This window comes from Rana temporaria, chromosome 2, assembly GCF_905171775.1.
Source record: "Rana temporaria chromosome 2, aRanTem1.1, whole genome shotgun sequence".
Taxonomy (NCBI): Eukaryota; Metazoa; Chordata; class Amphibia; order Anura; family Ranidae; genus Rana; species Rana temporaria.
Genome location: NC_053490.1, coordinates 493,906,959 through 493,979,047, shown reverse-complemented (window position 1 = coordinate 493,979,047; position 72,089 = coordinate 493,906,959). Strand labels below are relative to the sequence as shown.

At 47.3% G+C, this 72,089-nt stretch overlaps 1 protein-coding gene across 2 annotated transcripts; it reads left to right on the top strand.

Moving 5' to 3' along the window:
• Positions 1–52,484: 52,484 nt before the first annotated feature.
• LOC120927868 lies at positions 52,485–58,387 on the top strand. 2 transcript variants are annotated; one of them, XM_040338831.1, is made up of 5 exons: positions 52,485–53,453; positions 55,442–56,107; positions 57,154–57,312; positions 57,649–57,739; positions 58,295–58,387. In XM_040338831.1, exons 1-5 carry the CDS (start codon positions 53,327–53,329, stop codon positions 58,347–58,349), a joined length of 1,098 nt encoding a protein of 365 aa, XP_040194765.1. In that variant the 5' UTR covers positions 52,485–53,326; the 3' UTR covers positions 58,350–58,387. The 2 variants fall into 2 exon arrangements, with proteins under 2 accessions (XP_040194765.1, XP_040194764.1); XM_040338830.1 differs by having other exon boundaries at positions 52,487–53,453; positions 57,646–57,739.
• The last annotated feature ends 13,702 nt before the right edge of the window (positions 58,388–72,089 follow it).

The following is a 72,089-nucleotide window of genomic DNA, read 5'->3' as shown; positions in this document are numbered from 1 at the left end:
GCTCAGGAGGGGGGGGGGCGCTCGCTCGTCCCCACTCCCTTCCTGACCGGCCGGGTAGCGTGCTTTGGATACGGGTCTGGTATGGATTGTAGGGGGACCCCCTACGTTGATTTTTCGGCGTAGGGGGGGTCTCCTTACAACCCATACCAGACCTAAGGGCCTGGTATGCTCCTGGGGGGGGGACCCATGCCGTTTTTTTCTTTGAAAATTGGCATGGAGTTCTCCCTCTCAGGAATGCATGCTGAGCGACGCTGTCATTTTTTTTTATAATTATTTGTTTTCCCGGCGCGTCTTTTTTTTTTCACCCGTCGCAACTTTAGTGTCCCGTCAAAATTCTCAAAGCCGCCCGGCGTTAATTACGTTCGCGCGCTGCACGTCGGGAAAATGACGTCACACGCATGCGCAGTACGGCCGGCGCGGGAGCGCGCCTCATTTAAATTTTAAACGCCCCCAGGAGAGGAGGACCGCCTTACGACGGCGGCACTTAAGTTACACGGCCTGAAATTTCTAGGTAAGTGCTTTGACGATCGGGCACTTAGGTAGAGATTTTAAGTCAGTGTAACTTAACTGCTGAAATTTAAGTTAGGCTACGTTTTTGGGAATTTGGCCCAATAAAACTTGTGGTGAAAGGTAAAGTTGAAGAAAGAAGGAGAATAGCAAATTCAGGCGTAGCAATAGGGAAACAGTCCTGCTCCCACGTGTAACACTTCCTGCGCCACTCCTGCTTGAGTGGGAATAGTGTACCCGGACAGGCCTCTCTCACTGACCTGGCACCCAGAGTATCACTAGAACCTTTGAGGAGAAGTCTCTGCCACAGGCCCTCCTGGAATAGATTCAGTGAGAAACCTCTGCCACAGGCCCTCCTGATTGTGGTTACGGAGATGAACCTCCTTGGTAGAATTACGTCTGGATCTCCTTCAAGTTGCTTTCAGGTACCGACTGACAGGTGACCAGCCTCTCAGTGTCCGGATACCTCGATCCCCAGTGGATTGTCGAGACCCTATTGGATCGCTAGCCTCTCATTGGCTCTCCTCAGATGGACTCCCCACCGAACAGCTATACCGCTTGGGATCTTCAGGATTTGGAACCCAGTCGACCACTGGGCTCCTTGCCATGGCTTAAATGTTCCGGACCAACATGGTCCCAGAACGAGGAACTTTGCGTGGCACGCCCCGGCCAGGTAGGCCATAACGCCAGGGCGCCGTGGTGCAGACACCCTAAAGGTTGATGCCGCACTTGAAGAAGAAGACCCAGAACTAATGGCGTCTGCCCCATAAATACCCTTCCCCAGCATGCACAGCGAGGCTCAACCCTCCTGATTGACTGCTGGGAAAGAGCACCCAAACCTTGACTCCACTGCTGCCATCTACTGGGTGGGAAGAACACTCCAGTACAACAGAATGAGCCCACAGCACAGGCAAGCTGAGACAGAGACCCAATTTGAACATATCAACCAGATCAGAGTTTAACTAACACTCTGATCTCCCTCTAAATTTAAATAGCAACGGTACTTTGAAGTAACCAGGCGCTACATTACCTTTAGTAGTATTAACAATTTATTATTTTTAAATTTCAATCTAAATTTCAGTCCCACAAAATCTTTGCGCCACCTCTCCTTCCCCAGCCACCATCTTTAAATATGCTGCAAGAGCGCCAACATGCTGAAGGTAATTTCCAGGTCTCCGGGACACGGGAGAGACCTGCGGCACAGCTGTACATATACCAGGGATTCCTGCGCATGCGCATACAACGCTGGTATCGGAGACCCTAACACATGAGACGTTTGCGCACATGTTCAATAATCTCCCCCACCCACACAGATGTGCTGCAGGTCTCTGGCAAATCCCATAGTGCCTGTGGTGCACATGTGCCCATGACTAAAACTGTCTACTGGGATCAGTGATGTGGACGTCCCAGGGGACAGCAGTGGGGGAGGCTCCTACGCCATTCCCACCTAGGCAAAAATGCAGGAAATGCTGGACTTCAGCACTAAAAAGATCAGACACATTTCTAATGTAGCACACTCCCTTAGGAGCCACAAGTAACTGGCATCCCCCGCCCTGCACAACCACACCAAATTTTCAGAGCCATGAAACAGTCCAGTAATTTGAATACGTTTAAATGATGAGCGCAAAAATAAGTGAATGGTAGGTATACAAACAATGATAATATAAATATGATCCCCAATGAAGGAGAATAAGCCAATAAGTGAATAAATAAAATGCTAGATATATATCAAATCACTCAAATCACTGTGACAGTGATAAACAAACAATAAAGCAAAGTGTCCTGTGTATAAAAAATAAGAAAAAAATCAGTGAATGTCCCAATGTGATGAACAATACACTTGTGCATCCAAATCAAAGTGTTTAAATACGATCCCACTGGCAGCCGGGCTCACGGAGCGATTACCTTCCTGATGTAAATAAACAGCGTATGGATGCTCAGATGGAGACTTAAAGACTTTCCTTCTGCTCGGGACGAGCTGGTACACTCCTCTATCTTTTTGCCTGGAGAGTGTCTCCCTCACTGTGTATGGTCCGGGGCTACACCAAAATGGAGGCTCTGTACTCGGAGTATACACAAGCCATCGATGAGATGTAAAAGAAGGAAGGAAAAAGGGGCTCCAAATGGTGAAATATTTCTCGGCAAACAGTTATTTATTTGGTCCAAATAGTAAAATGCTCAACATGAGCTAAAAAATCAAACGTTGAAACAGCGAGTATCAAATGTGCGGACGGGGCCCCGTCACAGTGAGGGAGACACTCTCCAGGCAAAAAGATAGAGGAGTGTACCAGCTCGTCCCGAGCAGAAGGAAAGTCTTTAAGTCTCCATCTGAGCATCCATACGCTGTTTATTTACATCAGGAAGGTAAGCGCTCCGTGAGCCCGGCTGCCAGTGGGATCGTATTTAAACACTTTGATTTGGATGCACAAGTGTATTGTTCATCACATTGGGACATTCACTGATTTTTTTCTTATTTTTTATACACAGGACACTTTGCTTTATTGTTTGTTTATCACTGTCACAGTGATTTGAGTGATTTGATATATATCTAGCATTTTATTTATTCACTTATTGGCTTATTCTCCTTCATTGGGGATCATATTTATATTATCATTGTTTGTATACCTACCATTCACTTATTTTTGCGCTCATCATTTAAACGTATTCATTTTATATTTTTTGTCGTTAGCACATTATAGATTTGAGCTGCATTTATTCATTCACTTATGTTATTGTTTATACAATTTTACTCCTCACATTGAAAGTATTGGCCAGCGCTTTAGTTCCCCCTTTTATAGTCCAGTAATTTGTTTTTTTGTTATTTTATTGAGGGATTAGAATTTGGATAGGGATTGGGAATTATGGGATGCCCACTTGACTCAAAACAAGCTTCTCCTGTATACAGTCTATATACACTCCTCTGCTTCCTCCAGCACTCACTTGCTTGCAGAACTCCAACTCTGTCACCTTGTTGCAATTTGGTAGCAAAGGCCCATTACAGGCAGGTACTTGCGGCCCCTATACTTGAAGATAGGGTGACACAGCTTACATTTTCCCAGCACTTCCTCTTTGTGGTCACTGATCCCAGCATTACCCCTTCAGGCACTGCTAACCCGCCTGACTAGAGCTGCCCCTTTTACTATGCTTCCTGGCTAATTTACTCCACAGTCCTCTTAGACTAAACACTCACCAGCCCACCTGGCTGGCTTCTTAGGACGTGGTCCGGCTGTCCTCTCACTTGCTCCTGTGCCTCCAGGAAGGGCCTCCTCTGTGTGTTGTGGGGGATCCTTCCAGCCCCCAAGCCTGAAGTCACCCCCCCCCCCAGACTACACTCAAGGGCCATTGACAGCCTCCTTAGCACTTCGTCTCTATCTTCCACTCAACTGACCCTACTGGCATGACTCATGCCTATTTATGAGATGGCCTGCCCTCTGCCAGCCTATCTACTGGTGATTGGCTGGGGCCCTCATAAATATGCCAAGCAGCTCCCCCTGCCTCCACCCACTACATCTGGAAGCTTCGCCAAGGTTCCAGAAAACAGGGGGAGGCACCAGAGATGCTGTTTGCTGAGTCATCCAGCCTCCCTGAGTCACTCAATCCTGACCTAGATTGAACCTATGTCTACCTCTCAGCCAAACCAATTTACTTACCTATTGTAGCTAACTACAGTATATAATACCAGCTCATTGGCTAGAGGGTGCTACACTAAGAATTGGAAACACTTATCTGATTGTGGAAGTGGTAAAATCCAGGAGCACAAAAGCTGCTTTAGGCCGCGTACACACGGTCGTTCCAAACCGATGAGAATGGACCGAAGTTCAGTTTCATCGGTCCAAACCGACCGTGTGTATGGCCCATCGGTCTGTTGTCCTTCGGTCCAAAATTTTAAAACATGCTTTAAAATCGAACCGATGGACCGCTGACCGATCGGTCCAAACTGATGGTTAGTACAGAAAAGCATCGGTTCAAAACCCACGCATGCTCAGAATCAATTCGACGCATGCTTGGAAGCATTGAACTTCGTTTTTTTTCAGCACGTCGTGTGTTTTACGTCACCACGTTCTGACCCGATCGGTTTTTGGAACGATGTGTACGCACATCAGACCGTCAGGCCACTTCAGCGGTGAACCGATGGAAACGGCCCGTCGGACCATTCTCATCGGTTTGGATCGACCGTGTGTACACGGCCTTAGAGTGTGATGTTAAAATGAAATATTATTTACACATAGGGGCATATTTATTACATAATGTGGAGCTCAGGTCCATTACCATTGCAGCTGACCTTCTAATGGGCTTCTAGTGGTATAGATGTGGCGTTGTTTAATAGTCCATTTTGCTGCTTTAGTGCTTTCATAAGGTGACCATACTGCAGGATCCCGTTTCGGCTTCCACTTCATAAAAACGTAACGATCGCTCCGCAGAGTCTAATCTTTGGCCTGTGTTCCCTTCCCCCGACAAGCTGCATGTTCCTGACACAAGGCTACATTCTGTTTAATCGGAATTAAACTTTGCCTGGTAACTGATCAGTAAATCAGTGAAAAGGTAATAAAGTGATTGAATTAATTTACATAAATTGCCGACTTCCGAATGCAAGGTTTGTAAGCACCGGAGTTACCATAGGAACTTGGACAAGTTTTAGAATAAAATATATACAGAGCCCGGGCAATAAAATGAAATGCTTAATTTCCTAATCTCTTGCGCCACATTTGCTTGCTTATAAAGAACCCCCCAAAAATGTAAGAAAATAGATCACTGGGAACAGTAGAATTAAACTAATACTTGGCAGGGTAGCGGGAATAAATCTTGAAGTAGTGCTAAAAAAAGGAAACGTACATTCACGTTTAAATTCCAAATGTATTCTGTGTACATCGCCTAAAAGGGTCTCAAACTAGCGTCCCTCCAGATGCTGTGAAACTACAAGTCCCATGAGGCATTGCAAGGTTGACAGTTACAAGCATGACTCCCACAGGCAGAGGCATGATGGGACTTGTAGTTTCACAACAGCTGGAGGGCTGCCAATTTGAGACCCCTGGAATGCTCAGGACTATGGGCACACTCACACTACGCCTTGTGGTACTGTGTTACTGTACGTTAATACTAAACTTTTTTTTTTAATGATTATTTCAAGTACCTGAAGTTGACTCGGTAGAGACTTCTTCCAGTTACTGTACCGCAGAGTTTAGATTATGACGGGGATATGCAATTAGCGGACTTCCAGCTGTTGCAGAACTACAAGTCCCATGAGGCACAGCAAGACTCTGACAGCCACAAGAATGACACCCAAAGGCAGAGGCATGATGGGAGTTGTAGTTTTGCAACAGCTGGAGATCCGCTAATTGCATATCCCTGGATTATGAGATGGAGGGGGCAACACAACAAGCCAAGTAGCTAAACGAACAGACCTTGTGCCTTTATGGCACGCTAAAGTGGTAATAAACCCAAAAATGTAATATATTGCAGCTTACCAATCATTAGATGCGGTGTCTGCCTTAGTTTTCTTTTTTTTGCCTTTATTCCCCCGTTTTCATCGGCTGATCTGGCCAGTAACACACCTCCTGTAGTAGAGTGTCCCCACTTTGGGTGACAGCAGCGTTGTTAATCTGGGGGAGTGGAGTGTTAAATGTACAAGCAGATTTAAATATTTAAGGTGGTCATAAAGCCTAAACATTTTTTACCTAAAGACTACTTTCACACTGGGGGGGGGGGGGGTATGTTAGCAGTAGAGCGCAACCAGTGCGTTTAACCCCCTCTGGCGGCCGAATAAAGGGTTAAAGCGCCTGCAAAGCAGCGCTGCTGAAGTGCTTTGACAGCGGTGCCCATTGATTTCAATGGCAGGGGTGGTGGAGGAGCAATGTATACATCGCTCCTGCACTGCCTGAAAGATTCTGCTTGCAAGACTTTTTCTAACGTCCTGCAAGTGCACCGCCCCAGTGTGAAAGCCCTCACACTGGGACTGCAGGGGAGACATTTTTCAGGCGCTTTACAGGCGCTTTTTTTGGCCCAAAAGCACCTGAAAAAAACACCCCAGTGTGAAAGGGGTCTTATGCATTCCTTGCATCCTTACATAAAAATAACAAACGTGCTTGTACTTACCTGCTCTGTTCAATCACTTTGCACAGAGCAGCCCCGATCCTCCTCTTCTGGGGTGCCCCGCTGGCGCTCCTGGCCCCTCCTCTTCATCGGGGGCCCCCTCGGAAAGCCTCTTTCCATGGGTGCACTCCCAAATCCCGCTGCTGCACCCAGTGACACAGACAGCGGGACTCAACCCCGCCCACCGCTTCCGTGTCGATGGATTTGATTGACAGCAGCAGGAGCCAATGGCAATATTTATCACAAGGTTTTGCTGGTGGTATCACATGCAATAGTTTTCAGATGCAATTATTTAACTCTTAGTAAATTGATCCCTTAGTGCTCTTAAATGAGACAAGAACACACTATAGAGGGATATGTTTTGTTCATATTTCACATCTAAGGTTTACAACCACTGTAACATATCTAGTAGTGCATCTGGTTTTAACAAATTTTCTTCACCTTTTGGCAATTAATTTATCTATTAATCTTCTGGGTTCAACTACATGCAAACTGCTCTCTTTTTCCTATTTCATCTTACCAAAGAAAATTTTAAAGCCAAAGGGTGTCACCCCTGAAAATCCTATTGATGATAGTAAGTATAAATCATTTATAATGTCAGTTGTGGCAGACTATTTGAAGAATTGCCACAACAATCTATATCCTCCCATCCAAATAGTTATTAAACTGTCGTTAAACAAGTGGTGGAAAGTAAAAAAAAGCAGCCCTCACTGCAATACTCGTCTCCTCTCCAGTGCTGTCTCCTCAGTAGTACCTTTCCGCCACTAGAGGTCTCCAGTTTTCTAGGTTGAATGATACCCAACATCTTTCAACCCAGAAGTCTGAGTACGTAGTGTGAGTGCAGGGTGTCATGGATCCGTGCCTGCGTGGGTTTCCTCCTGGGTACTCCGGTTTCCTCCCCACACTCTAAAGACATGCTGGTAGGTTAATTGGAACTTGTCTAAATTGGCCCAAGCGTGTCGGAACCCTTTGGGGTAAGACTGCGCTATATCAAGATGCCTTTCAACTCAACTCTGCTCAACAGTGAAAGGATACAGAGACATGGCTGAGGTCATTATATCCACATGTGTGTCATGGGGCCGACCTAAAGACTCTAGAAAAAGGTCATTTATAAAAGGAAGGAGAGGGGTAGGATTGAGTGGTGGGGGGAGAAGGAAGGGTAGGAAATTGAGGTTTAACTCTTGCCCATTCTATCCAAAAAATATATTCTGTTGTGGATTTTAGCTCAACTCTTGGAAAATTTCAAAACTACCCTTTCAGTGACCCCACAACACTGTAAGGATGACATTTTACTTATCTTAACTGTTGCGGGACCACCAACATTTTCTCATGGTTCATCAGTGATCCACAGGCCACTGGTTGGCGACCACTGCTTCAGAGGGCTACCCCAAGATTAAATGGCCAAGGGCCTTTCTATAACCTGGAGCATTGGAGAGAAGAGGAGAGCACCATCTACCAGGGTTTCAGGGGGTGAGGTAAGTATATAAGCTATTTAATGTAACCCTAAACAACCCTTAATCAACCTTTTTAACATTAGAACCCTTGAAATAATTTTCAATAATTCTATATCCACAGTTCACAGTACATTAGTGTGATGGTCATTGGGAAGAGTCCCCCCCCCCCCCCCCCCACAGCTAAAAATATCATTGGTGTAAGTGGTTACTCATCCAAGAGGCAGAAGTTCCTCATTGCTCATGAACCCCTAGAAAACCTCTTGAGGAACCCTGTTTGAGAAGGGCTGCCCTAGACAAAAATTAGCTAACCCTTGTAGTGCATGGGGCGCCCCACTTCAAGGGTGGCTTGGAAATTTCCCTGGAGTTAGGCATTGTCTCTTATGCCTTGTACACACGCAGGGCCGATCCTAGGGTCAGAGGCGCCTGGGTGCAGAAATATTTCTGGCGCCCACACATGGGCGTGGTCGTCTTACTAACTCCTCCCCTTTACAAATGTTTCTATGGCTACGACTCAAACACAGAGATGCTCCCCTAAGAAGTCTTCATTAGTGTCCCCCATCAGAGTCCCCCCCAGCAGGTGTCCCCCATCAGAGCTACCCCACAGCAGGTGTCCCCATCAGAGCCCCCCACACCAGGTGTCCCCCATCAGAGCCCCCCCCAGCAGGTGTCCCACATCAGAGCCATCCCACAGCAGGTGTCCCCATTAGAGCCCCCCATATCAGGTGTCCCCATAGATCAGTACTTGTCCAATAGATCCTTGTAGCTTGGGCGCTCTGGGAGCAGAAGCACATTACAGGGGGCGGGGCATATGTGGCATCTTTGGTCACTTGGAGGGTGGCACTCGGAGAGCATTTCTAGGAGTGTACGGGATGATTGGCAGCAGCTCTGGACACAGACAAGGAGGAGGGAGGGGAGCACTTTGGAGCTTCAGCGCCCCCACCTCTGCGGCGCCTGGGTGCGGAGCACCCCGTGCACCCTGCCTAGGATCGGCCCTGTACACACGGTCGGACTTTTGACCATGCAAAAGTCTGCCGTGGGTCTGTCGGAAGTCCAATGGAAAGATAGAGAATAGGTTCTTTATCTAAGGTCCATCGGACTTCCAACAAAAAAAGTCAGATGGAGGCTACACACAGCCGGACTTTTCGAGAAAAAAAGCCAGTCTGACTTATTTTCTCCGGCCGTGTGTACGAGGCATTACTCTGTATAAGTTGGAAGATAAAACGTGACCTCTTTCCTCTGCTTCTGCAGTATGCACCATCTGTAAATGAAATCAAGTCTTGGAGGAATATCTGACCACTCAGCATGTTCTCTATCCTCCACAACGGAGGTTACTACTCCGGCTCGCTTCAGGCACAACTCATTCAGCATATTAAGTGATTAATTAAGACTTTGGAGCTAATTTGCATTTGTTTCTCTTCGAGGACAGATTTGAAAAAACGTCAGGAAATATGCAAGCAGAACCGTTCCACTTTCCTGGGTTAATTTATATGTATTCAGAACGATGGAGGGCGCCGACACTGGCACTGCTGTCATTTATTCCTGTGCGTTGCCTGAGCTTAAAAGAGTTCCCTTCCATGTATTGTCGTGTGATCGCTCTCATTTGGTTTTCAAGAGACCATCACTGTCATTCAAGGAGATCATTATCTTTTCTCTGTTTTCAGGTCTGTATATATTCCTTAGTACCAGGCGAATTAAAGTATAACTAAAGGCAAAACCTTTTTTTTCAGTTTTGGATAGAGTAGAGATCGATTAACCACTTAAGACCCGAACCAAAATGCAGGTTAAGGACCTTGCCCCTTTTTGCGATTTGGCACTGTGTCGCTTTAACTGACAATTGCGCAGTCGTGCGACGTGGCTCCCAAACAAAATTGGCGTCTTTTTTTCCCCACAAATAGAGCTTTCTTTTGGTGGTATTTGATCACCTCTGCGGTTTTTATTTTTTGCGCTATAAACAAAAAGAGAGCGACAATTTTGAAAAAAAATGCAATATTTTTAACTTTTTGCTATAATAAATATCCCCCAAAAATATATAAAAAAAAATATTTTTTACTCAGTTTAGGCCGATACGTATTCTTCTACCTATTTTTGGTAAAAAAAATCGCAATAAGCGTTTATCGGTTGGTTTGCGCAAAATTTATAGCGTTTACAAAATAGGGGATAGTTTTATTGCATTTTTATACAAAAAAAAATGTTTTACTACTAATGGAGGCAATCAGCGATTTTTTTCGTGACTGCGACATTATGGCGGACACTTCGGACAATTTTGACACATTTTTGGGACCATTGTCATTTTCACAGCAAAAAATGCATTTAAAATGCATTGTTTATTGTGAAAATGACAGTTGCAGTTTGGGAGTTAACCACAGGGGGCGCTGATGGGGTTATGTGTTCCCTGAAGTGTGTTTACAACTGTAGGGGGGTGTGGCTGAAGGTGTGACATCATCGATTGTGTTCCCCTATAAAAGGGATGACACGATCGATGCAGCCGCCACAGTGAAGAACGGGGAAGCCGTGTTTACACACGGCTCTCCCCGTTCTTCAGCTCCAGGGACTGATCGCGGGTCTCCAGCGGCGATCGGGTATGCTGGTCCCGATCACGGAGCTTTGGACCGGGTCGCGGGAGCTGGTTACTAGTACAGGACGTACCTGTACGAACATGTGCCCAGCCGTGCCATTCTGCCGACGTATATGTGCAGGAGGTGGTCCTTAAGTGGTTAAAACCCCTGTCAGTTTTTATTGCTGTCTGTATCCTTATTAGGGATAAAGACTGCAATAGAAGTCACTTAAAGTCTTGTGTGCATGATTGTGGGAGTTACATCATCCCAGAACAACTAATAAAGATGGCTGAAGATGCTGAACTGGGAAGAAGACCAGGCACAAATTTTAGCTGTGGTGATGGAGCAACAAGGAAAATGGTGGCTGTCTCAGGGCTGGAGGGGTCCCTTGCATATTATGAGTAAAACCAGAGTGGAGACAAGGAGTGGGCAGGAGGGGAAGCTGCCCTGGGCACAGTAGAGCAAGAGGACAGAGAATGGACACAGGGCAATAAACTAAGGTGACCAGATTTTTAAAATGAAATCCGGGGACATATTTTTTCTTTACTAGTAATGGCAATAATTAGCGACTCTCTGCCCGTCGCTGCCCGCCTCACAGCCTCTCAAGTCTCATGCCGCGTACACACGATCGGTTTGTCTGATGAAAACGGTCTGATGGCCCTTTTTCATCAGACTAACCGATTGTGTGTGGGCCCCATCCGTTATTTATCCATCGGTTAAAAAACTAGGAACTTGTTTTAAAATTATCTGATGGTTAACTAACCGATAGAAAAAAACGATCGTCTGTAGGCACGTCCATCGGTTAAAAATCCACGCATGCTCAGAATCAAGTCAACGCATGCTTGGAAGCATTGAGCTTCATTTTTCTCAGCACGTCGTTGTGTTTTACGTCACCACATTCTGAAACTATCATTTTTTTAACCAATGGTGTGTAGGCAAGACTGACGAAAGTCAGCTTCATCGGTTATCTGATGAAAAAATCCATCAGACCGTTATCATTGGATGAACCGATCGTGTGTACAAGGAATTACTCTTCGGGCCCCGGCTACTACTGGATGGGGAGTGGAGGAAGATCACTCCGCCAGGGAAGGCAAGGAGATAGGCAGGTGGCTGGCCAGGATTTGGGCCAAGGCAGGAGAACATGCAAGCGGAAATGAATGGGCATGCGCCCGAAACTGAAGAAATATTCCCTCCGCTCCGACCAGCACATGATGATCAGAAGTGGGCACAGATAATGGGAAAAATACAACCCCCCTATGCTAGTAGGCACGGCGGAGCGGGGGTGTGTAATTCAATTTTTTTTATTTTAATTCTGCACTGATTGTCTTTGAATTTGCCCCTGCCCCCTATTAAATCCAATCTGGGGACAAAACCAGGGACAGACTTGGTCCGGCGACAGTGTCCTCAATCAGGAGACTGTCCCCTGAAACTGGGGATGTCTGGTCACCCTACAATAAACCCATTCTAAAGCATGCATTACATCCAGCTTGTGTAGGTTAGGTGCTGTCTCTTGTAGGGAATGAAGAGATTGAAAAAGATCATAGCTTGCATACTTCAGAAAGGGGCCCTTGCACACCCTTTCATTCGCTCTTTGAAGTTTTCAATTCTGGCAAAAGCACCTTGAGTCCTGGAATGCAGAGTGGTCCTAACTAGCAGAGAGAACTCATTGGAGCCTTGACCTCTATGAGGAGGAAGACCAGACTAAACATTGATTGCTCTTGGAATAGTGATTAGCTTTGGGATCAGGGCTCAAGTCCTGCGGGAACACGTGGGAACGGAGTTCCTGCACTTTTTTTACAGCAGGAACTCAGTTCCCTTTGCAGGACTAGAGCAGCCGAGCCACCCAAGCCAATCCTTCACTAAGCGTCGATGCCGAGCTCGAGTCACTGTCAGGGGCAGGCGAACCTTAGTAATCCTTTATGTTACTGGCCGCTTCCTGTATATGGATTCATCGGGTAGTGTGCGGGTATTCCGTCACTTCCTCGATGTCGCAATGTCTCCTGGGAGCTTTTGTCATTGTTCCCAGGAGACATTGCGGAGGTCTGCCGCGAGTTATCCCGGGATTTAGAAAGAACTTACTAAGGTACAGTGGATCGAAAAAAAAAAAAAAATATGCGGTTTAGTAATTATGCATATGAGCGTATCATTTTTTTTTTGGTGGGGGAGTAGATCTTGGGTGGGAGTTCCCACACTTTTTTCCCCAGGACTTGACCCCTGGTTGGGATGTACAACTTAATCGTGACCAATAAAGAGCAGCGTTCGACATTCCAAGCATGAGTACCGCTCTATGAAACTTAAACACTGTTATACAGCAATCAAGAGCGAACTGCGAGCACCATCCATGACTAGTGTAGTCCAGATATATCCCAATAACCTTGACCGTTGAGACCCCCATATACTCCAACCCCTTACTTCTCCCACTACTTAACTCTAGAGTAAATGAGACCACACCTTTGCTTTGGAGTAAAATTTGGCCACAACAGCCTTTTTTATTTAAACATCATAAGATAAAACTCCACTTAAATGAAAACACACATATCCAACATATCCGTAACATACATTAACCCAACGCTGTTGGTCTTTTCTGGCAGCCCCCCAGTCTCCACCATTTATGAATCAATATAACCAATATGAACAATACACTGCGAGCAATCATTAAACTTAGGCCTCCAGTCCGTGTAGTACGCTCGGAGACAACCCCCGCCCGCAGTGCAACCATTACCGTATTCCAACTAACCTTTCGCTGGAATACACAGAAGGGGCCCATAATACTGATGAGCCCTCCACCCCCATTTTCACTTGTTTCCTACTGCCACCATAAAAGACCAACATAAATTACCGCCACAGCCCGCAAGGATGACACCTCAGCCTTAAAGCGGTGGTTCCGCGGATTATCTCTTTTTTTTTTGCCATTCTTCTAACGCTCTTACCTTTATTACTCCTCTACCAGTGTGTCCCACTCCTTTAGCCGGCATAGTCAGTGTTCTCGAGGAAACGATATTTTATAAAAAATAAGCGATGGACGTTTCCATTTTAACTTTGGGCACTTTGAAGCCCACAGTGTATTCTTCCGGGATACGGCGAATGTGTTCCCATTCCTAAAATGGAGAATTTGTTGCCGCCCACGTCACATGACCCTCTTGCCGAGTCACGTGAACGGCGAGATATCGTAAGCCGTAAGCACAGCGCGTCTCCTGGGATTCTCATGCCTCACTCCCAGGAGACATAGCGGTGGGGGAAAAGGAACATTCACGCCCACTCCCGCGGGGAATATTGAGTGATAGCACACAAACGGCAGCATTAGAAAGGTAAGGATCGAGATGAAAAAAAAAACAACAATGGATTATTTATTGTCTCTGGCTACCAGTTTGATTCAGCAGAAGTCAAAACTTAGGGTGAACCACCGCTTTAAGGGCCCTCCCCACAACCTCAACGCTCTCTGAAACTCCTCCTGCAGCCCCAATGACCAAAGAGCAATCCCCACGTCATTCAAATGTACCCCATCTCTCCTTAGGTACATGCCCACGTCGGACTCCAGTTCCTGATGGCGTACCACCAGACCCCCAAGGTGGGCCACAAACTTGCCCACCACCCGGTTAACCCGAATCCTGGCTCTATTGAGCCTGGTCACGGACCGTGCCCTGCGCCACTGTGTTCGGGCAACAATGTCCGACCACACCAGCACCGTCCCCGGAAAGGCCAATCGCAGCCGCTCCATGTCCGCTTTGATGTCCGTAATCAGAGCCCTGATTTTGCGGACACCAAAATCGTTGCCCCCCGCATGTATCACCAGAACATCGGGGGGCCTGTCCAGTCAAGCGTACCTCTCAACTTCAGGGAGCACCCTTCCCCACATCATCCCCGGTATCCCCAGCCACCTCAACACCGCCTCCCCCCTGGAAATACCCAGCTGCCTGCCGTCGGGCTTCCCATCAGCCCACCTCGCCCCCCAGCAAACATATGAATGGCCGAAAATCCAGACGAGGCGTGTAGTCCCTCCATCTGAAACGAAAACAAATAGGCCACAAAACTCACCAATGAACGAACAAACACCAGGTAAACCCAACGTAACAACCCCACGCCTGTTCCCACTCCCCCCCCGCCTCTAAACGACCACTAACTGCGGCCGCACATACAATCGGAACCTCCGAGATTCCCACCTCCCGATTTTCCTTACTGCCGCCTCGTTCATCCCGCACCTGGCAGCTTCAGTAGCCGCCCTGATACGGAAGGAGTGAGACGAAAACGCAGAACTGTCCAAACCTATTTTCTGCAAGCACCTGCGAAAAACCGCAACAAATTGGTACTTGGACAAGAAAGACCCATCCGCATGCCTAAGCAATGGCCCGCCCCCTGCCGGCCTGACCCCCAAAAATTCCCTGACAGCTGACACCGGACAGACCCTGGCCTCTGGCAAAGAAAAAAGAACCACGTCTACCCCTCTGCCCCTCTGGTCCGTTTTCGACCTACGCAACCGAATACAAACCTTGTCCTCCGATATCCGCACATCCTCCCCCATCAGCCCCCCGGCCCTCAGCCGGGAAGGGCTAACCAGTTTGCTGATGCGAAACGCCCCATAAAACGCTAGCGAAAAGGCCGCCGTGAACAGCAGGCATTCGTAACGCCCAGTACACACCCCGTCCAAGACCTCACACATACCTACCAAATTGGCAAAAGAGACCGGCCTCCTGGCATCCTGCACCCTGCGCCCTTTCTTGTAGCCCTTCACCGCCTGTTTCACCCAAAACTCCTTGGTCCAATCCACACCACCCACCAGCTTGAAAAAGAACGCCAAACCCGCCAACTTTTTCTCAATAGCGGACACCGACACCCCTCTCTCCATGTTCCTGGCTACAAAATAAATTACCTGTAAACGATCATCAGGCCCCCCGCTAGTAAGCCCAGCTTCTGCACCCAGCTCCAACCACTCCTTCCATACCTTGGCGTAGGCGGACCACGTGGCCTCGCTAACGGACTGCTTTATCCACGAGGCGGCTATTCCAACGCCAGCTCCCAAATCCAGCCCGGGCAAGGAACCCCGACCGCCTCCGCGGCCGGGGCCAGCTCTCTGAACTTGTCCCACTGAAAACGAGACAAGGAGTCAGCCAGCGTGTTATCGATGCCCGGGATATGCACGGCATAAACGAAAATGTTTAGCTGCAAACACCTCAACACCAAATGCTGCAGAAGCCGAATGACCGGTTGTGAAGACGCGGACATGCGGTTCACCACCTGAACCACACCCATGTTGTCACAATTCAGCCGGAGCTTCAGGTTGCGGCAAGCCTCCCCCCAAAGCTCAATGGCCAACACCACTGGAAACAGCTCCAGCAGCACCAAGTTCCGGAAAAGGCCTGCCTCCACCCAAGACCTCGGCCACGGTTCTGCGCTCCACTGCCCCTGGAAGAAAGCCCCATAGCCTGTGGACCCCGCCGCATCCGTCACCAGTTCCACGTCGAAATTACTCACCGGACCGGACAGCCACATTGACCTGCCGTTGTAGGACGCCAAAAACTCATACCACACTAGGGTTGTCCCGATACCGATACTAGTATCGGTATCGGGACCGATACCAAGCATTTGCCCGAGTACTTGTACTCGGGCAAATGCTCCCGATGCTTTACCCGATACTTGTCCTAGGTCCTCCTCCAGCCCCCCCTCCCTTTTTATGCAGTCTCTCAACCTCTGTGCCCCCCGCCGCTGTTTCCTTCTCCCTCCGTGCCCCCGCCGCTGTTTCCTTCTCCCTCTGTGCCCCCGCCGCTGTTTCCTTCTCCCTCCGTGCCCCCGCCGCTGTTTCCTTCTCCCTCCTGTCCCCCGCCGCTGTTTCCTCCTCTCCCCCGTGCCCCCCCTGCTGTTTCCTTCTCTCCTCCGTGACCCCCGATGTTTCCTCCTCTCCCTCCGTGCGTCCCGATGTTTCCTTCTCTCCCCCGTGCCCCCCCGCGGTTTCCTTCTCTCCCCCGTGCGTCCTGTTGTTTCCTTCTCTCCCCCGTGCGTCCCGATGTTTCCTTCTCTCCCCCCGTGCGTCCCCCGCTGTTTCCGTCTCTCCCCTGTGCCCCCCCCCGAACTGTCAGGATGGAGAGCGGCGGTAGGAGCCGGTAAACCCGGCTCCTTACTGTTGCGAATGGACAGAGTCAGCGATGACTCTGTCCATTCACAGAACTGAATCATCGTAACCTGTTGATTACAATGTTTCAGTTTATGAATGAAGAGAAGACGCTGTCTTCTCTGCATTCATTTTCAGCGCAGCTGATGCTGCTGAGAAAGGGACAGGGGAATCTGTATCCCTAGTCCCTTTCTCTGTCTCAAAGGGGAGATGTCAGAGGTCTGTTAAGACCCCTGATATCTCACCAAAGCCCCCCCAACAGGGTTGATTAAAAAATAAAATAAAAATTGCAATAAATAAAAAAAAAATAAAAAAAAATGTAAATGGTAATAAAAAATTCAAAAACACACTGACAATCTACTACCCCCCTCTAAAAAAATTAAAAATAAAACGCCACTGTAAAAAATAAAAATAAAATAAAAAAAAGTAAAAAAAAAACAAACAAAAGAAAAAAACGCCACTGTCACATCACATTAAAAAAAAAAAAAGTATCGGTATTCGGTATCGGCGAGTACTTGAAAAAAAGTATCGGTACTTGTACTCGGTCCTAAAAAAGTGGTATCGGGACAACCCTATACCACACCTTCAAGTCCTCCCAATGATCCTTGGACAAGCGAATGAAATGAGTGGGGGCCTTCACCCCCGCCGTAGCCGCCGACAGCCGTCGGGAAAAAACTCTGCCCATGGGGATAATCCTACAGGCGAAATTTAGCTTACCCAGCAACGACTGCAAGGCCCTCAGCTGCACCTTCCGCAAGCCCTGAAACTCCCTAACTTCCGTTTTCATAGCCTCGAGCTTGTCCCTGGGAAGACGACACTCCATTGCTTCCGAGTCGATCACTATCCCCAGGAAACTAATCTCTGTCGTGGGGCCTTCCGTCTTGTCGGCCGCCAATGGCACGCCAAAACGCCCCGCAATGTGCTGCAACGTTGACAGTAGAGTCGCACACACACCAGAGGAAGGCGGCCCCACGCAGAGGTAGTCATCCAGATAATGAATGATCGAGTCCAGGCCCGACACATCCCTGACCACCCATTCCAAAAAGGAGCTGAATGTCTCAAACATCGCGCAGGAAATGGAGCAGCCCATGGGTAGGCACTGGTCAACGTAAAATTGGCCCTGCCAGCAACATCCCAACAGCCTAAAGCTGTCGGGATGCACCGGCAACAACCTAAAGGCGGATTCAATGTCCGCCTTAGCCATGAGAGCCCCACGTCCATACCGCCGCACCCACCTGACCGCCGCGTCAAACGACGTGTAGGACACCGTGCACGCTTCTGGATCGATGAAGTCGTTGACCGAACCCCCTTTCGGGAATGACAGGTGGTGAATAAGACGGAATTTGTTCGGTTCCTTCTTAGGCACCACCCCCAGCGGAGACACCACCAGATCCGGCAAGGGCGGGACCGCAAACGGCCCGCCCATCCGGCCTAGTGCCACTTCTTTGTCCAACTTTTCCCCCACCACACCCGGATGAAGAAGGGCCGATTTTAAATTCCGCGCCACCGGCGGCACCACTGCCAGCGAACACGGTATCATGAAACCGTCCCTGAACCCCGAGGCCAACAGCTCCGCTGCCGCCCTATCCGGATATCTACTTAGGAAAGGCCGCATCCTTTCCCCCATCACCGGAGTCGTCCCTTTTCTGAGCAGCGTCGCCGGAACGCTTTCCTTTCTTGAAACACTTGGACAAGGGGTGGGAGCCCCCACACCCTGAACACTCGTGTTTAAATTTGCACGATCCTCCGAATTTGCAGGCGTTCTCATTGAACTGCCAGCAAACCCCCCACTTCTTTCCGGCCGACGGTCCTGAGGAGGTCGAACCCCCGGCCCCACCTTGAAAAGACTGCGCCGGGGCCTTAGCCACCACCATGAGCCGCATCCAGAGGCTGATATCCTTCTGATCCCAGCGAAGGGAAGGCCTCACCGCCCGCCCCTGCCGGAACTGCTCATCGTATCGGAGCCAAGCCAACCCCCCATAAACCCGGTGCGCCTCCCCAATGGAATACATGTACCCGAACAACGCTGAGCAATGCTCGGGGTTCTTCTCGCCGATGACACTTTTATATTCACTCTTGTAAATTTTTTCCTTGACCTCCTGTTTCAAATGAGCCCCTAGCGGACACTCGTAGCAGATATACACCTCGCCCCTCGCCGCATCCGCAATACGTACCAGATCGGAACGAGCCGCCACCTCCGGGGCCCCCCTGCCTTCGCAGCCCCCACCTGCCCTCCTACCGGAGCCTCCGAGGGAAGTTGGGGAGCCGCAGCCCCCCCAGCAGCCAGCGCTCCCCCCCAGCCGTCACCGGCGCCCACAGGGCCACCTGTGGCGAAGGACCCTGTACCGCCGTTACCCGGCCCAAAAGCTCCCTGAGGCCCCCCACCAGGTCACATAACAAGGCGTCGGACCCAGAGGCGGCAGGCGCAACGCCCGCCCCCCCCCGGGGCAGCCACCGCAACTGGCGGCGGGGGTGCCGACACCCCCCCCTCCCAACCCCCAACAAATCACATAATGCATCAGTCAAAGAGGATACTTGTAAGGTAGCGGACTTACCAGGCCTACCGGGAGACACCCCCGCAGCCGTCGCCTGGACCTCCACTGCCGGCTCTGGCTCCTCGTCCTCCGACAGCTCACCCTCCGACCTGTCCTCCCCGACTGGGATCGGTGTGGCCGACAGCCCCCCAGGAGAAGCTGACCTGGAGGCCGTGGAGACATCCCTCCATCCCGTCCGGCCCGTCGTTGCCCCTCTGCCCCGCGTTGCTGCAGCAGGCAGACCACCCGACGCCATCCCAGCTCCGACCACCCTCCGACCGCCGTCATCCTTGCGTCCCGCGCTCCGCTGCGTAGGGCCCCGCCCACCCGCGGAACCGCCGACCCCACGTGAAGAGGGCCCCGCGGCCTTGCCAGGTGGGTCAGAGGCTTTCTTCTTCCCCCGTGCAGCACCCGATCCATCCATGGAGGGAGAAGGCGTCCCCCCCCACTACCCGCAGCCGAGGAAGCGGCGCCAAAACGGCCCGTGGCCCCGCCCACCGACGGAGGTCGGCGGCGTGTGTCCTGCTCGGTCCCCTCCTCCTCGCTCCTAGTCACCCTCTTCGGCGGGGGGGCCGACCGCCCCCCTTACTGTCCTGGATGAGGGCCCCGGGGAATAGCGGGCCGGAGGCCGCGACCTCCGCCCGCGTGGGGTCAACTCACCGCCGCCGCCCGATCCGCCCGCCTGGTCAGACATCCATTTGGCCGCGCGCTGCTCCAGCCACTCCGGTCCCCGATTCGCAGCCTCCGCCCGCAACCGGGCAAGCACGAGGTCCACCGACACCATTGTTATAGCCAAGAGCAGGAGGAAAAACTCTGTGCTCGCCTAGCTGCAACTGAGCCCCTTGGCCCCGCCCCATCCTTTTATATGGCCACTCCCCTGCCCCTCAGAGCTCATCCTGCTCCTCCTAACTCCCCCACCCCTTTTCCTTAACCCTTTTGGTGTCACTAGACAGTGACACACTGTCATGCCCGGCCCTCCACTATTGCTTCTGTCTTTTTGCTCCGGGCCTCCCTTCTGCACAGCAAACTAAGGACATTCAGGGTTGAACAGCGGTGAGTCTCTTGTAATAGTCAAAACTTCTGGTCAGAGGGGAAAATCTTGTCATCATACAGACACTTACAACCACCCTGCAAAAAAAAAACAACGTAGCTCTGAGGAAGGGGGTCTGTCCCACGAAACGTATCAGCTATCCAATCAGGTTTGGTCCTATGATGGGCACATCAAGATCAGTTGAAGCATTTGTAATTTATCCTTATTATCTGTCTGTAGCATCCATTTGTGTTAAATTTGTGTATGGTAATGCACAAGGTGTTTGCGCCCTCCTGTGTGTTTTTTGCAGTTTGATGAGGATTCCCTAGTCTGAGAATGGCTGCACCCCAAAGAGGCATTGCGGATTGAAGCACTGCGAAAGTGAAAACCCCTGGCTCTAGCGCTGGAGTGTTTTTTGGACACTTATGCCGCGTACACACGGTCGTTTTTTGTCTTGTAAAACTTCAAACTTCATTTTAAAAAACAACGTTGCCTACACACCATCGTTTTTTCAAAATGCTCTAGCAAAGCGCGGTTACGTTCAGCACGTACGACGGCACTCTGTTCCATTCAAGCTCGTGTCATAACTTGCTTCTGAGCATGCGTGGGTTTAAAAACCTTGTTGTAAACGTCGTTTTAGCCCACACACGATCATTTTTTATGACACCAAAAACAACGTTTTGAAAAACGACATAAAAAATTGAAGCATGTTCGAATTTTTTTTTTTTTGTCGTTTTTCAGAAGACATAAAATGACGTTTTGCCCACACACGATCATTTTAAATGACGTTTTTAAAAATGTCTTTTTTTTTTCATCACAAAAAGACGACCGTGTGTACGCGGCATTACAATTATTCTGCCTGAGAATGGGTGTGTTGACCAAGGACTGAGCTTTATAGCCCTTTTTATTGTCACTGAATGCAGCACTGTCTTAGGGGAACATTGATAACAACAAATACTACTTCATCCACAAAATCCGCCATGTACTTAAAGGGTCACTAAAGGAAAAAAAATGTTTTGCTGAAATGACTGTTTACAAGCAGGGGTCTCAAACTGGCGGCCCTCCAGCTGTTGCAAAACTACAAGTCCCATGAGGCATTGCAAGGCTTGAAAGTTACAAGCATGACTCCCTCAGGCAGAGGCATGTTGGGACTTGTAGTTCCCTAACAGCTGGAGGGCCACCAGTTTGAGATCCCTGGACAGGGTATAGAGACATAATAGTTATCTGATTCCTTTTAACCCCTTAACGCCCGCCGCACGACTATTTACGTCCGCAAAATGGCACGGACAGGCAGATGGGCGTATATATATGTCCCTGCCTTCTAGCGGGTGCGGGGTCCGATCGGGACCCCCTCTGCTGCGTGCGGCGGGCGGATTCCCTCGGGGAGCGATCCGGGACAACGGCGCGGCTATTCGTTTATAGCCGCTCCGTCGCGATCGCTCCCCGAAGCTGAAGAACGGGGAGAGCCGTATGTAAACACGGCTTCCCCGTGCTTCACTGTGGCGGCGTATCGATCGAGTGATCCTTCTTATAAGGGAGACTCGATCGATGACATCAGTCCTACAGCCACACCCCCCTACAGTTGTAAACACACACTAGGTGAACCCTAACTCCTACAGCGCCCCCCTGTGGTTAACTCCCAAACTGCAACTGTAATTTTCACAATAAACAATGCAATTTAAATGCATTTTTTGCTGTGAAAATGACAATGGTCCCAAAAATGTGTCAAAATTGTCCGAAGTGTCCGCCATAATGTCGCAGTCACGAAAAAAATCGCTGATCGCCGCCAATAGTAGTAAAAAAAAAAAAAATTATAAAAATGCAATAAAACTATCCCCTATTTTGTAAACGCTATAAATTTTGCGCAAAACCAATCGATAAACGCTTATTGCGTTTTTTTTTACCAAAAATAGGTAGAAGAATACGTATCGGCCTAAACTGAGGAAAAAAAAAAATTTATATATGTTTTTGGGGGATATTTATTATAGCAAAAAGTAAAAAATATTGCATTTTTTTCAAAATTGTCGCTCTATTTTTGTTTATAGCGCAAAAAATAAAAACCGCAGAGGTGATCAAATACCACCAAAAGAAAGCTCTATTTGTGGGGAAAAAAGGACGCCAAATTTTGTTTGGGAGCACGACCGCGCAATTGTCTGTTAAAGCAACGCAGTGCCGAATCGCAAAACCTGGCCTGGGCATTTAGCTGCCTAAAGGTCCGGGGCTTAAGTGGTTAAAAATGATTAAAAATAGATAAAAAACAATCATATAATGTACCTACAGTTTAGTTTCGTTTTTGCTGTTGTTTCCTGGTTCTCTGATGTAGTGATGCTTTGTAAAACGAAACTGGATTGGTGCTGACACACAGTAATCACACCTCCTTGAGTCACCACAGTGAGAAATCTCCCAGTACTGTGGTGATCAGGAAACAGACAACCACGAAGTGTCCAGAACAGAGAGGAATTACAGCAACATCAAAGCAAAAACGAACAATGAGGACATGAAACCAGGATTGCAGTAAGGTAAAGGAAGCTATTTAGCTAAAAAAAAAAAAATTCCTTTAGTGACCCTTTAAGCTCACCAGGAGCACTAATAACCTGCTCTTTCAGCAATTCATGGGTGATGGTGATCTCGAAATTATGGGACCCAACTGTATTGAGCTTGCCACAAAGTCCTGCGATCACGGGCTTACAAGCACCCCCTGCCTCTTGACATGAATCTTCCAGATATCCGTCAATTCGTCGATCGAGGGCACAGCCATGGGCGTCCGCTCCATAGGGCAAGGGAGGGCGTTCGCCCCCCCCCTAGAATCAGTAGTTAGACACTGTCACACACATTTAGATTTAGCTGCGGCCGCCTCTCGAACCTGCGCCGCCGATTGTCACTGTCTCTTATGTCCGCGGCATATCAAGTCAGTCTGTGACTGTGTCTGTTTACCTTTCGCTCCGCTCCCCGCCCCTTGTTTTCCGGCCACTCAATGATCGCTCACTCCCCCTAACTTTGCAGTCCAGCCTGGTGCTCGTCCTGGTGGCGTGACGTCACTCACGCCGGGAGGGGATCACGTCGGTGATACGGATGGCTGGGAGGAGCGTAGAGAGCTGTACCAAGAGGAGCCCGCGCGCTGTTGAGGCAAGTCTAACACACAGACACAGACAGTCTGTAAAGGTTTGTGTTACCAATCCCCTTAAAGCGCTAATTGTTTGCTAATTTTCAGAAGGGACGTCAGTAAAAGCAGGCTGGCTTTGCAGACAGTGCAGTAATGCAACACACATTAGCACACTTTGTACATGTTTGCACTGACATTTTTTTAATGGCTCCCCAATGCACTAAAGGAACACACCTGCTGCATGGTAATACACTTTGATTTTTACTATATGAATTTGTGATTGTTATTATTCGATTAGTGAGCCATTTTACAAGTGTGTGTGTGTGACACACACACTTGTAAAATGGCTCACTAATCGAATAATAACAATTACAATTTTATATAGTAAAAATCAAAGTGTATTACCATGCAGCAGGTGTGTTCCTTTAGTGCATTGGGGAGCCATTAAAAAAATGTCAGTGCTTTTGCTTTGTAAACTTGATATGAATAATTTTCAATAAAAATTATTGGAAAATAAAAAAAATTCAGTGCAAACATTAATATGTGCAAAGTGTGCCAATGTGTGTTGCATTACTGCACTGCAAAGCCAGCCTGCTTTTACTGACTTCCCTTCTGAAAATACTAGTTTCCTGACGCATTCATGGCAGCACACACTGGGTTGTGACTCCGCCCCCACAACCTGACAGGATTGGTTAGCTATAAATTTGAAGAGGAGACACCCGGCATTATTCTCTTTTTTTATCCTCACCTGACAGGACGTGGACGTACAGCTTGTCTCCTACCGCTATCGCCCCAGCAGGTTCAGCCTCTCCTGTTTTGGAAGTCCCCCTTGTACAGTCTCTAATAGAGCTTTTATAGGGGGAGCCCCGCTCTGGTGGTCTCAGGGGTTAATCCCGGCAAGTTCCTGGCATATATACAAGCTTTAAATAAGCTTAGACAGGCAGTGTGGCTCTCTAACTATTTTTCTCTTTCTCTCCCTATACCTTGTTAGGTGTTTTGTTTACTGGTGCTTCCCTTTCCCTCTTCTGGGTATGCTCTTCACTTTGTATGACAAGGCTTTCCCTGCTATTGTGCCCCTGAAGGTTCCCATTCATTGCTGTGTCTATTGTGCGCGTTTGTACCTTCCTTTCCAGCAGGCTCTCTGAGCCATGTAGTCCCTCGCACCGCCGCGCTCCTCGGGCGTACTGCGCATGCGCGCAGCACAATGATGACGCCGGACACCTCCCTCGCCCTCATCCAAGATGGCGCCGGGACGCGCGGGACGCTACTGCGCATGCGCGTACGCGTCATCAGCGCCAAATTTAAAAAACCTGAAAATTTCTTTTTTGCCCTGAGGCTGCTGCTTTGCTGGAATTCCACAGGGATTTCTCCCAGGGTATGCAGGTGCTTCCCTTACCCTTTGCCTATACCTTGTTAGGTGTTTTGTTTATTTATTTTTTAACCACCTGTTGCTTTCTTCCAGTACATCCTTCTGCTGCTTCCCTGTGTTTTTCATGGAGCCCACTGCCCTCGCAGACCACTACCAACAAACGAGGTATGGAGACCATCACTTTGAGGTAAGTAGAGAAGAGACAAAAAAGAGAGCCGGCCACTAAACACTGCCTTTCTGTTGCAGTCCCATCAGGCCAAGAGACGCAAGCCCACGGCGCAGGGAGAGGTCCAGGCATGCATCAAGCAGGAGGTCCCGTAAAAGTCGGTCAAGATCCTCCTCCCGCTACCATCGATCAAGGCACAGCCGATCACGCCGCAGCCGCTCCCGTCATAGCCGGTCTCATCGCAGACGGTCTCCCTCATCCCACCGCGAGCATTATCATACCCGTCCTGCAGCTAACGCTTGCTGGGTGTGCGGTGCTACTGCTTTGCCAGGAAAGCTAGCATGTCAGACTTGCTTTAATGAAGCAACTAGAGAAAAGGAGACGAGCGCCAGGATGACTACAGATTTCTCCTCCCAACAGCTCGTGGGGGAGTCAGCGCAAGAATCAATGTGGACTTCAGTTCCTTTGGTCTGTGATGAGCCCACTCCGGGCACTTCATCCGCCTCCGGCCCATATGCCCAACTAATAGAGGCTCATTCTGATCATGAGGATCGAGAACTTGTGTCTGGATTTGACTTCTGTCTAGTCGAACCTTTTGCCCGCTCGGTCAAAGCGACAATAGGTTGGGAAGAACCCGTTACGGAACCACCCAAGGTTGGGAAATATTTCCCCGAGTTAAGGAGGGATCCTGAACTGTTTCCCTTCATCGAAGAACTGGAGGACCTCATTAAGGAGGAGTGGGAGAAACCGGACAAGCGTCTAAACTATACCCTCTGAAAGACTCTAAAGTCGCTTCCCTCATTAACGCTCCCGTGGTGGATGCTTCTCTTATGCGACTCGCCAGGCATGTCACTCTGCCAATAGAAGACGCAGTATCATTCCGGGATGTTCTCGACCGGAAGATCGACCTAGAATTAAAGAAGGCTTACTCCACCTCGGGGGGTGCATGTAGACCAGCTATTGCTACAGCAGCTGTCGCCAAGGCCATTTCCGCATGGGCAGCCAATGCTGAGAAGGTTCTCCTAGAAGGTGCTGATCGAGGGGATGTCATATCCTCCTTGCAGGAGATCAGGCTAGCCGGTGACTTTATGGCGGGGGCCTCGGTGGATATCATTCGTTCCTCGGCCAGGTCCATGTTAGCCTCAGTTATGGCGCGCAGAGCCTTATGGTTAAAGCCTTGGGTCGCTGACGCGGCTTCAAAAGCCAACTGGTGCAGGATACCATATGATGGCACGAACCTGTTCGGCACAAAATTGGATTCGGCAATCTCCAAGGTCACGGGTGGAAAATCGGGGCTTATTCCCTCCGACAGAAGACCCAAGCCTCAGAAAGGTCCTACCTTCAGGCGTAATCTGCCTGAGAGGTACAGGGAGGCCAGATCCTATCGTCCCGGTAAGGAGTTCAGGAGAGAATGGAGACCTAATCGCCCACCCTTTACGAGGGGGCAGAAGCCCAAGGTCACTACTGCAGGGGACCAGCAGAAGTCTTTTTGAAGTCTTGCCTGCCCACCCAGCTCAGGTGGGCGCCAGGCTCAGCAGTTTTGCGCAAATATGGTCGAACCACATAGAGGACCCATGGACTCTTTCTACAATAAAGCATGGCCACAGATGGAACTTTAAAGGGGTATTGCCTCACGCTACCTTTCAGCCCACCAAAATACCGTCTTCCCTAGACAAAAGGAAACTGCTCATTCAATACATTTTAGAACTATTGCAGAAAAGAGCTATCGTGGAAGTTCCTTCGCACCAAAGAGGCAGGGGATTTTATTCCCCTCTCTTTCTGGTTCGAAAGAAATCAGGGGACCTTCGGCCCGTGCTGGACCTCAAGCGGCTCAACATAAGGATTCAAATAGAGGCCTTCAAAATGGAGAGTCTTCAGTCCATCCTCCTGGCAGTAAATCTCGGAGACTGGATGCTGTCGATCGACCTGTCAGACGCCTACCTCCATGTGCCAATACATCCCACATACCAGAAGTTTCTGCGCTTTTCCATCGGCCAACATCACTACCAATTCCGATGTCTACCATTCGGGATCTCCTCGGCTCCCAGGACGTTCACGAAGGTTATGCTTCCCCTCATAGCATTCCTCAGAGAGAAGGGGCTGCGGGTGCATCATTACCTGGACGATATCTTGCTCTTGGCTACAAATCGGGAGACTCTACTCCTCCAGCGGGAGATCCTAATCTCGACCCTCCAAAAGTTTGGCTGGTTAATCAACTGGCGAAAGAGCAGCCTTCAGCCATCACAGTCCATGGTTTACCTGGGGGCAGAATTGGACACGAAGCAGAACAGGGTACAACTGCCCTTAGAGAAGGTGAATCCCTTAGTCCGGAAAGTGCGGAATCTATTGTCCTCCAGTCTCACGTCTTCCAGAACCTGCCTCAGTATGCTGGGCTCGATGTCATCCACCATACCCATGGTACAATGGTCCCAATGGCGCATGAGAACCCTGCAGAACACTTTTCTCAGGCATTGGGACGGAGCATCAATGCACCAACCCATCAGCATCCCCAGTCATGTAAGACACTCCCTTCTGTGGTGGACTTGCCCTTCCAACCTCAGAAGATTCAGGCCCATAGCCCCTCCGGAACCGGAGATAGTAACATCCGATGCCAGCGAGAGAGGTTGGGGGGCTCACTACCTGGATCAGACAGCCCAGGGTCACTGGCACTTCCCTGCTCGGGGGACAGTCTCAAATATACTGGAGCTCCGAGCGGCATTCCAGGCCCTCTTAGCCTTTGCGCCTCTTCTACAGGGGAAGAGCGTCCTAATCCGGTTGGACAACAGGGTGGCGGTAGCCTACATCCAGAGGCAAGGCGGTACCCGAAGCCTCACTCTTCTGGAGGAAGTTCGCCCCATAATGGAGTGGTCCCAGATACATCTTCTGGACCTGAGAGCAGTCTATGTCCCAGCAGCACAGAATACGCTAGCTGACTTTCTGAGCAGAGAACTTCTATCCAACAACGAGTGGTCCTTGAATCCCCGGGTGTTCACCGTTCTAACGGAAACCTGGGGGGTTCCGGAGATAGACCTGGCAGCAACACCAGCGAATGCCAAGTGTTCGAGATTCCTTTCCAGGGTACCCTTTCCAACAGCAGAGGGGACAGATTGCCTCCTTCACCCATGGGACTTCAATTTGGGGTACATCTTCCCCCCAACTCCTCTAATAGCGAGGTTTCTATCTCGACTCCGAAGGTCGTCGGCCACAGTAATCACAGTGGTACCATTCTGGCCGAGGAGACCGTGGTTTACGACGCTCCTACAGCTCAATACCCGACCTCCAATCCGCCTTCCAGTTACAGCGGATCTCCTACTCCAAGGTCGGTCTCTCCATCCAGCCCCAGACAGGCTCCACTTGACAGCCTGGAGGTTGAGAGGGCTAGACTAAGGGAACAAGGATGTTCCCAGGCGGTTATAACAACCTTGATGCAAGCCAGGAAATCCTCCACGAACTCCATTTATACCAGAATTTGGGAAAAATTCGCCCAGTTGGCGCAACTCAAAGGTTGGAACCCCGTCTCACCCGATCCTTACCAGATCCTGGCGTTCCTGCAAACGGGAATTGACAAGGGACTAAATTCAAGCACCCTAAAGGTACAGATCTCCGCTCTGTCCGCCAAAACTGGCACCAGGTGGGCCTTGCATCCTTTGATCATCCAGTTCATGAAGGCATGCGTAAAGATCAGACCACCCAGAAGACCGTCCTTCCCGTCCTGGGATCTTTCGGTGGTCCTCGAGGCGTTCTCCAATCCACCCTTCTTCCCACTCAACTCGATTTCTCTATGGGATCTGACCTTAAAGTTATCCTTCCTCATTGCCATTGCCTCGGCGAGGAGAGTGTCGGAGTTGCAAGCTCTAATGTCTAAGGAGCCATACCTGATTTTTCATCCCGACAGGGTGATTCTGAGACCGTCAGACCGTTTCCTGCCCAAAGTTACTTCGGCCTTCCATTACAGCCAGGACATCGTCTTACCATGCCTTTCTAACGAGAATGGCGAACCTCATGCCTTGGACATTAAATCTACAATTTCCAAATATCTGTCGGCTACTACTCATCTTAGATCAACAGACGCTCTCTTGATTATACCTCACGGGGCCAGGCGAGGCCAGGCGGCCACTTCCCGCACCATCGCCTCTTGGCTGGTCAGGGCTATTGGAAAAGCGTATTCCACTCAGCAGATGGAGATCCCGGAAGGCGTCAGGGCGCACTCAACCAGGGCAGTGGCAACCTCTTGGGCAGCATATTGTGGTGTTTCTGCGGAAACTATATGCAGAGCAGCAACCTGGTCTTCCAGGCATACCTTTATCTCCCACTACAGGGTGGACGCCGCTCTCTTGGCTACGGCCGAATTTGGCAGATCTGTCATCAGGGCCAATTCTTCTGCTCTCTAGGGAATAAAATACTTTTGCATTGAACCCTCCCGACTGGCGAGTTATTTCCCAGTGTGTGCTGCCATGAATGCGTCAGGAAAACGGAAAATTGTATACTTACCTTTCTGTAATTTTCCTTTCCTGACGCATCTTCATGGCAGCACACAGCTGCCCACCCTACTGTTCAATGATGATATTTACGGAGAATAATGCCGGGTGTCTCCTCTTCAAATTTATAGCTAACCAATCCTGTCAGGTTGTGGGGGCGGAGTCACAACCCAGTGTGTGCTGCCATGAAGATGCGTCAGGAAAGGAAAATTACGGAAAGGTAAGTATACAATTTTCCGTTTTCTTGGCTGCAAAGCCACCAGAGACAGCCAAACAACTAGCACTTTAAGCAACAAAAACCTTCACATTTTTCTTTGTATATATATATATACCCTTAAAATGCCAGGAGGGTGCACTGGTCAGTGATCATAGTAACTCATGTATTAATGTCAGTGCAGGACATTTACCCCCCTCCCCCCCGCCGCCATGCTGCATATTAAAAAAATCTTCAGACTGCATTCCGTATGGCATCATGCCATGCGGAATGATGCAGTCTGAAGATTATTAACTGTGATGATTGTCTGATTTTTTTAATATGCAGCATGGTGGGGGGGGGGGGGGGAATGTCCTGCACTGGTTATGGTTACTCATGTATTAATGTCCTGCACAGTGCAGGGTGCAGTGTAATGTAAAGGGGTCCAGGGATGCAGGGTGCTGTGTAATGTTAAGTGGTGCAGGTGCTGTGTAATGTAAAGGGGTCCAGAGGTGCAGGGTGCTGTGTAATGTAAAGGGGTCGAGGGATGCAGGGTGCTGTGTAATGTAAGGGGTCCAGTGGTGCAGGGTGCTGTGTAATGTAAGGGGTCCAGAGGTGCAGTTTGCTGTGTAATGTAAGGGGTCCAGAGGCGCAGGGTGCTGTGTAATGTAAAGGGGTCCAGAGGTGCAGGGTGCTGTGTAATGTAAAGGGGTCCAGAGGTGCAGGGTGCTGTGTAATGTAAAGGAGTCCAGAGGCGCAGGGTGCTGTGTAATGTAAAGGGGACCAGAGGTGCAGGGTGCTGTGTAATGTAAAGGGGTCCAGAGGTGCAGGGTGCTGTGTAATGTAAAGGAGTCCAGAGACGCAGGGTGCTGTGTAATGTAAAGGGGTCCAGAGGTGCAGGGTGCTGTGTAATGTAAAGGGGTCCAGAGGTGCAGGGTGCTGTGTAATGTAAAGGAGTCCAGAGGCGCAGGGTGCTGTGTAATGTAAAGGAGTCCAGAGGCGCAGGGTGCTGTGTAATGTAAAGGGGTGCAGGGTGCTGTGTAATGTAAAGGGGTGCAGGGTGCTGTGTAATGTAAAGGGGTGCAGTGATGCAGTTGTGGAGAGGGGGTACACAGTAGTGATAAAGAGATATTGAAAGATGCAGGGGGGCACAGTGGGGTGTTTTTACATTTTAACGTGGGGGTGGGGGCGCTTTTAACCCCCGCTAGCGGTCGAAGAAAGGGTTAAATGCGACTGTGTATCGCCAGTGCCGAAGCGCCCCCCCCCCCCCCCCTGAAAAAATTTCAGTGGACGCCCATGGGCACAGCCAATGGAAACTGAATCTTCCCTAGGAATAATAACACTCCTGACAAAATGCATAATGGGGGCGTCCACACTTTTGCAGTAGGGTGCAGTGCTGTAAAGTGTGTGTTACTGCAGGACATGTTAGTGCGTTAGCACGTTGCAGTGCCATTCTTTTGACAAGAGAAGCAATGTTTCCCTCTGGGGTATGATAGAATTTTGCTGCTGCTTATGTAAAACTTCATATCACTACTGCTACTCCTCTTGAATCAACCGCTCCACCTTTCCATTCAAGGTTGGGAAAATGAAAGAAGTTGTAAAGGAATTTTTTTTTTTTGCTGAAATGACTGTTTACAGGGTATAGAGACATAATAGTTAACTGATTCCTTTTAAAAATGATTACAAATAGATAAAAATCAATCATATAATGTACCTGCAGTTTCTAGTTTCGTTTTTGCATGCTGTTTCATGCTTCTGTGATGTACAGAGCCACAGAGCCAATACAGGGCAGTGATGGTTTGGAAAACGAAACTGATTGGTGCTGAGGGGTTTTAGACACACAGTAATCACACCTCCTTGATTAGTGACCACAGAGAGAAAGCTCCCAGCACTGTGGTTATCAGGAAACAGACAACCAGGAAGTGTGGAGATCAGAGAAGAATTACAGCAACTTGAGAGCAAAAACGAACAATGAGGACATGAAAACAGCACTGCATTAAGGTAAAGGAAGCTATTAAGATAAAAAAAATTCCTTTACAAACCCTTTAACCAGGGTCGATCCTAGGGTCACAGACGCCTGGGTGCAGAAATATTTCTGGTGCCCCCACATTGGCGTGGTCATCTTACAAACTCCTCCTCTCTACACATGTTTCTATGGCAATGACTTAAACACAGAGATGCTCCCCTAAGAAGTCTTCGTTACCCTGGGATCCCACCATGATCTTTTAACAATAAAAAAAATATAGGAAGAGTGTACACTAATGAGACCTGGATGGAGTCGCTCTGATGCACACAGAGGGGGATTATGTTAGAGAGTCTGTTAGAAAGAGTCCCCAGACATAGTACAGGAGAAGGTCAAAGACTGCAGACATGATACAAGAGACGGTCAGAGAGTGCAGATATAATACAGGAGGTGGTCAGAGACTGCAGACATAGTACAGGAGATGGTCAGAGACTGCAGAAACACTACAGGAGATGGTCATAGACTGCAGAAACACTACAGGAGATGATCAGAGGCTGCAGAAACACTACAGGAGATGGTCATAGACTGCAGAAACACTACAGGAGATGATCAGAGGCTGCAGACATAGTACAGTAGATGGTCAGAGACTGCAGACATACTACAGGAGATGGTCAGAGACTGCAGACATACTACAGGAGATGGTCAGAGACTGCAGACATACTACAGGAGATGGTCAGAGACTGCAGACATACTACAGGAGATGGTCAGAGACTGCAGACATACTACAGGAGATGGTCAGAGACTGCATTGGGCATTGGTGTTAAATGGGGGGGTTGGCAATGTGCTAATGTCTAACTTGGGGAAGAGTTGGAACATTGGTGCTAAGTGGGGGGATGTTTGGGATAAGTCGGAGGAGAGGGGGACACCTTGGTATAAGTGGGGGATATTAGGGATACATGGGAGGATAGGAGAAACATTTGGCATAAGTGGTGGGACAGGAGGGACAGTGGGGATAAGTGGGGGGAGGGGAACATTTGGGATAAGTGGGGGGAGTGGCTGGACATTTCGGATAAGTGGGATAATGGGTATAAATTGGGGGGAGAAGGAGGAACATTGGGAGGATGGGAGGGACACTGGGGATAAGTGGGGGGGACAGGAGGGACATTGAGGATAAGTGGGAGGATAGGAGGAATATTGGAGGGACAGGAGGAACATTGGAAGGGACACTGTGGATAAGTGGGGGAACATTGGGAGGATGGGAGGGACACTGGGGATAAGTGGGAGGTCAGGCGGAATGTTGGGGGGACAGGAGGAAAATTGGGAGGACAGGAGGAACATTGGGGATAAGTGGGGGGCCAGGAGGGACATTGCGGATAAGTGGGGGGACAGAAGGGACATTGCGGATAAGTGGGGGACAGGAGGGACAATGCAGATAAGTGGGGGGACAGAAGGGACATTGCGGATAAGTGGGGGACAGAAGGGACATTGCGGATAATTGAGGGACAGGAGGGACATTAGGGGGCCAGTAGGGACATTGGAGGGACAGGAGGAACATTGGGGATAATTGGAGGGACAGGAGGAACATTGGGGATAATTGGGGGGACAGGAGGGACATTGCGGATAAGTGGGGGGACAGAAGGGACATTGCGGATAAGTGGGGGGACAGGAGGAGCATTTGGGGGAAGGCGGGACATTGCGCATAAGTGGGGGGACAGAAGAAGCATTGGGGGGACAGAGGGACATTGCGGATAAGTGGGGGGACAGGAGAAGCATTGGGGGGACAGAGGGACATTGCGGATAAGTGGGGGACAGAGGATCCCAATGATCATCTGACTGAACCGGCCCTAACTGAAAAGTGGTACCAGTTTTTTAATAAAACTGAAGGAGAACTGTTACAGGTCATCACAAAAAGAAGGCAATTTAAGTTGAAGGGGATAGAAGCCCATATAGTAGAATTAAAGAACTCACTACTACCTTTTGCGGACAAACCAGACTACAAAGAAAAAGAATTACAACTACAAGAATCCATTAAAAAATATGATCTAGAAATTCAAACAAAAAAACAGAAAAAATTCAAAAGGGATATTACTGATTATAAAATAAACAAGGTATACAAATGGCAAACAGAAGATGAACAACTTATAGATATAGGTGAATTATACACGGAAGAAAGCTCTGAGGCTGATAGTGAGGAATTCACTAGTGAGGAAGATTTCAGTCGACCTATACTAAGATTCCAGACACCCCCGCCAAGGAGACACCGCTCCCCAAATCCACCTCATTCCACCAGATATAGAGAACAGAGAAGTCCACATAGATATAGAGAACAGAGAAGTCCACATAGAGGAGCAGGAAATAACACACCAAGACACTCCAGAAACCCTAACTATCAACGAATCAATACTCCTAGAGGAAACAGAAGTCCCTATGAAAGAGAACTAGATGTTGGTATGAATACTGGAACACGTCAAAGAACCAACCAAAGGGACAACAGGGGTTTTCAGAGGGCCAACCCTCAAGACAGACCGCCAGGAAGATGGCACACCAGACCCTCTTACAAAAATCCAAATTGGAGAGGACACACGTGGAAGCAACGAGGGCAAACTGGCGAACAAGGGACCCCGCGAGACATACAGAGAGGACAGGAAGGAGCAGGATACCAGATACGTCAACACACTCAAGACCCTCAGGGGAGACAAGGGAGAATACAACAATGGGACAGGAATATTACAACGGAAGATTGGACTACAGAAAGAACCGAAGACCAAGAGGGAAGAGAGGTGGCAAGAAGAAAAAGACAGCGAGAATATTAGGTCAAGGAATCTACAATTTGAGTGATGCCATTTTTTCCGAAGAAGAACTGAAAGTACTTGACCTGGGACTTAAATATGCCCCAGAAAAAAATTTGGATCACTTTAACACTTACATTGATCTCCAAAAATTCCTAAGGAAACTTAATCTGAAGAAACATTTTACCCTTAACCCTAATGAAACAACACAACAACAATCCATTTACAAACAAACCAAACTCAAAAATCACTCTGTGTATAACCCACAAACAAAAGGAAACCAATGTGTGTCGGCCTTCAAGAAAATGGTGGAACAAGAAATAAAGAAGATTGGAAATAAAGGAAAGAAACATACACGAAATAATTGGAAAACTATTAAAGAAATCTCTAAGAAGAAGGGAGTGGTTTTTAGACCAGCAGACAAGGGGGGGGGGGGGCTTGTGATTTTAAATATTAAAGATTATGAACAAGAAATGGAAAATCTACTGAAGGTGGAAGGAACATATAAGAAATTAAAAGGAAATCCAAAATTCCAGTATGAGAAACTACTCAGGACTTTTGTAAAGAAGGGCTGAGATATGAATATTCTGACAAAAAAGGAATCCGAGTATTTGGTGACTGAGGCCACCAAGACCCCTGTAATATATCAAATACCGAAAATTCACAAACGACAAGTTAACCCGCCTGGTAGGCCTATCATTAGCGGCATAAATTCAGTCTTTTCCAGACTAGGTGAATACCTCGACCAGTACTTAAAACCAATAGTATCTCAGGGGAGATCTCATCTAAAAGACAGCACCCAACTGATTAAAGAACTTCAAAATATCACCAATACAGAAAATCTATTACTCGCCACTATAGATGTAGAATCATTGTACACCAGTATAAACCAAGATGATGGGCTTAAAGGTGTAGAAGAAGCGTTACATGGAAAATCTGACATGAGACAGGAACAAATTTACTATATTTTAGAGGGACTTCAACTAGCAATGCAAAACAACCATTTTTGGTACAATAAAGAATATTACGTGCAAACAAGGGGAGTAGCGATGGGGGCTCGTTATGCCCCAAGCGTCGCAAATCTATTCATGGATATGTGGGAACAACAATACATCTATAATCAACATATCCCACAAATGAAACTATACAGGCGATATATAGATGATATTATCATCTTATGGGAAGGATCACCTGACACACTTGAACTCTTTTTGCAACAACTTAACCAGAACCGTTTTAACATCAAATTTACGGGTAAATGGCATAGGGAAATTATCGAGTACCTAGATCTGGAGATCTTCAAGTACGAGGGATCATTATGTACTAAGACATACTTCAAGCAAACAGACAGAAATGGATACATACCTACATCGAGTTGCCATCACAGTGAATGGATATCAAACATTCCAAAAGGCCAACTCCTTAGAATAAGGAGGAATTGCCATAGAATTGAGGACTTTGACACACAAGCGGATGTGTTACTCAAAAGGTTTGAAGAGAAAGGCTATCAACATCTACCACTACTGAAATTAAAAGAAAATATACGAAATATGGATAGAGCCACATTACTCAATCCAAATCCAAAATCAAAGAGAAATTCATATGATACAGCCTTCATAACAGGATATAGTAACCAACACCGGCAATTGGAAAAAATTATGAACAAATACTGGCCTATTCTTAAAGAGGATATTACATTAGCAAAAATTCTACCTAATAAACCTCACTTCATTTACCGGAAGGCACCGACCTTGAGGAATCAATTAGTACATAATGTGGTAAATCCACCAAAACCAGTGGAATTGTGCCCGGAATTAAAAGGATTTTACAGGTGTCAGAGATGCCTCCCCTGTAAAAAAAGTAAAAAACAAACCCGTAGACGCCTCACTTTTACATCAAATACTTATCACAAAGAATATCGCATTAGAAAACTCATAACTTGTAACACCACGCACGTGACATACGTAGTTGAATGTCCCTGCAAACTGCAATATGTGGGAAGGACCACAAGACCCCTAAAAGTTCGGATAAGGGAACATGTAAAAAACATCCGCAAAGGGTTCCCATATCATAGTTTGTCTAAACACTTCAGTGAAGCTCATAACAGTGACCCTTCCCAAATGATATTCTACGGTATAGATACAGTACAAGATCACTGGAGAGGAGGAAACAGAAAAATACAAATTTCACAGAATGAAACCGAATGGATTTATAGGTTGGGATCATTGGCACCAAAAGGAATGAACATAGACATCGACCTTAATTGTTACATATCCAACTACTAGTCCTTGGAAACCCGGAATGGGGCTGATAGGAATGGATGATAGTTTCCTCTGCACCACTACTAAGCAGGGAATAAATCATATACTACACAGCACCCCATTTGTGATAATAAACCTGAGGCGACCAAGAATAAAATTCAAATAATCCCACTAGAATTCAGATGAAGTAACACCGAGTTTGATTTAATCATCATCACAGTTAAATATTCTTGAAATTTCTTGGACACAGCCCATCCCACTTACACTCACCTTCATCTTGAGTTTATACTCCAATTCTTTTAGCCCATTTTTTAAAGAGGGTCTCAACACACAAAAACATATATAATACAACTATAAAAGAGGAAGTATAAAATATTATATAAACAATACAGCCTATTTGCATTATCTGCCTACCTGCCCTCACACTAATCTGGGTTATACCGAGGGAGAGGTGTACATCCTTTAAAATATAACCCTCAGTAGCGTTCAAAATTCAGCCCAATCCATAAACGGAATGAGCCTAACACATAATTTAGGATTGTTCAAACTCAGGGGTTATTTGAGCAATGGGTTCAATATTAGAACCTGACTGTATATATAAATTCTTTCTCACTTAACTTACATATATAGAAATTTTTCTTGTCTTTTCTCTATAATTATCTTTCCTAGCTCCACAGAGTATTCACCCATACACCCAATATCCTTACCGAGCTTAATTCATAAAAAAATATAAACTGCTCCTCATATAGTATATACATTACAGGATACTTAACTCAAAGACACACTAGTGGAAATTAGAAGGTATAAGCGTGTGAGTGGGAGTAGTATGATCTTACATGTTTTTGAGTATAAGTTTAAGTATAAGTTGACTAATTAATTGGTATATTAACCGGCATCCAATCACCTGTTTTACCACATGTACACCTACATCAATAGTTTTGATGCTTAGGTGCATAGACTATCAAATTTAGTAAGTAAAGTCCCACCCTTTGGCAACCCATTTATGGGTTAAGTACTCAGCTTCCCCAGCTGACAAAATAAATAACATCCTTCCTCACGTACCCAGCAAACACACCTCCCGTATTACATCCTAGTTCTATGATTTGACCATAAGGATTTGGCCACTCCCTGATAGGAGGTAATTGGCTGCCGAGTATTATATAAAATCTAGTGTGAAGCGAGAGATGGCTATCGCCTTTGAAAAAGTCCTATTGACGAAACTAGTCAGGTGACTTAGCTTCTGTCACATCACACGCACGCACCGCCAGCAGACACTTCCGGGTACGGACCACAGAGCTGTGGAGCGCAAACGGCCACACATGCTACGGCATATCGCGCTGGACTGTTCCATTGAAGCCGGAAAGTGCACAACGAGGCGGAGGACTGGACGTTGTCTCATATCCACCGTTAGCAAAAGAACGGTTTTTATTTCAGTTTGTTTATTATTTTTTGTTTTTGATTTTATAGTACTTTTAACTACTTGTGTACTTGGTTTGATCCCTTTGTAATAAAGCCGATCACCAAGTATTGAACGTACTACCCCATGTGGATTTCTTTTTATTTTTTATACGATCATCACCCTATGAGATAAGACACGGCATATGGGGAAGACGCCGTCCTACACCAGACCGAATACAACAGGAGAGGTAACCATCTGACAGCTCACTGAAGCTAATTCAGACAAGCTCTACACCCCCTTGAGGGGACATCTGTCCGGTGAGTGGGGATACAATAGGGGGAATCGTCAGCCACGCCAGAGAACCAGCTGGGGATCGCACTGCTTAATTAGCCTGAATTGAGGACTGCACGGCTTTTTTGTTACTGTTTTTTGTTTGTTTCGAATCTTTAAATGAGACTTTGAAGGCTAACTTCTAACACTAACATATTTTGTTTGAAGTATAAATTTTGAACACCTGAGTATAATCACTAATCGCGGGATTCATAACTAACGTGAAATATAATGAATTATCCATTACACTTTTGATTTAACCAGTTGTATCCAATCTGAGGGGACACAGATTGGCACTTATCCCCATAGAGGAATCATTAGCACAGAGCACTTTAATCAATTGTTTGATGTTTGATGAAATCATATTTTTTATTGTCATTAATTTTTTATTGAGCACTATTAACTATATGTATGCCTGACGCATGATATAGCCAAGAGGTACATACTAAGGAAAGCGACATTCCACTTGAATTGTGTCACACACACACACTCTTTCAAGGCTAAAATTTATGTAAACATTTTTTCTATTTATGAGGGACTACACATTTTTTAGTTCACATAATTGGTCAATTTTCAGATTCAGGGTGGACACCTATAGGCCCAACTGAAAGTGACATTTTCAATTTCATTTTTTTATTTTCATCATACACTGTTACTAAGGGTACCGAATTATTGACTACCCCTTCTCTATTGCACTTTTTGCACCTTTATTTTCGTTTTTTTCACAAACTGTTTTTACTGGTTTTTGGAGGAAACATAGGGTCAACACATAAACAGAGGACCAAGCGGTTACACACCGCACATCAATAAAAAGGGGGACCTTACATCCTAATGGTGGCTGCACACATGAGCTTAACCACAGGAAGGAACCCAACACTACTTATTTGATCAATTACCTGCCCACAATATAGTGATTTACAGTCCAGTACCAGGATAGCAGCGCCATCATTCCTTGAGCAATAATATTTACATTCTTTAACCCTCAGTTGAGGGTACCCACGGGGAGGCAGCAGCGTTTAAACATTTAGTCCTAGCGCGGAAATATTTAATTATTGGTTTATAACACATACCCCCCTGGTAATAGAGCTAATAAAGAAGACAGGGGGGCATCCGGAGCAGAATAATAAATTATTTTAAAAAGCCTTGTGTTGTGTGTTTACTAACTTTTACTTTTTGCCTCCAGGTGAATGGGTAGGGGTACGATGTACCCCATATCCATTCACTTAGGGTGGGGGGCCGGTATCTGGGGGCCCCCTTATTTGAGGGGACTCCCAGATTCCGATAAGCCCCCGCCCGCAGACCCCGACAACCAACGGCAAGGGTTGTCGGGAAGAGGTCCTGTCCTCATCAACATGGGGACAGGGTGCTCTGGGGTGGGGGGGGCCCGCAGTGCGCCCCCCTGCCCCAGAGCACCCAACCCCCCCATGTTGAGGGCATGCGGCCTGGCACGGCTCAGGAGGGGGGGGGCGCTCGCTCATCCCCACTCCCTTCCTGACCGGCCGGGTAGCGTGCTTTGGATACGGGTCTGGTATGGATTGTAGGGGGACCCCCTACGTCGATTTTTCGGCGTAGGGGGGGTCTACTTACAACCCATACCAGACCTAAGGGCCTGGTATGCTCCTGGGGGGGGAACCCATGCCGGTTTTGAATTTAAAAATTGCCGTGGAGTTCTCCCTCGGGAATGCATACCAAATGCCGTCGCTGGAATGGGCCTTTACAATGTGTGACTAACTTTCCACATTATAAAACCAGCCCTAGTTTTGCGCAGGCAAATTCGGAACTTAGGCAGAAATCACAGTGATGAAATGCTTTGAAAATCTGCTTAAGTCCTCATTTGCATACTCAAAGCTGCATTTCAATGAGAAATGCCCCCAGTGGCGGATGCGGTACTGCATCCTAAGATCTGACCGTGTAAGTGTCTTACACATGTCAGATTTTCTGCCTAACTTTGGAAAAAGCCTTCACCCCTAGGAATTCGGAGAGCCACGAGGTAAATGTGCCGCCCAAAACAAACCAGCAGCTTCTCTCCGGGGGTAGTGCTACAGTAATGTAATGCTAAACCAAAATTATCAGAGGCTGCTTACGCACTGCTGGAGATGGCCAGACTGGTGACATGCTATAGGGGTAGTTGAAGACTGGAGATATGTTGCAGGAGACTGTTGGGAGACTAAGGATAGGTTACATGAGACTCCCATAAATATCACTGCCATTACAGGCCCATAGCCCCCAACTGTCCCTGATTTGGAGGGACTGTCCCTCATTCAGAACAAAGTCCATCTATCCCTCTTTTCTCCTCATGTGTCCTTCATTTTGGTCTGAGCTATATAGTTGTATATAAAATGCACTTGTTATCTTTCAAACCTTTCATACAATTTCTAAATGGCTGCATTTGTAAATTCCAAAAGCCAATATAAAGTAATAGTAGGGGTAAAAAAAAGAAGACTTGTGGGTCTAACCCAGTATTTCTCAACTCCAGTCCTCAAGGCGCCCCAACAGGTCATGTTTTCAGGTTTTCCCTCAGATGAAATGGCTGTGGTAAAGGGGGCGTAGCAGGTGTGTGTCTTATGCCTACATACTTTTGCTAATAAGTGTCCCTTGTTCCCATCTCAGAAGGTTGGGAGGTATGCAGCTCCTTTACAAATCAATGTTCCCACTACTGGCTGCTGGCGCCCAAGGCTACCATAAGTCTGCATGTGGCGAGGTTGGATACCAGGTCTTTACCTGCTTGCCGAAGCTGGCAGGTCGGCTCTGCTGGGCGAGATCACGTAGCTATACGTCCTCTCGCCAAGCAGCCAATAGGGACGCGCGCCCCTGACTCCCGTGCACGTGCCCGGCGGGCGCGACCGCCGCCGGGCACACGTGATCGCTCGTTACAGAGCGAGGCCAGGGAGCTGTGTGTGTACAATGGATGAACAGCAATCAGTAATTTCCCCTAGTGAGTCCACCCCCCCTACAGTTAGAACACACCCAGGGAACATACTTAACCCCTTCCCCGCCCCCTAGTGTTAACCCTTTCCCTGCCAGTGGCATTTTTATAGTAATCAATGCATTTTTATAGCACTGATCGCTATAAAAATGACAATGGTCCCAAAAATGTGTCAAAAGTGTCCGAAGTGTCTGCCATAATGTCGCAGTACCGAAATAAATCGCTGATCGCCGCCATTACTAGTAAAAAAAAAATATTAATAAAAATGCCATAAAACTATCCCCTATTTTGTAAACGCTATAACTTTTGCGCAAACCAATCAATAAACGCTTATTGCGATTTTGTTTTACGAAAAATATGTAGAAGAATACGTATCGGCCTAAACTGAGGAATTTTTTTTTTTATATATTTTTGGGGGATATTTATTATGGTAAAAAGTAAAAAATATTCATTTTTTTTTCAAAATTGTCGCACTATTTTTGTTTATAGCGCAAAAACTAAATACCGCAGAGATGATCAAATACCACCAAAAGAAAGCTCTATTTGTGGGGGAAAAAAGGACGCCAATTTTGTTCGGGAGCCACGTCGCACGACCGCGCAATTGTCAGTTAAAGCGATGCAGTGCCGAATCGCAAAAAGGGGCCTGGTCATTTAGCTACAAAATGGTCCTGGGCTTAAGTGGTTAACGTGTATGTCTGTTTTGCTTTCGTCTATTAAGGTTACTTTGCGTTTTAAGCAAGAAAGCTTAGACCTCTGCAGTGTTTTAATGTGCTTTTGCACAAAAATGCTATACATACAAACTGCTACAACTAAAAGGAAAAACAATACAAGACTGGTAGCTATACATACAACAAACCAAATGCTATCTACCTCCTAGCAAATAAGCAGAAACTATGGTCTGCAAACAGTAGAAATACACTTAAAAGTAACTTACCTCGGGTTAGAGTGGGTTCACGATCTCTGTAGGCAACGTGGATCCCAGGCTTACTCTATAAGCCGTTACAGGAGCTCAGGTGAAAGCATCTTAGGTGAAGTCTCCTCAACTTCTGTCAGAGATATTCCTTGGTGTCAAGTCATCTTATGCCCTGTACACATGAGCGGAATTTCCATCGGAAAAAAGTTGGATGGTTTTTCCGACGGGAATTCCGCTCAAGCTTGGCTTGCATACACACGGTCACACAAAAGTTCTCTGAACTTTCGAGCGTTAAGAACACGGTGACGTACAACACTATGACGAGGCGAGAAAAAGAAGTTCAATGCTTCCGAGCATGCGTCAAATTGTTTCCAAGCATGCTTGTTTTTCTTCCCGTCAGAATTGCATACAGACGAACGGATTTTCTGATAGGAAATTTTTTTCCGTCAGAAAAATTGAGAACCTGCTCTCAAACTTTTGCTGTCGGAAATTCCGCCAGCAAAAGTCTGATGGAGCATACACACGGTCGGAATTTCCGATGAAAAGCTCACATCAGACTTTTTCTGGCAGAAATTCCGCTCGTGTGTATGGGGTATTAGTGTCCTCTTGTCAGCTTATGCCATTTCCCTTTTATTTGGAAAGTTTGCCATTCCCACATTGGTGTGGCCCCTTTCACAATACTAAGTTTTATATGAGAAACATTCTCCAAATCGCCCTCTAGATGGCCCTATTGTATCATATATGCCAGAGGTCATCTATGTCAGAGGGCCAAGCTATTGTTTGACCACGATTACAGAACAATCCAGCTGTCAACTGAAATACAACAATGTTATCCATGTTACCACCATTGTATCCGGCGGCATTTGTTTGAGAATTCCACTTAAACATTCAAAAGTAACCTGAATTCGGTTTCTTAGGCTGGGTGCACACTACAGTTTTTTTGGGGCTCTGGTTGGGAGCCGCTGTACTAACCATGCAAGGTTAGTTCTTTCGATCTCCCCCGCTGAGCTGTTGGGTTCTGACAGGGGGGGGCACCCCCCCCCCCCTCGCCAGAACACTCCGGTCAGCGCTCTCTGCCATTGGCTGAGAGTGCTGATTGGGAGTCGTTTGGCTGCTTGTTTTCCAGCATGCACGTCTGACAGAAGCCGACCGACATACACACAGGCCGAATGTCGGCCAGTGTTCTGTGTACCAGCAAATGTCTCCCGTCATTTTGCCGTGTGTACCTGGATTAATACAAACTACTAAACAGATTCTTCCATGGATAGCAAAGTCTAAGCCTAAAATCATAAAACAGGCATATCATTTATATAAAATGCAACACAATGTTTGGGTAAAAACAAAAAAATAAAAGTGTAGTACATCTCTGCAAACCTTGCATATTTCTGTGTCTCAAATCTACAAGTACAGAACACTATGTGTTGAACCTGTCATAAATGCACTAAGCGCCTAACATCCTGTGCACTCTGCCTATGCTGCAGTGATATCCCAAGCAGTGTTGCTATCCCAGTTCCCCTCCTGCTGGGCTACAGAAAACCCCTGCCTTATGGTATAGGGATGAGGAGAGAGGGAGGTGTTTTGTAGTCCAGTAAAAGAGAACTGGGCAGGGCTGACAACACTGCTGGAGATTTCAATGTGTTGTCAGCTCACTAAAGGAGGTTAGGGGCTCACAGGGTTGCTGGCACATCAGCAGGTGTTTTTCTGTACTTGCAGCGCTTGTAAAGGGATAAACAATTAGGATAAATTCAATGCAACGCTTTCAAAGGTCCCATAACCATTAGCAGTTGGTGGGCACATGACTCAAGTGAATCTGCATTATAAGTGCCCTTCACAGCGATAAGTAAATCAGGCCCAGGGAGTGAACAGTGTGTGCATTGCACCTGTCACTTTACGGACAGCCCTTGTTCTTGGTCTGCACTCTTCAAAGAGGTGAAAGGTGGCGGCACTGTGCCCGCTGACAGCGAGCCATACAAGATAGATCCAGTGTGTGTCAAGTCCTGCATGCCTGATACCCATTTTCATTAAAGTGGGAGTAAACTCTCATGCATAATTTGTACCTAGATTAAGGCTTACTTATAGGTACTGTAAATATCTCCTAAACATGCGCCATTCAGGAGATATTCACAGTACATGCTCACCGGCGAATGCGCTCTAAAGGAACGGCCACCCAGGCCATTCATTCAGAGTCCTGTGCCATAAAGAGCATCTCCCGTGCACATGTGCGGAAGTGACGTCATCGCTGCTCCAGCTTAACATGTCAAATCGGCGGCAATTGCCTGGCAATGACACCATCCATCCTAATCGGTGCGGCGCAGCACCGATTTCAAAAAGTAGTTTCTGTACTACTTTTTGCGATTTCGGCCCGCGATTTACATTGACATCTGTGCAGAAAACTGCACAGATGTCTCTGTAATCGCAGCCGAAATCGGGACTGACCAGCGGGAGTGAAATCGTGCGAGTTCAGCTGAACTTCCACGGCTTCACTCCCACAGCCCAGTGTGAACCTGGGCTAAGGGTATGTTTTGCAGAATGTGCTAGTATGCAATGCATACTAGCTCATTATGGCTTTACCTTGCTGGTTCAGAAAAAAAAAGAGTGTTTTACTACCGCTTTAAAGCCCCAATCAGGAAAATCTGAAAATTCCTGCCTGCAGTGTAGCTGTGCCTGCCATGCAATGGTTAACTGCTTGTTTAGGACCAGGGGAAAATAAAAGCATGTTTCCTTACCTGATCCTCCACTCCCCCACATTCCAGTGGTGGACTGACTCCCAGGGTCATCATGTTCAATGCAGCGCTAGGGATCCTGCATTGGTCTTGAGGATGCCAGGACCTTAGACCGGTGGAGCATGGGGGAGAAGACGTTGCCAAGACCAGTTTGCAGAGCTAAGGTTCGGGTAAGTACTTTTCCATGCCCCCTAGACCTAAACCACCAGTTAACCCTTGCAGCACAGGTGCAACCCCACTATAAGGAGGAGTTTTCAAGTTTCCGGAGTTGGACTTTAAGGCTTAGTAAGCTTCAGAACATTTCTAATCTTGACAACAAAGATCATACCGATTTATTTATTTTTCCAAACTCCACGAGAAAAGCTTGGTGATTATCGTCTCTGCTTTAAATCTCTCCATTGTATTTTGCTGCATTTTCTAGCGCTGTTGCTTGATCTGCTTATTGATTTGTGGACACCCCGCTGTGATAGGCTGTCTTCTGAAATGACAGCGAGTCAGCGTGCCACCTTCCAGTTACCATGGAGTCTCAGGGGAATGACAGGTACACTTATCATTCTAATATGAAACAATTGATCGTCAGCTTCTTGTTAATTTGAACTTTTTCTAAGCAAAAAAACTTTGCAGACTGAAGATACAACGGAGTCATGCAGAACAATGGTATACTTTTATCCCGGGAAAGGCCTCCCAAAGGGATTATCTCTCATCCTAATATTCATTTTGTGCATGTGACCATTTTTCCTTGCCTAATTTCAGTGGCTGCTTGTATACCGATTTTTCCATTTGGCGTTGAATGTGAGCTGCTGGCCCATAAAGTTCTCATAATTCAAACTGTAATGCCCTGTACACATGATCGGTTTTCCCGGCGGTAAAAAGTCTGCCAGGAAAACCGAGGGGAAATCCGAGAACCTGTTCGGAAGCTTTTTCCCCCTACACACGGCCGGGTATCCCGGCAGGAAAACCGCCATGAGAGCTTTGGCCGGGAAACCCGGCCGTGTGTATGCTCCACCGCAGTGTTTCCCATTGGAAAACGCGGCAGAAAAAAAGAGAACATGTTCTCATTTTTTCCGGTGGTTTTCCTGTCACGAAAACTGCCATGGAGCATACACACGGGCAGTTTTCCGGCCAAAAGTTGTCATGGCAGTTTTCCCGACGGGAAATACCTAGAAAAAAAATTGTTGGAAACGAAAAATTGGTAAAGATATAGTAGGTTTTAGAAAGGCCTAGAAAATAAATACAACAAACAACATTCTTTCGCACATGTATCAAACACAAGGCCCACGGGCCGAATCTGGCCCACCAAGCCATTTCATGTGGCCCTTACACTTTTCCTGAAGCTGCAGCACCCCTTTGTCCCCCACCTTGTCTCAGCAGTAGGCAGCAGAGAGGAGGACAGATTCCTCCGCCAGATCTTGTGCTTCTCCATGCAGCTATGGAAAGGCTCACAACTCTGCCCCCCCCCCCATATCTCAGCAGTAAGGATGTGCTCTGGCGTGTTCGCAAAGTCCAGGAAGTCGGCATCGGGACAATGTCTCACTGCCTGTTATTCACGCAGCGCAGTGCCGACTTCCTGGCGGGCTCTGCACGTGGACTTTGCGAACACGCAGGAGCTCATCCTTACTCAGCAGTCAGACAGAACATCATGGCAGAACAATGCTCTGACTAAGGAGTCTCCAATGTTTCTTGTGGATAGTACCAGTGGTGTGCGATCGTTCTTTTCAGACTTTCATCATCTGCTACAGGAGTGTGAGTGGGCTCCATGGCGCTCTGCACTTCACAGGTTAAGTCTTAGGTTTGTAGCGCTATTCCCGTAGGAGTCACTAGTGAATAGGGACCCCCCCCATCATACCCTGTAGGAGCCACTGGTGAATAGGAATCCCCCATCGTACCCTGTAGGAGCCACTGGTGAATAGGAATCCCCCATCGTACCCTGTAGGAGCCACTGGTGAATAGGGATCCTCCATTGTACCCTGTAGGAGCCACTGGTGAATAGGAATCCCCCATCGTACCCTGTAGGAGCCACTGGTGAATAGGAATCCCCCATCGTACCCTGTAGGAGCCACTGGTGAATAGGAATCCCCCATTGTACCCTGTAGGAGCCACTGGTGAATAGGAATCCCCCATTGTACCCTGTAGGAGCCACTGGTGAATAGGGATCCCCATCGTACCCTGTAGGAGCCACTGGTGAATAGGGATCCCCCATCGTACCCTGTAGGAGCCACTGGTGAATAGGGATCCCCCATCGTACCCTGTAGGAGCCACTGGTGAATAGGGATCCCCCATCGTACCCTGTAGGAGCCACTGGTGAATAGGGATCCCCCATCGTACCCTGTAGGAGCCACTGGTGAATAGGAATCCCCCATCGTACCCTGCAGGAGCCACTGGTGAATAGGAATCCCCATCGTACCCTGTAGGAGCCACTGGTGAATAGGGATCCCCCATCGTACCCTGTAGGAGCCACTGGTGAATAGGAATCCCCCATCGTACCCTGTAGGAGCCACTGGTAAATAGGAATCCCCCATCGTACCCTGTAGGAGCCACTGGTGAATAGGGATCCCCCATCGTACCCTGTAGGAGCCACTGGTAAATAGGAATCCCCCATCGTACCCTGTAGGAGCCACTGGTGAATAGGGATCCCACATCGTACCCTGTAGGAGCCACTGGTGAATAGGGATCCCCCATCGTACCCTGTAGGAGCCACTGGTGAATAGGGATCCCCCATCATACCCTGTAGGAGCCACTGGTGAATAGGAATCCCGTGTGAAAGGGGTCTTAGAGTTTATTTACATCAGATGCAGTCAGGTGCGTTTATAAAACACAGCATAAACGCAGTACAAATGCAGATTCCATAAAAATGTATGTATTCCAATGAGCCTAGTTTACAGCATTGCAGTTTTTTTATGTTCATTAAAACAGAAAAGTACATTATGCTGCATTTTTATGCATTGGAACGCACTGCAAACACACATAAATGCACATAAACGCATCAAAACCAAACAAACGCATGTAAATGCACCGCAAATGCATGTGAATGCACGCCAACATATCAAAAACACATAAGAATGCAAGCTAATGCATGTAAACACATCATAGGAAAACATTTTAGGACATTGAAATCATTTAAGAAAAAAAAAAAAAGCATTGCAAATGCCTTTAAACGCACTGCAAACACACCAAAATGCATATAAATGCAGATGCAGAAATGCACAGTGTACACAGAGATTGTGGTGTAAACAAGCTCTAAACCAGGAAACAAACAGTTAAAAAAAAAAAAAACAGGCTCCGCCCACCTAAGTAAATGCTAGTGTTCTGAAAAAAGAAAAGAATCTTCTGGATCTCCTCTGTGACATCACAAAGGAGAAAACGGTCCATAGCTAAGCCCCGCCCACAGTGCCTTTATATTCCAACCGCCTGGAGCTCAGCCTCAGATAACACAGGGAGTTTGAGGAGAGAGGATGTGTTGTTCTTTGTCTCTGACAAAACTAGCGAAAATGAACAAGTTATTGTTATTATTTCTTATTGTGTTGGCCATGCCAATTGCAATGATCAACGGAGCGCCGATCCCATCAAAAGGTTAGGACTTTATTATATATTTGGAGTTTTCATTGGAATAAATGAGAGTACACATTATACACATTGCACTCAATCCCCAGCACTTTCCTGTACGGAGCTTTGCTTCAGTCATGTGACTGAAATCTTCCTGGACTCATTTGAAATCAAACAGTCACTTTGTAAAACATGAACCTTCCCCTCCCCCGAAGTGTCAGTTATTTATAAAAAAAATAATCTGAAAATGACAAAGACCCTGAAAGCTTTGTGAAGTGAGCCCAATACCCTGCAGTGTAGTAGATAATAGAAGCCATAGAGATCCATCTTCTATACATCACATGGAGGAGATTACAGCTTCTTTACAATGACATACATATGGTGACAAAGAGAAACACCCGTGTGAGAAGGCTGTGCTGGAAGTAACTTCATCACCCGAGAAATGGCATTCAGGGAATGGTTACTAGGCATACAATAACCCGCCCCTCACCTAAGTCACGCCTGTATCCACCCCTTACCCGCCCCTCATCTCCGCCCCTAAAACCGCCTCTCATCTCCACCCCCTACATACCTTCTAGCACCACCCCCTACCCGCCCCTCATCTCCACCCCCTACCCGCCCCTAAAACCGCCCCTCATCTCCACCCCCTACATACCTTCTAGCACCACCCCCTACCCGCCCCTCATCTCCACCCCCTACATACCTTCTAGCACCGCCCCCTACCCGCCCCTCATCTCCACCCCCTACCCGCCCCTAAAACCGCCTCTCATCTCCACCCCCTACATACCTTCTAGCACCACCCCCTACCCGCCCCTCATCTCCACCCCCTACCCGCCCCTAAAACCGCCCCTCATCTCCACCCCCTACATACCTTCTAGCACCACCCCCTACCCGCCCCTCATCTCCACCCCCTACATACCTTCTAGCACCGCCCCCTTTTGAGAATAGGGAACCAAGTATAATTCGTAAGGAGGTCTGGCTGCAGAGTGGAGCTCCACCGATGACAGGAAACACATGACCTCCACTCCATTTTTTTTTTTTTTTTTTTTTTACTGAACTTCATTGGGAATCTCTGCAGGAAACATGTGTCCTTCACCTTTTTTTAATTTTTAAATGTAACAAAAACAACAAATAGACAACACTACAGGAAGTGGAGCCTGGGATTTGCAGAAACACAAGATATTTTTGGGAGGTTTTGTACTTCCTGGTAAAGTGCTGTCCTTCAACTTTGTAAACTGGATTGGTTTGTAAAAAGCGATTGTTTAACCACTTCAGTCCCGGAAGGATTCCCCCCCCCCTGCACTTTAACTGACAATTGTGCGGTCGTGTGACGCTGTACCCAAAACAAAACTGACGTCCTTTTTTTACCCATAAATATATTATTTTGGTGGTATTTGATCACCTCTGCGGTTTTTCATTTTTTGCGCTATAAACAAACAAAAAAAAAAGAGCGAGAATTTAGAGGAAAAAAAAACAATTGTTTTTACATTCTGCTATAATAAATATCCCCCAAAAAATATAAAAATAATTTATTCATCAGTTTAGGCTACATATTTTTTTATATATATATGTAAAAAAAAAAATCGCAATATTGGTTTGTGCAAAAGTTATGGCATCTACAAACTATGTGATAGATTTAGGGACTTTTATTTATGTTTTATTGTTTTTACTGGTAATGGCGGCGATCTGCGATTTTTTTAACAGGACTGCGACATTGCAGCGGACAAATCTGACCCCAAATGACACTTATTGGGGGACCAGTGACATTACATTGATCAGTGCTATAAAAATGCACTAATCATTGTAAAAATCACACTGGCAGGGAAGGGGTTAACTGTGTTCCTTGGGTGTGTAGGGGGGGATGGGCTGCCTGGGACATGACAGATATCAATATCCAGGCAGCATTATAAGAGATCCCCATATCCTGACAGCAGCATTAAAGGGGAAGTAAACCCTCTCTTAAAAAAACAAAACAAAAAAACTCTGCAAGACAAAGACATAATGAGCTAGTATGCCAGTATGCAGTACTATCTCATTATGAATTACTTACCTGAGAACGAAGCCCCCGCAGCGGTCCTCGGACACCTCCTCCGTCGCCGCCATGATACCCGGCGTGACTTCCAGGTATCGATGCTTCGGTGCTGTGACTGGCCAGAGCAGCGACTAACGGTTTAGGAGATATTACCTTTGCATGCAGCCGCTGACGTCAGATGCCGGGAATAAAACTCCCGCGCGCATGCATGGGAGTGACGTCATCGCGGCTCCGGCCACTCACAGCGCCAGAGCCACGAACCCAGAAGACACGCCGAGGGCAAGATGTCAGCTCCCTCTGCGTGGACCGGGCTCCGATACGGGGGCTTCGTTCTGAGGTGACTATTTCATAATGAGCTAGTATGCGCTGCATACTAGCTCATTATGCCTTTGCCTTGCATGTTTCTTTTTTAATGTGCAGGTTTACTATCACTTTAAGGTTAAGAAAATAGAGGGGGGGAGGGAGGGAACGCACTGGATCGCATCAAAAAAATGCATGCAGAAAAGCATCTGGAACGCATCCGGACTGCATCTCCATGGTGTGAACCGGCCCTTAGGCCCCCTTCCCACAAATTATTAGCTGCACATTACCACCAATTTCGCAGGGCTATTCGCCCGCTTGTGGTGCGGTTTTACCCCAGCTAGTGGCCGAGAAAGGTCTTAAAACCACCGCAAGGCGCCTTTCCGGCGGTATAGCCGCGGTGTCCCATTGATTTCAATGGGCAGGAGCGGTATTCACATCGCTCCTTCACCGCTCCAAAGATGCGGCTAGGAGGACCTTTTTTTACCGTCCTGCTAGCGCACCGCTCCAGTGTAAAAGCCCTCGGGAAATTCACACTGAAGACACAGCAGCGGCTGTTTCGGGTCTGTTTGCAGGCGCTATTTTTTATCGCAATAGCGCCTGCAAAACGCCCCAGTGTGAAAGGGGTCTTAGGGTTTATTTACATCAGATGCAGTCACGTGCGTTTATAAACACAGCATAAACGCAGTAAAAATAGAGATTCAAGAAAAATGTATGTATTCCAATGAGCCTAGTTTACAGCATTGCAGTTGTTTTATGTTCATTAAAACAAAAAGTACATCATGCTGCATTTTTCTGCATTGGAACGCACTGCAAACACACATAAATGCACATTAACGCATCAAAACCAAACATAAACGCATGTAAATGCACCGCAAATGCATGTGAATGCACGCCAACATATCCAAAAACACATAAGAATGCAAGCTAATGCATGTAAACACATCATAGGAAAACATTTTAAGACATTTAAATAATTTAAGAAATTTTAAATAAACAATAAAAAAAATGCATTGCAAATGCCTTAAAACGCACTGCAAACACACTAAAAGGCATAGAAATGCAGATGCAGAAATGCACAGTGTACACAGAGATTGTGGTGTAAACAAGCCCTAAACCAGGAAACAAACAGTTAAAAAAAAAAAACTCCAGGCTCCGCCCACCTAAGTAAATGCTAGTGTTCTGAAAAAAGAAAAGAATCTTCTGGATCTCCTCTGTGACATCACATAGGAGAAAACGGTCCATAGCTAAGCCCCGCCCACAGTGCCTTTATATTCCAACCGCCAGGAGCTCAGCCTCAGATAACACAGGGAGTTTGAGGAGAGAGGATGTGTTGTTCTTTGTCTCTGACAAAACTAGCGAAAATGAACAAGTTATTGTTATTATTTCTTATTGTGTTGGCCATGCCAATTGCAATGATCAACGGAGCGCCGATCCCATCAAAAGGTTAGGACTTTATTATATATTTGGAGTTTTCATTGGAATAAATGAGAGTACACATTATACACATTGCACTCAATCCCCAGCACTTTCCTGTACGGAGCTTTGCTTCAGTCATGTGACTGAAATCTTCCTGGACTCATTTACTAGACGTACAATAATCCGCCCCTCACCAAAGTCACGCCTGTATCCACCCCTTACCCGCCCCTCATCTCCACCCCCTACCCGCCCCTCATCTCCACCCCCTACATACCTTCTAGCACCGCCCCCTTTTGAGAATAGGGAACCAAATTAAAGTATAATTCGTAAGGAGGTCTGGCTGCAGAGTGGAGCTCCACCGATGACAGGAAACACATGACCTCCACTCCATTTTTTTTATTACTGAACTTCATTGGGAATCTCTGCAGCTGGAGCGCCACAGGAAACATGTGTCCTCCACCTTTTTTTAAATGAACTGGGACATGACAGATATCACAATAGACAGTCCCCAATATCTTGCAAGAGAGACAGTCCCATATATACAGCAAGAGACATCCCCAATATCCAGGCAGCATTATAAGACATCCCCACATCCTGACAGCAGCATTAATAGACAGCCAAGCGGCCCCTATATTCATCCAGCAGCAACACTGACAGTTTTAAATAATTACCAAAATCAATGTACAGTCTTCCTCAGGCAGTGAGCAGTCAGAAGTTTCAGGACAGGACGCCACACTGCAGCTCTTCCTCACACTCACAGGAACATCCCCTCTACTACAGGGAGAGGCAGCGTGCAGCTGATATTGCTCCGCACTCCTATCTCTTAAGGCTGCTGCCGGTACTATAGGAGTCGTGTCGGCTTATGTGGCCGCCAGATGACTCTGAGGGCTGAGAGCTGCATAAAACAAGCTATATATTAAAAAAAAGCTCTGCTCCCTGTCAGAAGTACCAGAACTCAGTTCTGACACACACACTCACACACACACACAAAAGCCCTAACAATAACTGAATATAATAGGATTGTACTTATCTTTCTTAGATAATATAACATTTATATTTGTATTTCTTTTCTCTTTTGTGATTATAGATCCGAATGAACGTGATGAATATGCTGACCAGCCGTTAGGCCTGGAGCTATTTCAACCTATGGCGTTTCAGCTCACAACTGAAGATACGAAGGTAGATGAAATGTATCAACCTGCGGAGTCCAAGCTTGCAGGTGAAGAAACAAAGGCAGATGTGACGTCTCAGCGCCCAGACACCCAGGATACAGGTAAGAGAATATAACGTGATTATTTAAAGTCAGTGCTCTAACCAATTACTTACATTTTGTCTGATTCCTGCTGAAATGGCCACAATTCAAGACACGGGTGGGTCTGCAAGCATCATCCATCCCTACAAAAGTCTGTTTAGAATTCAGGGGGTAAATTATCGGGCAAACAGTGATTGCATCCTATCATATGTAATCATTGTTTGGCAGCACCAGCAGTTTTTTTATGTTCATTAAAACAAAAAGTACATCATGCTGCATTTTTCTGCATTGGAACGCACTGCAAACACACATAAATGCACATTAACGCATCAAAAACCAAACATAAACGCATGTAAATGCACCGCAAATGCATGTGAATGCATGCCAACATATCCAAAAACACATAAGAATGCAAGCTAATGCATGTAAACACATCATAGGAAAACATTTTAAGACATTTAAATAATTTAAGAAATTTTAAATAAACAAAAAAAATGCATTGCAAATGCCTTTAAACGCATTGCAAACACACTAAAAGGCATATAAATGCAGATGCAGAAATGCACAGTGTACACAGAGATTGTGGTGTAAACAAGCCCTAAACCAGGAAACAAACAGTTAAAAAAAAAAACCTCCAGGCTCCGCCCACCTAAGTAAATGCTAGTGTTCTGAAAAAAGAAAAGAATGTTCTGGATCTCCTCTGTGACATCACAGAGGAGAAAACGGTCCAGAGCTAAGCCCCGCCCACAGTGCCTTTATATTCCAACCGCCCGGAGCTCAGCCTCAGATAACACAGGGAGTTTGAGGAGAGAGGATGTGTTGTTCTTTGTCTCTGACAAAACTAGCGAAAATGAACAATTTATTGTTATTATTTCTTATTGTGTTGGCCATGCCAATTGCAATGATCAATGGAGCGCCAATCCCATCAAAAGGTTAGGACTTTATTATATATTTGGAGTTTTCATTGGAATAAATGAGAGTACACATTATACACATTGCACTCAATCCCCAGCACTTTCCTGTACGGAGCTTTGCTTCAGTCATGTGACTGAAATCTTCCTGGACTCATTTACTAGACGTACAATAATCCGCCCCTCACCAAAGTCACGCCTGTATCCACCCCTTACCCGCCCCTCATCTCCACCCCCTACCCGCCCCTCATCTCCACCCCCTACATACCTTCTAGCACCGCCCCCTTTTGAGAATAGGGAACCAAGTTGAAGTATAATTCGTAAGGAGGTCTGGCTGCAGAGTGGAGCTCCACCGATGACAGGAAACACATCACCTCCACTACACTTTTTTTTATTTATTTTTATTACTGAACTTCATTGGGAATCTCTGCAGCTGGAGCGCCACAGGAAACATGTGTCCTCCACCTTTTTTTAAATGAACTGGGACATGACAGATATCACAATAGACAGTCCCCAATATCTAGCAAGAGAGACAGTCCCATATATACAGCAAGAGACATCCCCAATATCCAGGCAGCATTATAAGACATCCCCACATCCTGACAGCAGCATTAATAGACAGCCAAGCGGCCCCTATATTCATCCAGCAGCAACACTGACAGTTTTAAATAATTACCAAAATCAATGTACAGTCTTCCTCAGGCAGTGAGCAGTCAGAAGTTTCAGGACAGGACACCACACTGCAGCTCTTCCTCACACTCACAGGAACATCCCCTCTACTACAGGGAGAGGCAGCGTGCAGCTGATATTGCTCCGCACTCCTATCTCTTAAGGCTGCTGCCGGTACTATAGGAGTCATGTCGGCTTATGTGGCCGCCAGATGACTCTGAGGGCTGAGAGCTGCATAAAACAAGCTATATATTAAAAAAAAGCTCTGCTCCCTGTCAGAAGTACCAGAACTCAGTTCTGACACACACACTCACACACACACTCACACACAAAAGCCCTAACAATAACTGAATATAATAGGATTGTACTTATCTTTCTTAGATAATATAACATTTATATTTGTATTTCTTTTCTCTTTTGTGATTATAGATCCGAATGAACGTGATGAATATGCTGACCAGCCGTTAGGCAATGGGTACAGCCTGGAGCTATTTCAACCTATGGCGTTTCAGCTAACAGTTGAAGATACCAAAGCTGATGAGAAGAATTTACCTGCAGAGTCCAACCTCGCACCCGTGGAACACAAAGGGGACGTGCTATTTGCACCCAAGGAACACAAAGGGGACGTGCTACTTGCACCTGAGGAGCACAGAGCGGACGTGCTATTTGCACCCGTGGAGCACAGAGCAGACGTGCTATTTGCACCCGTGGAGCACAGAGCAGACGTGCAATATGCACCCGTGGAGCACAGAGCAGACGTGCAATATGCACCTGAGGAACCCAAAGGGGATGTGCAATATGCACCTAAAGAGTCCGAGCTTGCACCCGAGGAACACAAAGCGGACGAGTCATATGCACCTGAAAAGTCTGAGTTCACAGGTGGATGGCGGATTGCAGTTGAGGAGGATTTAGCTACAGGGTCCAAGCTGTCAGCTGAAGATACCAAATCGGATGATACAAGTGTACCTGCGGAGTCACTGCTCACAACTGAAGATACGAAGGTAGATGAAATGTATCAACCTGCGGAGTCCAAGCTTGCAGGTGAAGAAACAAAGGCAGATGTGACGTCTCAGCGCCCAGACACCCAGGATACAGGTAAGAGAATAGAACGTGATTATTTAAAGTCAGTGCTCTAACCAATTACTTACATTTTGTCTGATTCCTGCTGAAATGGCCACAATTCAAGACACGGGTGGGTCTGCAAGCATCATCCATCCCTACAAAAGTCTGTTTAGAATTCAGGGGGTAAATTATCGGGCAAACAGTGATTGCATCCTATCATATGTAATCATTGTTTTGCAGCACCAGCAGCCATGGCTGCCTTAATATAATAGAGATTCCTCCATTCATGCTGCTTTTAGGGAAGACTTACACGGTGGGCAGGAACACTATTTGAGGGGTTTGAAAACTTGGGTGACTTCTGGGGAATTGAATTCCATGCACATTCTGTCCTGTCTCATAAATCCCCGGTGGCCAGGCCAAAACGGCAGCAGGAGGTGGAACACAGAGCACCCTCCGTTCTTATGCTTGGCTGTGCACCGACCAGCTGCCGAGTCCATACTTTTATAGATGCTTGCCCAGTCTTTTATTTTTTGGTAGTTCTAGGGGACTTCCATACACCCCTCTGGTGCTGTCCCTGCGTGTATATTTTATGAATGTCCAATAGTCAAAGCAATTATAGATTTCGGGGTTCTAAAAAAGAAGGGCCATTATCAGTTCTAAGCAAATACACATTCTTTGTCATGAAGCAAAACGCCTGTGTGAGAAGGAAGTAACCATCCCCTGACTCAGGAGCCACACACCTATGTCAAGTCATTGCGTCGGTGAATAGGTTCTGGCCCACTGCCCCAGAACTAGCATGCAGCACATGAGCCAGGGAATATCTGCTTCAAGCCAACAAGGCTTTCTCACACTTATTTTATCACAGCCACAACGGGCAGAACGGTGCAAGGCAGGCTGGAATCCGATTGCCCGCTGTGGGGAAATAATAGCCGTTCTTATGCTGACAATAATCTAGAAAACCCAAAGGACTTTTAAACTCTAATCAAATTTTTAATGTATAAATAACATTCATGATTTTGTATCCTTATAGATAATGTACCTGATAAATGTATATCTTTATTTCTTTTCTGTTATTCTAGGACTAGGTCATGAGGATACTGATTATCAGTATGTTCCAGCCCTGGGAAAGGACTATGAACATTCGGCCATTTTGCCAGGTGGTCAGAGGATGCTGGATGAACCCGAAGGCCAAGATTCCTCAGAAGATGTCCGGGCTTGGTATTACATCAAGGTGCAAGGTAAGTGAAATGTTCTGAAATAAGAATGGGCTTAATGCAGCTAGTGTAATATTAATTATGATTTAAAGCAGGGCTCCAGTCAAAACTTTCCTTTTTTTGAGTTGATATGGTGTGGGGAGGAGTTGGGAAGATTTCTTCTTACTTCCTGTGTGCTCTCCAGGACACAAAGGGAGGAAATCTCCCCAAGTGAGGAGACATAAAGTTTGTTCTCAATTTCCCCACCTGGAGTTCCACATGATTAATTTTACCCAGCTATGTTATCCCGATACATTTAGAAGTTCTTACATGTGTTCTTATCATTGACAATAACGCTTTCTTTCCTTCTTTTTGTAGAAGTCCCTATTTGGCTCCTGGCTATCATGACGGTGATACTCAGTGGATTTATTTTAATGTTGGTCGTCATCTGCATCCGCGTAGCAAAGAATCAGTAAGTATCCACAATTTATACAATTGAAGATATTGTGTGTTTTTTTTTTTTGGCCATAATCTTTCATATAAACAGCAAAGCCTGGAGCAGAGCGGTGCTGTAATAACACAGAGGCCCCTGATCCAGTACTTCAAGGCATGTGTCGGTGACTACCTGTGGTATGACATAGGCCACTGATCCTCTACTTCCAGGCATGTGTCGGTGACTACCTGTGGTATGACATGGGCCACTGATCCCGTACTTTAAGGCATGTGTCGGTGACTACCTGTGGTATGACATGGGGCACTGATCCAGTACTTCCAGGCCTGTGCTGGCGATAGCCTATGGTCCCACGTAGGCCCTGATCCAGTACTTCTAGGTCTGTGCCAGTGACAACCTGTCATACCACAGATCTCTAATCCAGTACTTTCATGCCTGTTTTGGTGACAACCTGTGATACCATGAGGGCCCCCGATACAGTGTTTCCAGGCTTAACCTGCTGTTTACCTCCGACTGTATTTGTTGCTCATTTTTTCTATTGCCCACTATAAACTAAACGTTTTCTTCTTTTTGCAGGTGGAAACACGTGATACTGGAAATGGAAAGTGAAGGGAGTATTCGCACCGTTTAGAACACAACAATTGGTGCTTCCAGCTATAAATAGACACAGCCAGGGGTGGTAGGGGTGGTAGGGAGGGGTTGGACACAGCCAGGGGTGGTAGGGGTGTTAGACACAGCTAGGGGTGGTAGGGAGGGGTTAGACACAGCCAGGGGTGGTAGGGAGGGGTTAGACACAGCCAGGGGTGGTAGGGGTGTTAGACATAGCTAGGGGTGGTAGGGAGGGGTTAGACACAGCCAGGGGTGGTAGGGAGGGGTTAGACACAGCCAGGGGTGGTAGGGGTGTTAGACAGCCAGGGGTGGTAGGGAGGGGTTAGACACAGCCAGGGGTGGTAGGGAGGGGTTGTACACAGCCAGGGGTGGTACGGGTGTTAGACACAGCCAGGGGCTGTAGGGGGGGTTTGGATACAGCCAGGGGCTGTAGGGGGGGGGTTTGGACACAGCCAGGGGCTGTAGGGGGGGGTTTTGGACACAGCCAGGGGCTGTAGGGGGGGGGTTTTGGACACAGCCAGGGGCTGTAGGGGTTTTTTTTGGACACAGCCAGGGGCTGTAGGGGGGGGGGGTTGTTTGACACAGCCAGGGGCTGTAGGGGGGGGGTTGTTTGACACAGCCAGGGGCTGTAGGGGGGTTTGACACAGCTCACCTTCCCCCTCGAGCCCTGACTCCAGCACTGTAGAAGGTGATTTCACCATCACAGTTAAAAAAAAAAAAGAGCATATATGGCGAAGCATGGGGGCAGGGGTGGAGGGGCGATTTGTCCCTAACATTAGGGGTGGATTGCCCCCATGCTTCAGCATATATTTTTTAGGCACCACAGGCACTTTGCAGGGGGGCAGCATGAAAAGCCCCGTCGGCTTATTAGGTGGACTGGGCCGCAAGACAAATCGGTCTGGTGCCCCCATAAAGCGGCCGCACTACTGCCGGTATGATGGTGCAGACACAAGGGACACTGACATGGTCACCTATATCTGGCAGGTAGGTAGTAAGACTCTCCTGCAATCCTTTGCTTGTGTCAGTTGTACATATTAAGGAATCTTAAAGGGGGTTGTAAAGGTAAAAAAAAAAAATCCCTAAATAGCTTCCTTTACCTTAGTGCAGTTCTCCTTCACTTACCTCATCCTTCGATTTTGCTTTTATATGTCCTTATTTCTTCTGAGAAATCCTCACTTCCTGTTCTTCTGTCTGTAACTACACACCGTAATGCGAGGCTTTCTCCCTGGTGTGGAGAAAGCCTCTTGAGGGGGGAGGGAAAGAGCAGGCAAGTCAGGACATTCTTTATTTTGCAGATAGAGAAAGGAGCTATGTGTTAGTGGGCGTCCTGACACTCCTGCTCGCCCCCCTCAAGAGGCTTTCTCCACACCAGGGATAAAGCCTTACATTACTGTGTGGAGTTACAGACAGAAGAACAGGAAGTGAGCATTTCTCAGAAGAAATAAGGACATTTAAAAGAAAAATGGAAGGATGAGGTAAGTACTAAGCACTAAGGTAAAGGACGCTATTTAGGGATTTTTTTTTTTACCTTTACAACCCCTTTAATTTTATTTTTTTTCTGTTGATTACTGATGGACATTTATTTACTGACACACACTGGACTGGCATGCACTGACCTACATATATTTTTACAATGTTTTATTGCATTTGCTTTGCAGGTATGGTATGTCATACTGTAATGTTACTTTGTTTTCTTGTTAACCATCATTTGCTTAGCAGGTATGCCATTCAGCTGCAGCACTGATTAATTTATCTTGACAGCAACAGCGTTTGCTCCCACGATGCGCAAATCAGCGACTCCAGCGCTGTAGGAGGTGATTTCACCACCACAGTTAAAAAAAATAAATGGTGCATGTATGCCCATCATTAGAAGTGGGTGGATGAAGGGGCGGTATTCTAATGGTGGGCATACCCACCGATCAATCTTTTTTTTTTGTTCAGCCAACAGGCTGCATGAAAAAAAAAACATTACAATAATTGCCCAACAAGGACCAGCAACGTACTGGTATGTTGCTGGACTTTGAGTGGTTATTCCAGAATGATGCCTGCGGGTTTAGGTATCATCTTGGTATCATTCTTTTCAGCCAGCAGTCGGCTTTCATGGTAAAAGCAATCCTATCGGCTAATTGGCCTCTAGACTGCTTTTACAAGCAGTGGGTAGGAAACATCCCCACCGTCTTTCATGGTTTTCTCAGGCTCTCCTGTCCCAACAGGGAACCTGAGAATGCAGCCGGTGGTTCCGCCAGCTGACCATAGAGCTAATCAGAGACCAGAATGGCTCCAATCATCTCTATGGCTTCAGAAACCCGAAGCTACCAGCATTTCATTACATTTCTCGCCGGATATAAACAGCGCCATTGGGAAATTGGGAAAGCATTTTATCACACCGATCTTGGTGGGGTCAGATGCTTTGAAGGCAGAGGAGAGATCTAGGGTCAAATTTTTCAAAAAAGAGTACCTGTCACTACCTTTTGCTATCATAGGGGATATTTATATTCCCTGAGATAACAATAAAAATGATAAAAAAAAAAAAAAAATGAAAGGAACAGTTTAAAAAAAAAAAAGAAGCAAAATAAATAATAAAAATAAGCCCCTGTCCCCCCCCTGTGCTCATACGTAAAGGCGAATGCAAGCGTCGGTCTGGTGTCATATGTAAACCGCAATTGAACCATGCATGTGAGGTATCACTGCAAAGGTCAGATTGAGGGCAAATCTAAAGTAGTAACCTGTAAAGGCTTTAAAAGGATTAAAAAAATGTATGTAGTTTGTCGCCGCTTTAAAGCATGTTGTGTTTGGTATCCATGTACTCGGAATAAGATCATCTTTGTTATTTCATTAAACATTTGGGCAATGTTTTAGTGCATTAAAATTAAAAAAAGGTTTCAAATCGAGGGCAGTAATTTTAGCAGCAGACCTCCTCTGTAAACCTAATGTGGTAACCTGTAAAGGCTTTTAAAAATGTATGTAGCTTGTCGCCACTGCGCGTTTGTGCGCAATTTTAAAGTATGTCGTGCTTGGTATCCATGTACTCGGCCTAAGGTCATCTTTTTTATGTCCTCAATAATTTGGGCAATATAGTGTGTTTTAGTGCATTTTAAAAAAAAGTGTATTTTTTCCCAAATAAATGCGTTTGAAAAATCGCTGCACAAATACTGGCCCGGATTCAGAAAGAATTGCGCTCTATTTGCGGAGGCGCAGGGGAACGATTTTGCCCTGCGCCCCCGCAAATATTTTGCGCTGCCCTCGATTCACGGAGCAGTAGCTCCGTAAATTGCGAGGGCGCGCCGGCAAAATTGCCTGGCGTAAGCGCGCACAATGTAAATGATCCCGCCGGGGGCGGAAATCATTTAAATTAGGCGCGCTCCCGCGCCGAGCGTAGAGCGCATGCTCCGTCGGGAAACTTTCCCGACGTGCATTGCAGCAAATGACGTCGCAAGGACGTCATTTGCTTCAAAGTGAACGTGAATGGCGTCCATTCACGATTCACTTACGCAAACGACGTAAAATTCGAACGTCGCGACGCGGGAACGCCGGGTATAGTTTAGCATTGGCTGCCCCTGCTATTAGAAGGGGCAGCCTTACGCTAAACACGCCGTACACAAACAACGTAACTTGCGTACGCAGGGGGCGCGCAACATTGTGAATCGGCGTAAGTATGCAATTTGCATACTATACGCTGACCACAATGGGAACGCCCCCTAGCGGTCATCGCAATAATGCAGCCTAAAATCTGCGTGGCATAAGAGCCTTATGCCACACAGATTTTAGGCTGCAGTCGGCGTAACGAGTTCTCTGAATCAGGAGAACTCGTTACGCCGGCGCAAGTCAGCAATTGCGCTGCGCAACTATGGTTACGCAGGCGCAATTGCTTACTGAATCTGGGCCACTGTGTGTAAAAAAAAAAATGCAACACCCACCATTTTAATCTGTAGGGCCTTTGCTTTAAAAAAATTATATAATGTTTGGGGGTTCAACTTAACTTTCTTGCAAAAAAAAAAATGTTTTCATGTAAACAAAAATTGTCAGAAAGGGCTTTGTCTTCAGGTGGTTAGAAGAGTGGGTGATGTGTGTGACATAAGCTTCTAAATATTGTGCATAAAATGCCAGGACAGTTCAAAACCCCCCCAAATGACCCCATTTTGGAAAGTAGACACTCCAAGCTATTTGCGAAGAGGCATGTCGAGTCCATGGAATATTTTATATTATGAGACAAGTTGCGGGAAATTTTTTTTTTTTTTTTTACACAAAGTTATCACTAAATGATATATTGCTCAAACATTCCATGGGCATATGTGGAATTACACCCCAAAATACATTCTGTTGCTTCTCCTGAGTACGGGGATACCACATGTGTGAGACTTTTTGGGAGTCTGGCCGCCAACGCTGTATCTTGGCCTAGGCCAACAAGGCCCAGGCCTAGGGCAGCACTTTGCAGGGGGGCAGCATGAAAAGAGTCCCCGTCGGCTTATAAGGTGGACTGGGCCGCAAGACAAATCGGTCTGGTGCCCCCATAAAGCAGCTGCACTGCTGCCGGTATGATGGTGCAGACACAAGGGACACTGACATGGTCACCTATATCTGGCAGGTAGGTAGTAAGACTCTCCTGCAATCCTTTGCTTGTGTCAGTTGTACATATTAAGGAATCTTAAAGGGGTTGTAAAGGTAAAAAAAAAAAAAATCCCTTAATAGCTTCCTTTACCTTAGTGCAGTCCTCCTTCACTTACCTCATCCTTCCATTTTGCTTTTATATGTCCTTATTTCTTCTGAGAAATCCTCACTTCCTGTTCTTCTGTCTGTAACTCCACAGTAATGGTGTGGAGAAAGCCTCTTGAGGGGGGAGGGGCCGAGCAGGCAAGTCAGGACATTCTCTACTTTGCAGAGAAAGGAGCTATGTGTTAGTGGGCGTCCTGACACTCCTGCTCACCCCCTCAAGAGGCTTTCTCCACACCAGGGAGAAAGCCTCACATTACTGTGTGGAGTTCCAGACAGAAGAACAGGAAGTGAGGATTTCTCAGAAGAAATAAGGACATTTAAAAGCAAAATGGAAGGATGAGGTAAGTGAAGGAGGACTGCACTAAGATAAAGGAAGCTATTTAGGGATTTTTTTTTTTACCTTTACAACCCCTTTAATTTTTATTTTTTTTGTTGATTACTGATGAACGTTTATTTACTGACACACACTGGACTGGCATGCACTGACCTACACTAACAGAGGAGGTCCAGATGTACATAAACTGACCGCTCCATGCTTTAGATAGATGTACACACACACACAACCAAATTAGGAGAGAGTAGATCGCACACACAGATTATAGGATGAGGCCTACTACAAACATACACCCAACATTAGAAAAAAGATGACTGGCATCCAGTAGGGTAGCTTAGTGTAGGTCCTGCCCTAGAAGAGTCTACCTTGCCGTGGTGGGCAGGCTTGGAATCTCTTGGTCAAAAGTGTGTCAGCGAATGAGCGAGAGGATCACTAAATCTTCACTTCTGGCCAATTGATTTTACCAAAGGACTCTTGGTTTATTCAGAGTATATATAGTTGGAAAAGGAAACAATGTGTATAGATCCATAATTATACTTTCATAAAACACACAATAAAAAATTGGTATATTTACATTTTGAATTGCTTCCTCTTTTATTTAAAGGGGTTGTAAAGGAATTGTATTTCCCCTAAATAGCTTCCTTTACCTTAGTGCAGTCCTCCTTCACTTACCTCATCCTTCCATTTTGCTTTTAAATGTCTTTATTTCTTCTGAGAAATCCTCACTTCCTGTTCTTCTGTCTGTAACTCCACAGTAATGCAAGACTTTCTCCCTGGTGTGGAGAAAGCCTCTTGAGGGGGGAGGGGGCGAGCAGGCAAGTCAGGACACTCTCTACTTTGCAGATAGAGAAAGGAGCTGTGTGTTAGTGGGCGTCCTGACACTCCTGCTCGCCCCCTCCACCCTCAAGAGGCTTTCTCCACACCAGGGATAAAGCCTCGCATTACTGTGTGGAGTTACAGACAGAAGAACAGGAAGTGAGGATTTCTCAGAAGAAATAAGGACATTTAAAAGCAAAATCGAAGGATGAGGTAAGTGAAGGAGGACTGCACTAAGGTAAAGGAAGCTATTTAGGGAAAAATTTTTTTTCCCTTTACAACTCCTATAATTCTTTCATGACCACTTGGATGCACAGGCCACATTTGTAAGGCTGGAAGGAGCTCTATGGCCACTTCCTCCACTTCTGGTGTGTGTAGGGATGTTTAATAGGTGTTTATGTATTAACATGTGTCCTAACCATGTATACATATGTATGTACTGACAAGACCCTTATGTGACAGTAGTGACAACAAGGTCCTCTCAATGGAGACATCAGGGATCTTCTAGCTTCACCCCAAGAACAGGATCTACAATTAAATCCTGTAATTAAACATTCCCCTTAACTAGGAAAAGATATCAAGTTCTCAGGGGATTTTATATACATTTTTAATAAATGTTATATTCCTACACATTCTCCTCACAAAATATATAGGGAATTCTTTCCTGTTATCCAGGGCTAGAGGATCTGCTTTATTCAGAAGAAGTGTTTTTCTGCCCTCACAATCTATACTTTAGTATTACGCCTTTCTCTAGTCTCCAATTTAGGGCCCTTTCACACTGGGGCGTTTTTTGAGCGTTATTTAAGCGTTGCCTCATCTGCAATCCCAATGTGAAAGCCCAAGTGCTTTCAGAGCCCTTTCACACTGCCAGCACCCGAAAAACGCTGGTAAAGCACCGCTAAGACCCTAAAGTTTTAGGATGTTTTTGCAGTGCCTTGGTGTGAAAGGGTAAGGCGTTTTTACAGCGCTTTCAATTCATTTCAATGGAGAGGGGCGTTTTTGGAGCGTTTTTTTTTCAGCGCCCAAAAGCTGCTCCAAAGATGCTGCTTGCAGGACTCAGTGTGAAAGGGTCCATTGAGATGCATGAAGAGCGTTTTATGAGCGTTTTAATAGCGCTATTTTTAATGCTAAAACGCTTCAGTGTGAAAGGGGTCATAATTGTAAAATTCTCAATTTTAAAATCTCTCGCTTCTTAAAGTGACTGTAAAGCTTTACAATTTTTTCGTTAAAATAATAAACGTGTTATACTTATCTGCTCTGCGTAATGGTTTTCACAGAGCAGCCCTGATCCTCCTCTTCTCAGGCCCCCCGTCGGCGCTCCTGACTTCTCCCCTTGCCTGCTATGGGGCACTTGTGCGTGCTCAATCCGGAGCCTCACTGACTTTGTCGATTGTGTAAAAAAACTTCTGCACTTGGTGACTATTACGTTTTTACGTCTACAGAATGGCACGGCTGTGCAAATGGGCGTATATATATGTCCCCTTTAATTTGCCGCCATGTGGTCGCACGCTGCATGACCGTACCCACGGGACCCGCGGACTCGATGTCTGTTCCCTGTCATCGGGAACAGCGATCAGTGACGTGTCATGGCAAGCCACGTCCCCTAACACACAAGCCCCATACACACTATCAGTTTTCCTGCTGGTTTTCTCTTCAGGTTTACCAAAACAATGTAGTGCAAGGACCTGCCTGATTGCATACAAATTGAAACTCTTGAGGTTTGACCTTATATTAGATGGTTTTGGTAAACCTAAAGAGAAAACCAGCAGGAAAACTTATAGTGTGTATGGGGCTTTAGAATCACTTCCTAGGTCACATTTAACCCCTTCAGCGCCAGTGTCATTTTTACAGTAACAGTGCATTTGTATAGCACTGATCGCTGTAAAAATGACAATGGTCCCAAAATGGTGTCGAAAGTGTTGGATGTGTCCGCCATAATGTCGCAGTCACGATGAAAAAATCGCCGCCATTACAAGTAAAAAAAAAAATATTAATAAAAATGCCACAAAACTATCCCCTATTTTGTAGACACTATTAGCTAGATTCAGGTAGAGTTAGGTCGGCGTATCAGTAGATACGCCGACCTAACTCTGAATCTGCGCCGACCTATGTTTAAGTGTATTCTCAAACAGAGATACGCTTAAACATATCTAAGATACGACGGCTTGCGCCGTCCTATCTTAGGTTGCAATATTGAGGCTGGCCGCTAGGTGGCACTTCCATTGCGGTCGGCGTATAATATGTAAATCGGTAGATACGCCTATTCACGAACGTACGCCCGGCCGCCGCAGTACATTTACGCCGTTTACGTAACGCATTACAGGCCTAAAGTTATTCCATCAAATAGATGGAATAGTAATGTTAAGTATGGCCGCCGTTCCCGCGTCAAAATTTTTACGTCGTTTGCGTAAGTCGTTCGTGAATAGGGATTTACGTAGTTTAAGTTCACGTCGAAATCAATAGGCCCGTGCGGCGTACTTCGCCACAATGCACACTGGGAATTGTAGGCGCCCGGCGCATGCGCAGTTAAAAAAAAAAACGTCAAAAACGTAAGGTCAAGCTCCATTAACATAAAACACGCCCCCTCAGCTAAATTTGAATTAGGCGCCCTTACGCCCGCCCGATTTACACTACGCCGCCGTAAGTTAGGAGGCAAGTACTTTGAGAATCATGTACTTGCCTCTCTGACTTAAGGCGGCGTAGCGTAAACACGCTAAGCTACGCCGCCGCAAAGTTAGGACATCCTACGTGGATCTAGCTATATAACTTTTGTGCAAACCAATCAATATACGCTTATTGTGATTTTTTTTTTTATACCAAAAATATGTAGAAGAATACGTATCGGCCTAAACTGAGGAAAACATTTATTTTTTTAAATATTTTTTGGGGATATTTATTTTAGCAAAAAGTAAAAAATATTTCATTTTGTTCAAAATTGTTGCTCTATTTTTGTTTATAGCGCAAAAAAATAAAAACTGCAGAGGTGATCAAATACCACCAAAAGAAAGCTCTATTTGTGGAAAAAAGGACGTCAATTTTGTTTGGGAGCCACGTCGCACAACCGCGCAATTGTCAGTTAAAGCGACGCTGTGCCGAAAATTTGCCTACTCTTTGGCCAGCCAAATGGTCCGGGGCTGAAGTGGTTAAATGACACAGTGAAAAGAATTTCTCAGAGAAAGCAACACTCTAAAATGTATTTAAATACATCAACACCCAAAGAAATGTCACTATAGCTGGTTGGGTGTGCTGTCTCTTTTTAAATTGTTACATAAATATGAAAAGCTTAATTGACAATGACACAATGACAGTGGGACTAGGCTCTGCTCACAGCTTTTGACTGACAGCAGCTGGAGCCAATGGCTCCCAATGCTCTAAGCCAAGCCTGTGAGATTGGGGATAGGGGAGAAAGGCTGCTGCAGACGTGCATAGCGCTGGATCGAAATCAGGCTTGAGTATTGGGGGGGGGGGCACCATTAATCACTTGCCGACTGCCACATGTACATATACGTCGGCAGAATGGCATGGGCAGGCAAAGCAATGTCCCAGGCCTAAGGCAGCACGAAAAGAGTCCCCGCCAGCTTTTCGCTACACTTTTAGTGCAGCACCAGTCTTCTGAGGTGGACTGGGCCATCCCCATAAAGCGGCCGCATTGCTGCCGGTATGATAGGGATGGTTCGGACTAGGGTTGTCCCGATACCACTTTTTTAGGACTGAGTACAAGTACCGATACTTTTTTTCAAGTAGTCGCCGATACCGAATACCGATACTTTTTTTTAAATGTGTCCCCAAATGCAGCCATGTCCCCCCACATATGCAGTCATGTCTCCCCACAAATGCAGCCATGTCCCCCCCATATCCAGCCATGTACCCCCCCATGCAGCCATGTCCCCCCCTATCCAGCCATGTCCCCCCCTATCCAGCCATGTCCCCCCCCCCTATCCAGCCATGTCCCCCCCCCCTATCCAGCCATGTCCCCCCCTATCCAGCCATGTCCCCCCCCTATGCAGCCATGTCCCCCCCCTATGCAGCCATGTCCCCCCCCTATGCAGCCATGTCCCCCCCCTATGCAGCCATGTCCCCCCCCTATGCAGCCATGTCCCCCCCCCCCTATGCAGCCATGTCCCCCCCCTATGCAGCCATGTCCCCCCCATATCCAGCCATGTCCCCCCATATCCAGCCATGTCCCCCCATATCCAGCCATGTCTCCCCCCCATGCAGCATGTCTCCCCCCCATGCAGCATGTCTCCCCCCCATGCAGCATGTCTCCCCCCATGTAGCCATGTCTCCCCCCCATGCAGCATGTCTCCCCCCATGCAGCATGTCTCCCCCCATGCAGCATGTCTCCCCCCATGTAGCCATGTCTCCCCCCCATGTAGCCATGTCTCCCCCCCATGCAGCATGTCTCCCCCATGCAGCATGTCTCCCCCCCCATGCAGCATGTCTCCCCCCCATGTAGCCATGTCTCCCCCCCATGTAGCCATGTCTCCCCCCCATGCAGCATGTCTCCCCCCCATGCAGCATGTCTCCCCCCATGTAGCCATGTCTCCCCCATGTAGCCATGTGTCTCCCCCATGTAGCCATGTCTCCCCCCCATGCAGCCATGTGTCTCCCCCCATGTAGCCATGTCTCCCCCCCATGCAGCATGTCTCCCCCCCCGTGCAGCATGTCTCCCCCATGTAGCCATGTCTCCCCCCCGTGCAGCATGTCTCCCCCCCATGCAGCCATGTCTCCCCCCCATGCAGCCATGTCTCCCCCCCATGCAGCCATGTCTCCCCCCCATGCAGCCATGTCTCCCCCCCATGCAGCCATGTCTCCCCCCCATGCAGCATGTCTCCCCCCCCCGTGCAGCATGTCTCCCCCCCCGTGCAGCATGTCTCCCCCATGTAGCCATGTCTCCCCCCCCATGTAGCCATGTCTCCCCCCCATGCAGCATGTCTCCCCCATGTAGCCATGTCTCCCCCCCGTGCAGCATGTCTCCCCCATGTAGCCATGTCTCCCCCCATGCAGCATGTCTCCCCCATGTAGCCATGTCTCCCCCCCCCCCATGTAGCCATGTCTCCCCCCCATGCAGCATGTCTCCCCCATGTAGCCATGTCTCCCCCCCCCATGCAGCATGTCTCCCCCATGTAGCCATGTCTCCCCCCCGTGCAGCATGTCTCCCCCCCATGCAGCATGTCTCCCCCCCCATGCAGCATGTCTCCCCCCATGTAGCCATGTCTCCCCCCCCCCCCCCCCCCATGCAGCATTTCTCCCCCATGTAGCCATGTCCCCCCCCCCATGCAGCATGTCTCCCCCCATGTAGCCAGCCATGTCTCCCCCCATGTAGCCAGCCATGTCCCGCTTACCTGTCCTGCATCCCCGCTACCGCCGACAGTCAGTGTAATACGCGCGCCGTTCCATTACAGCTTTGAATAGCTGTAATGATTGGCGCTGCGTATAGACACTCCCCCTCGCTCGGGATTGGACAGTTCACCCGAGCAAGGGGGAGTGTCTATACGCGGCGCCAATCATTACAGCTATTCAAAGCTGTAATGGAACGGCGCGCGTATTACACAGTCAGTCGGCGGTAGCGGGGATGCGGCGTAACGGCATTGGCGGCCGGCGGCGGCGGCGGGCGGGCGGAATGGGGGGAAGTATTCTATTCTGGTATCGGGGGTATTTGCGGGAGTACGAGTACTCCCGCAAATACTCGGAATCGGTCCCGATACTAGTATCGGTATCGGGACAACCCTAGTTCGGACACAAGGGACACTGACATGGTCACCTATACCTGTCAGGTAGGTACTATGTTTCCCCGAAAATAAGACCGGGTCTTATATTAATTCTGGCTACAAAAAACACACTAGGGCTTATTTTCATGGGATGTCTTATTTTTTTTTTTTTGTATAATCAGTATTTATTGAAAAAATAAAAGGAAAACAGAAACATAAAAGGGGAAGGGGGAAGAGCATATAAGACAAAAGTCAGATACACCCAACAGGTTATCATTACATAAAGATCCGGCCACGCAGGGCCGTCAAACAGTGGAGTTATATATCAAACAATGCACATTGTGTAAGCAGGTATGAACCGCCAGTGTCAGACGTAAACTCAGCCATGAGGGCCGGTCCAGCAGCCAACACCCTAAGGTCATCCGCGGCCGGCTCGGCCCCCCCGGCCACATGGGCCACAACCAGAGATGGTGTGGGAGCGAACACCCAAGGTGTGATATCTCGGAGGGGGAAGAGCTGAACTTTCCGCTAGACCACCCGAGCCTGGGTATGAGCCAGGAGGGAGATCCGCGCGAAAGCCCCGCCACCCCAGGCGAGCCATAGGGCTCAAGACCGAACCAGAAGCCCACGTCCGGGGTGGAGGGGGGTGGGTACTGAGACCTCCAACTAACCACCCACCACCCCCAGGTGAGCTCCGGGTCAGGGCCAGGGATCGGCAAAGGTCCCCAGGCGGGCTATGGGGTAAACCAAGGTCTAACAATTTGCTCCGACTAGCCCCACACCACACTCAACATTCTTAAGGAGTAACATCTCCATCACCGGTCACAAGCCGTAACAATAAAAGGGAGTAGACTTTGGGAGGGGAGAGGATGAGAGGGAGATAAGGGTCTGGGAAAGAGAAGGAGCACAGGTAAAACATGTAGGGAGAAAGGGGAGGAGAGGGAAAGAGGGGGGGTAGAAAAGAAAGAGTAGAGAAAGGAACAGTGCGTACCTTGTTAGTGAGAAAAAATAAAACTTGTCCGCTTCCACACCGGGCGCTCCACCCCAACAACAAACATCAGTGCCGGACGGCCATCTCCTTAACCAAGTGCTGGTGGAACCAGCTGCTCCCCAGCGAGAGCTTGCAGCCTGCGAATCTTAAGGGAGGGCTCCGCCAATTCCAGCAAAGCCACGTCTAGACTAGAGGGGACAAAAACAGGGTCCGAGACATAGTCTGTCCACGGTGCCCACACGGTCATATGTCGGTCATGGCGGTCGCGACAGGTCGCCACCCATCTCTCAGCCTCTCCGATGTCACTTACCGCCCGTATCCAATCCTCGCGACCAGGTACTCTAGACTGCTTCCAGTACACCGGAAGCAGCCTCCTGGCTGCATTGAGTAAGTGTGGAATTACACTCTTCTTATAGTGACTGAGAGGAATTGTTGGGACATGGAGAAGAAAGTGCACCGGAGAGAAGGGTATGTCAACCCCGGTGATCGTCAGTATCTGATCTTTAACGTCCGCCCAGAAGGGCTCAATCAGGGGGCAGCTCCACCATATGTGGATGAGTGTGCCCCTGTGCCCGCACCCACGCCAACACAGCCCGGATTCAGTTGGGTAAATACACGCCAAGTCCGCCGGCACACGGTACCAGCGAGACAATAGTTTAAAATTTGTCTCTTGTGTTTTAGAGTCCACAGAGGAAGAATGAGTGAGGCGGTATAGATGGGTCAGTTGTGCGTCCGTAAGGACTTGATCCAAATCTCTCTCCCATTTCCGTATGTAGGCGGGCACGGGCAGAGGGGCAGCAGAGCCCAGCAAACGGTAGAGTTCAGACACCAGGTGTTGGGTAGGTTCATCATTAATGAACAGACCTTCAAACGGGGTGACAGAAGAGGGATCCCTTATCCTGTGGCCCTGTTTGTCAAAAAAGTGGTGTAGTTGCCTATACCGCCAGAAATTCATCCGTGGCCCCTGTCTCCCCGTCGGAAGGGTCTCGTAATCCAGGAGTTTACCGTCCTTCATGAGCTTCCCGCAGCTGGCGTTCCCGTCCTCCACCCATGGCCCAAAAAAGGCCATTTGCTCCCCCGGAGGGAACCAAAGGAAGCCACCTAATGGGGCCAGCAGCGACACAGGGGGAGACAATTTAAGCGTAACGTTCAGTCTATCCCAGAGCGCGAGCACATGGAGAGGTTGTCTCTGATAGA

Excerpts from the sequence above, each read along its gene's own strand:
- LOC120927868 (XM_040338830.1), top strand. The coding sequence starts at position 53,327 with ATGGCGTTTCAGCTCACAACTGAAGATACGAAGGTAGATGAAATGTAT. Across the intron at positions 57,313-57,645 it reads GTATTACATCAAGGTGCAAG|AAGTCCCTATTTGGCTCCTG; the intron begins GTAAGTGAAATG and ends TTCTTTTTGTAG. Across the intron at positions 57,740-58,294 it reads ATCCGCGTAGCAAAGAATCA|GTGGAAACACGTGATACTGG; the intron begins GTAAGTATCCAC and ends TTCTTTTTGCAG.